Below are 68668 nucleotides of genomic sequence, written 5' to 3'. Positions count from 1 at the left end.
CCAGTGAGTTCCCCTAACCAAATTACCAACATCAATCTAATTTAGTACAACTGTGTGACTCTTGTTTCAAATTCTGCCAGCAGCTCTGAAAAGCACTGAGACCTGGACTGTCTGAGGTAGCTGACAAGAAACTTCCCCCAAGTAGCAGTCCTCCCCTCCACTGAATTGTTTTGAGACTTGTCAAGTGAAATAAAAATAAAGTTATAAAACTGGCAGAGAAAGAGCTGATTTTTGTTTTATTTAAGAGCCCTAAGTCCAGATGGTTGTGTGAGTAGCTGTTATCCCAGCTTTCTCATCCTTTCTCTTTTTCCTCACTTCATAGGTTCACAGAATATTCTGAGTTGAAAGGGACACACAAGGATTAAGTCCCAACTCTAAAGTGAATTACTTCTTACTTCCTTGTAGTTTTTCATCAAAGTGTGAACCACCTAGGCAAAGGGTGTTTTGTTTTGCTTTTTTCACTGTTATTTCTATTGCACATAGGACAAAAAGCCTTTGATGCTGCCTGGGTTCTCTGTCCAAGCTCACAAGAGGGATCTTGTACCTAATGAACAAAAGGCTGGCATTTAAACAACAAGCACATGGACCTGGTTATCCATGGATACCTCTGGTTTTGACAAAAACCTTATCACTTAATCTTCTGCTCATGCATGTGTATTGAAGCCCTGTCAATCCAGGAGAGTTTTGACAGCAGTGTGGACAAATGAGATGGGACTGCTTGAACAACTCCTTGTGCTTTTAGTATGTCTCCAGATGTCCTGATATGCTCCATCCCCAGTCCTTACCCCTCAGTTTTCTTCTTCTGGGGATTATCCTAACTAGTCCAGCTGCATTTCATCCCTCTGTTTAAAACAACTTTGTTTTAATGCAGAAATGATTGAATGTAGTAGGAATAATTTTAATGAGATAACAAACAGTACAAAATATCCTACACTTGTAAACTGGTTTTGGTGTTTTACATCACTACCTTTTTCATAAATGTGCAACTGGCACAGTGTAATCAAATTGAATATGTACTATGCACTTGTGCTCCAGAAACTTTTTCCTTAAAATCTGTGCATAGAAAATCAATGATATTTTCACACTTATCTTAGCCCAGAAATTTTGTAGATGCTATTGAAATGGACAGAATTTAAATCAAATAAATACACAAATCTTTTGCTTTCATTTTGCAACTTGTTCACGTTTATGGAGCCATAGCTTCAATGCTTACAGGAACAGTGGTAGTAGGAAGGTGAAAAAGCAGTGCTATTGCAGTAAGCATGCACCCAGGACTAGGGGTGAGGCAAGAGGTGATTCTTACCTTGAGACAGGGAAAAAACTGTATTTGGGGCTTGGTCTTTTTCAGCCTCTGTGTTTATTTCTAGTTGTATACCCCTGGCTCTCCTGTTACTAGTCATTTATTCCTGCAATAAAACAAATCAGAGTAAGAAGCTGTTCCTGAAAAAAAAAAATTAAAAGAAAAATAAAAAAATTAATTAAAAAAAAAAAATAAATCCAGCAGAGCAAACAATGGTGCTCTGGGTGGTCTTGGCTATTCAGCTGTGGTTTGGCTTGTTGTGTTGTTTCGTCTCTCCCACATTGTTCCGCATGGTCCTGGTCCCAGCTCTTTGCTAGACTGATTCTTGTCTGAAGTAAATATTTTTTTTTTTTGCTTTCTTTCCTTTTTTTCATTATGTTTCCCTGGGATGCTGCTGGTGGTTGTGCTGTTCAGGGAGCTGAATTCTCCCACTGTGGAGGACTAGTGCCGTTTGGGAGGTAAGCACTGGGAATAAACGGACAAGGAGAAGATGGGACAGAACAGCTCCTTGAGGGGTAGTAGGCTTTTAGGTTGGCTCAGCCTGTCTTGTGGAACAGCACATTCAGATAATAATTGAAACATTAATTGTGCTCAAGCCCAACTGGAGAAGTATGAGAGCCTCAGAGGAGGTCTGCATTTAATCTCCATTTTAAATAAAAATACAACTTGAAGTTTCCATGGTTCCCATTATGCTATCTTATTGCCTATTGTTCCTTTGTGGTCCAGTGACATTTCATGGCCATTTTTGCAGGACTTGACAATTTATTTCCTTAAATTTCCACTAACACCCTGTGTCAGGTTCCTCAGGGATGGAAAAAAGAGAGAGAAAGGAGTGGTAAAGGAATTATGTAGTGGCTGTGAGTTAAGAATAATGAATATCTTGTTGGAAGTTTTTCACTATGTTGAAATCTCAGCTTTAATTTTTAAAAAAGGCAAAAAACAAACTTATTTTTTATACACTTTTAATAAATGCTTGAAAGGAATAATCCTATGCAGTCTAGAAGTTCAGAAGACTCAGTGTCTGTAATAAGAGCCTGATGAAGCAGACTGGAAGAGAAAAAGTGAGAAAGAACACCTACTATGTGGGTGCTGACTCTGAATTTGCAGGGGTTTGAGAGGTGCCCAGGAGTACCTGGAATAGGGGAGAGCATTGAAAAGCCAGAAATAGAAGGAGTATGAGCAATGCCTGGAAGATAAGTATGATTCTGATGGAGAGAAGAAATGTGAAGTAGAGGTATAGAGGGCAGTCTAGTGTGCCTTTGAAGAAGAACTACTGATAGTTGAGAGAGTGGCTCTGTGTCAAACTGAAGCATAAAAATTCAGGTGTTCACAGCCTCCCACTTGCTTTTGTGCATTAACCTCCAGTGCCTCATTCCGAATGCCTGCACCCTTGCTGAACTCCTAGAAGGAAAGGTGGCAACTTACTAATCTGAGCTGTGGACAGATCTCTCATTCATGCTATTCTCCAAGTTAAAGGACAAAATTCTAATCACTTAAAGTTTGCACTGACAGTACACCTTACTTTTATTGATGTGTTCCACTGAAGCAATATAAAGTCTCATGTTATATTCTGTCTAGAAAGGCTGGGATTTCACCTAGACTGTAAAATCACCTGACCTGTCTTGACTTACATGCAATTAATTGCACAGCCACCTCTCAGTGCATTACGAATTCAGGGTATATACTTTGATCTTCATGTTATTGTGCTTGTATTCCCCCATGGAGTCACCCCAGCAATATGATCAATATTCACTTATTCTAAAAAGATACAATATTTTTTTTTCTCTTAAAAGGATACCATTAGTGTTCCATTAATAAATCTGAAATCTCTGTTGCATTCTCATGAGGTATGTTAAAAAAATCCCAAAATAACTTGGAGATTGAATTGCTAACCTTGCCTTGTCTGGTAGTAGTATTATAAGAACTTACAACAATAGAAGATAGAGAAAATGATATGGTGTTTATTTTCCTGAGTTATAATATGCACACACAACCTGCAGACATAAAATAAGTAAACAAAACATACAATAAAGGATACCTCAGAAGGATGTATCCAACTCAAATTTAAATGAGCAGATTTGTCTCAAATATCCTGTGATGCAGCATAGCCCCAGCACTGAAACATGGGGTTTAATTTCCAGCTTTGCCTTCCAGTTGTTGCAGAAGTGGCAGCTCAGCACCCTACCGTTCTTGATCCACCTCCAAGTCATGCTTTACAAAACTGATGGGACCTGGCTGCCCCTGGGGTACCCCTTCAGGGTGCTCCCTAGCTGTAACTGAGGAGGTCCTGACCTGGATGGGCACATCCACAGCCACCCAGTGCTTGCAGGAACACTGAGCACTGTGTCTCTCCCATGCTCAGGGATGTTAAAAACCACTAAAACCCCTATGTTGCTCTTTCTACACAAAGCACTACTAGATTGCCTTTCGACGTCAAAGAGAGGTATGTGTTCATTACTCTCCTCTCAGCCCTCCCAATCCTAACAGCAAGACCATCTAACCTCTCAAGAGCACAAAGCTTTGGAATACTGAGGTGGTTCTCTGATCATGGACTTGTCCAGAGGCCTCTGTTCTGCAGCCAGGAAAAATGACCCCTTGTATTTAGAATCACCCAAACAGCATTTCTCAGTACAACATAGTGAGAAAAGTCCTGCCAAAGCTGCCAACCAAAGGTGTCTGCCAAGAAGAAATATGTGTGTGTAGGATAGGACTTGGGTCACACTGCTATGGCTGAAGATGAAATACTCTGGAGAAACCTTGGTTATGCCTTCTCCAGGGGAAGCGTGAGATGAAGACACTGAAGTTTCTGAAAGTGTTGTCAGATGAGATGATGTCTCTTGAAATGATAACTAAGGCAGGAAGCTACACAGGCTGAGAAACTTCATGGCAGGTAATGAAAGAAACTTTACCTGGCCTGTCTAGGCAGGACAGCATTCCCACGTGAATTGTGCAGCATCTTATTCAATCTTACCTGTGGATAAGCAAAAAGCTTCTGTCTACAGGATTACTTAACAAGCATTTTTTTTCCAGAACTACACCAAAATCCTCCTACCTTCTACAGTGCTTAGCAGTGCTTCACCTTCTTGGAGGATGGAGACTGCAGGCCATTGGCTCTGCTACTGTCTCTCCTATCTGTCTTTATTTCCAGAGCTCCTGGGAGATGAAAGCACAGCCTTGGCCTCAGGAAGAGTATCTCCTTCCTGTTCCCATCCCTCCTCATTCCCCTCCCACTGCTTTCAGCTGAGAGTTTATTTGCAGACAAATGTGTCATGCTGGAATGATCTCCTCTTCCCATTTTGTGGCCATATTGCTCTGGATTGGCAGGGTTTGTTTTTCCTAATGGTACATTGCTCCATTTTGCAGTGTCTGTAGCAGCCAATGCTTTTACCTCTATTACCACCTTAGGCTAGTTACAAGCAAATCTAAGGCAGATGCATTGAAGCAACTAATTTTCCCAGAAAAAACAACAATTCTTACGTAGCAGGGTAAAATCTGAAGATCATGTAGATCTCTTGAAAAAAAGTAAAAATGGTAAGGAAAGGAAATCTGTGTAAGAAAATTTGCAAAAACTTCATACATCTCTATTATTAGTTAAATATGAACTGAGATGCCAATCAGATTGTGTCAGTATGTACTGCAAATCTTCTTCTGAGGATGCTGTAAATCACAGAGCACTTGTAAATGGGCAAAGACTTGGAACCAGGCTATGGCAAGCAATCTATAGCAGGTTCCCTACACTATTCTTCTATCGAGAAAGTTTTATATGAAAGACCTGAGAATAAATCACGTAATCGTGACATTGTGAGAGTTGGCAGTTGTCCAAAAAGCTTGTAAAACAGAGTAATAAAATTAAAAACAACTAAAGAATTGTGAGACTGTAGGTCTGTCAGCTGAGTAGCAGCCAGCTGTACCCAGCTACCAGCCTGAGTACTTCCACCTGCACAAAGCAGGAGGTTTTATGCAAAGGCTTTTTTTTTTTTTTTTCCTGTGAAAGCAAGGAACTTGAGTTACATCATTCAGGGCATCCTCAGGATATGTGTTGCCTTAGAAAGTGGCTGTATTTACCAGCAAGTGCAAAGTAAACTCTGGAGAAGTGAAGGAATTGCACTTAACATGGACTTACAGACACTTCCGTATAGCACTGAAGTAGTTTAGATTCTTGATGTTGTGCGTTTTCTATGCATTTGTACCTTTATATGTCATTAAAGTATCATTAACTCCTTTTCTAAATCCAAACTGAAACACAGAATTACTGTTTTGCATCTATACCTTGGCTATTTTTATCTGAATAATTAAAAAGGCATGTTTATGAAACTCAAGCTGCCCTGAGAGATCATTAATATTACAACAAAACCAGTCCTGGCAGCAGTCAGTGATTGTTTCAGAAGGATCCTGGAAGCCTGCTGGCAATGAAAAAGCTTTTTTCAACCTCTCATAAACTCAGCCCTCACCACAAAACCCCTTAAATTATGTCATCCACAGTGAAGGGCTCAGGAAGTCTGGGCTGCTTCAAAGAAAAGGAAAGCATTTCCATACCACCGGATGATGACCCCGGCATGAAGTGAGAGCCCAGCCTGAGCTGGGGACAGCCAGTCCCTGTGCAAGGACACAGCAAGGTGCTTTCACTTCAGGCAGAACAACCTGTAAAACCAACCCACGCTGATTCATGGAGCTGTCCAAAGCTACCCAGCCTTTGAGCACTTGGAAAAGAGACAGGTAGTGAGTAGGAGTCACGGATGAGCACAGTGCAGGAAGTGAGTGGAAAATGGGTGGCCCTATTTCTTAAAGCCCCAGGGGAGATCTGGCCAGTGAAACTCTGCTGTTCAAACCCATCTGGCAGCAGTACATGAAAGTAAAACCTGCGGTAAGCATGAGCTCAGAGCAGGAGCTCTGATCTTTAAAAAGCTTTCTCAGTTCTGAGCTAAAACACAGATGGGACAGCTTGTGCTCTGGCACTCTGCAAAGTCCCATCACAACCACTGGGTTCAGACTGTGGTTTCCACACCCAATGCCACCTTTGTGGGCAGCCTGCCATGGTAACCTCAGGCTTTTAAAAAGATGTGCAATGAACTCAAGGGCATTACAGGAAAAAAAAAAAGTAATCAAGATCAAGATCAAAAGATCAAGAGTCTTTATGCCAATGTACAGAATGTAATAACATTGTAAGTGCCTCCTGCCCCCAAATCAAATTGCAGACTTTAAAGAAAAATCTGGCTTGCTACAGAACAAACTTAGATTTATGTTAACTAGAAAAATCTACTTATTGTATTCTGTTACTCTCTCTTCCTTTTAGCAGCTGCACTAGAACAGATTACAGATAGAAGCGTACTTTAATGTATTAGATCTTGTTTTGCTCTGTGTGATGTATCTGAGGGATTACTGTTCCAGTCTGTGGTGCACTCGGTGTGTGTTTGCAGCCAGACAGGCTTTGAGTGTATCACTCTTAGCTCTTCTTTTCCCCACTCAAAAAAGTGAACAGTAGTAATTTAGCAAACATGCTAATTAGCTGGATTCCCACCATCCCTGAGCAAGACAGCGAGGCAGCTGCCAGTACAGTGGGCATCACTTGTGAGCCTCTTTGAGGCAAATTTGTGAAAATCAGACCATATCTCAGGGACCACCCAGACTGCAGCACCTTCAATGCACAGGGGCAAAAAACTTGGGTTCGTGGGCCCTGCTACCAGCTAATAATCCTCTCTAATACAAGCCATTTGCCACAGGCAACAGTGTCTGAAGGAATGGACATGGCATTCTTCCACAGCCAAGGAAAAGGCAGGCTAAGAACGTGCTTTTTGCTGTTTCACCTGCAGATAAGCTTTACTACCAGACTGCCAGGCCAAATGGATTCAGTACCTGCTGGCAGAAATCTTTGAAACCTGAAGGAAGAAAGACTGGCAGAGCACCACTAGCGAGACAACCTCATGTGGGACAGGTATGAGGGTTCTTGTGTTCTACCCATGTTCTTGATTTGTTGTTAAACTCTGGCAAATAAGATGTGACATTGGGACCTGCACCTTTTAAATGGCCAGGTCTGGTCAGCACCATGCAGGTCATAATCAATCTCCAAAAATCCTGTTTAGGAGCAGGAGAGCAAGGCTGCTGGGGTTTCTATGCAGATGTGTTTCTGACATAGCCTGAGGTGCATGTGCTTTGTTGCTGAGGCTTCCCACACTGTTCTAGGAGGCATTGTTGTGCTCTGGACCCTTGTAGCTTCCAGGCAACACTGCAGCCAAAATGGGATTGACACAGTACAAAGCCCTCCTCCAAAAGAAGGATAGCAGCACCCTTACTGAGAAAATGCTAAACACCCAACTGATGTCCTGCTCTGAGAATCCTGGGGCAACCAGATATAAGCTGGACTACCAAAACAGCATCAATTCTCAGAGCATAAACTGCAGTAATGCATCCAGGTTTGCCTAACTTTTCTGGGTCTGTGATGGGACCTTCCCTCTCTCCTCTCCCTCACAGGTCTTCCCCACTTGTGCCAGCCATTGATAAAAACACAGATTTTAGGATAGCTCATTTGTCTCAGAGAGTCAAGCAGTGGCAGCAGCTGGGATGTGGATGCCCAGGACCTCTCCCTGCCCTCACAGAAACTTAGATCTCATCTGTAACTGGATCCCTCTTATCAGTAACACAGTAAGCAATTCTCATGCAGGAACAAAAGCTGAGACCAGCTACCAGGCTGTGACAGTCCAGATTTATTAGGCTGTCTGCCACTTGAAACAAATCTCCAGCCTGAGATTTGCAGGTGCTGTAGCAGAGAAAAAGCACTTTCCTTCTTTGTCTCTTCATTGCCCTGCCTGCAAATGATCAGCTGTGGCATGAAAAGGCTGCTGCTCTCACTTTCCACTCTTGTTTCATTACCTGTGCATCACCTGTCATGTGGGATGCGCAGAAGCTGCTCAGCCAGCACCTTGCTAAGGATGAGTACAAAGAAATGCAGCACCTTTTGGAGGGCATAACCTGTAAGTGAAATGAGATTTGCTGTGACCTCTCTGATCACATTGACTCATGAGAGTGGAATATCATCACAGTATCAAACACATACTTGCATGGCAGCCTGTGGCTATTGAATATATGTAAAGAACAAGCTAAAAGTGAGGAACAAAACAAAATGCTGCAAGGAGCTACTGCAGAGAAGTTGCAGAGCACAGCAACCTTCCCTGGTGAGTGCAGGTAGGAGGCAGAGACAGTTCATAAAATCATAGAATATCCTGAGATGGAAAGGACCACATGGGTCACAGAAGTCCAGCTCCTGGCCCCGCACAGGACAACTTCAAGAACCACACCTGAGAACTTGTTGGACTCTGCTAGGCTTGGTGCTGTGACCACTTGCCTGGGGAGCCTATTCCAGCATCCAAACACCCTCTGGGTAAAGAACCTTTCCCTAACATCCAACCTAAATCTCTCCTGACAGCTTCAAGTTGCTCTCACTGATGTTACACAGCAAAATTAAATGCAAAACTGGCCACTGCTGGCACTAGGAGAAGTTACTATATGGATCTGAACTTCATGAGTTTGCTTGGGGTCCTCCTCTTCCTCATTCACCTCCTTTGTCCCATCTGTCCCATATCCTGAGGTGAAGCATCTACAAAGTCCTGGTCACACACTTTGTCCATCCCTCCTGGACACTGAAAGTCGGTCCATTTGTGTTAAAGATAAGGTCATTTCTCTTGTCCGATGGCATAATAAAATATCCAACTTGTGGGAGTATTTTGGAGCAGCTTTGCAAACAGCATTTGCCAAAGGACTATTTAGGCAATGGCATTACTCAAAAAACAAAGGGCGCTGTCTTGGGGTTGGTGTGACATGCAGAGCCAAGTATATTTGGCAGAAAGTAAGCGAAGTCCTGCTCATGCCATCATGCGGTACCCACAGATCCTACGGCAGCAGTGGCATGCTGGGACCTCCAATGCCAGTAAAATCTCATGACCTTGTGGGCCAAGGGATTTGCTTTGAAGCCATTTTGCTTCCCTTTCTGCTCAGAGAGATGTTTTCCTCAGTCACCTCATCGAGCACCAGAATAATAATAAGAAAATCGCCGCGGTGTTGACAGACACAGTGTGGCAATGCTCAGCCGCGGCCACACACCCGAAGGTCTGGGGTGGGGTGTGTGGGATGTGTGTGTGTGTTTTTGTCCCAAATTCAGGGTGAATACGAGAATTCTGTTCCTCTAGGAGCAGCAGCGCGGCGATGCCCGGACCGCGGGCATTTTAACAGGGCAGGCACACACACAGCCCTCCGAGCGCGGCACGGCGGCTCCTCGCCCTCACTTCTGGACAGCGCCTACCGGGCCCGGGGGACTCCGCAAGGGCAGGGCAGGACACACCCGGCCCGGTCCACCCCATCCCCTCCTTCTCCTCCCCATCCCCTCCCTTCCCAGCCCGGTCGCGCAGCCGCGCAGCGCCGGCCGAGGGAGCCGCCGGAGCCGCCCAGCGCGGCGCGGCCCTTCCCCGCCGCGGGGCCGGGCTGGGCCCGGGAGCACCGGGCTGGGCTGTGCCGGGCCGGGCCGGGCCGGGCCGGGCAGGGCAGGGCAGGGCAGGGCAGGGCAGGACAGGGAGGCTCGGCGGCGGGGGATGCGGGTGCCGGGCGCAGGATGCTGTGGGGGGTGGGCCTGGCGGCGCCGCGTTCCTGCGTGGCGGACCTGAGCCGCAACCGCAGCCTGTCGCTGGGCTGGTGCGCGGGGCCCGAGGAGCCGCCGCCCGCCTTCTATGGGGGCGAGATCGTCGCCTTCCCGCTGTCGGGCGGCGGCGGCACCATGGCGGCGCTGGGCTCCGACTCCTGGTGGAAGAAGACGCTGTACCTGACGGGCGGAGCCCTGCTGGCCGCCGCCGCGTACCTGCTCCACGAGCTGCTGGCCATTCGGTGAGGCTGCGGGGCTGCCGGGCGGGAGCGGCGCGGGCGCTGCGGCGCGGCGAGCCCAGGGCGCTCCCGCGGGGCCGAGGCCGCGCTCGGAGCCGCTTACACCTGCCTGGTCAGGTTGGAGAAGTCCGGCGCGTTGCGGGGACGGGGACTCTCCTTCACCGTGCTTTTGACATTTATCTTGCTTTTCCCCCCTTCCCCCCGTTTTCCCCCATTCCCCTTTGCAGCAGCGCAGGAGGCTGCTCCGCGGCGAGCCCTGCGCTCGCCCCCACAGGTGGCCCAGGCTGGGCCCTCGCTGCCTCCGGACCCGGGCAACCAAAACCTGCAGCAGCCTCCTAAGGGCTGACGAGTGTGTTTCCAGGGCCGGGGTTTCTCCTTTGTCCGTTTAATGTACTGATGTACGTTTTAATATTTTTTTTTTTTTTTTTTTTTTTTCAGGAAAGAGGAAGAGCTCGATTCGAAAGATGCTATCATACTGCATCAATTTTCAAGGCCTAGGAATGGCGTTCCGAGTTTATCCCCGTTCTGCCTGAAAATGGAAACGTACTTGAGGATGGCTGATTTACCCTACCAGGTACATCAGCAGTTTGCCTTTGCCTTGCAGCTCTCTGTAATTGCGTGAAATGGCACATAGGCATCCTGCCTCTCATCCTCTCCCGTCTCTCTCACCCTGGGAGATGTAAACATACACCTACAGCTAGGTGGATATGCCAACACTTTTATGTCTCCAGTTGAATTTGGTGTATAACCTTTAAGGATATGACTTGAATAAGATCATCTGGAACAGCTGTAGATTTAACTGGCAAAGCTAAATCATTGTTAAAAGTTAACTTGGCTGGAAATGCTGAAGTGGGAGAATAGTCTGGAGTTTATGTAACATTAAATAACACCCCAAAACTGAAGCAGAGCACTGATTTATTTGATTGTTTGATCCTTGAATTTCACCATGCTAAAGATATCAAGATTAGACAGCTGCAGGTTCTTGTTTTTCTGGAAGCCTTATCTCTGCAGGTCTCCTGGGAAGAGGTGCTTACCTTTTGCTTCACCTCCTGTAGCTGATGCTTCCTCCCTAGTGAAGTGAGACAGGATTGCTTTCAGAGGTCATGTCTGCTGCTCCTTAATTGTGGTTGGGTGCATCCTATGCCATCTTCCTGCAGGGAATGAAGCGTGAGCTACTCTAGCGAGTGAAAGCTGTGAGAGTGGACACTTGAATCTCACGGTCTTGCCCATTAGCATTGGGGTCGAGTTGGGACACTGCAGGCATGGTGCACATCTTGTGGTGCTGGCAAGCTGTACAACACACAGGCTCTTTGAGACATGGGATGGTTTTCTTCTTTTGTGTGTGTTAAGCACTGAATGCCTTTAAGATGATGAAATAATGATGATGTATATAACTAAGATCTTAGGTAAAAGAAATGCCTTTCTTCTCCCTCTGTTTTTTCCTAGGTAATGTAAATTTGGCATTTTACTCCATACTGAGGAAGAATGTTTTGTATAAATCAAATGTTGTACAGCGGAAAACCAATGCTATTACAACTTCTTTTTTTTAACACATTTGCCACTGATATTTAGCTTTGTACATGGGTAAACTCCTTTACATTGGAGGAGAAAGAAAGTCTAATCAGTACATTTTGGTTAATTGTTTAAAAGCCTGAGTTTAGTGCTTCCTTACAATTCAGTAGTACTTGAATCAGACACATGGGAGTACTAAAGAGGAAGACTTCCATCCTGTGGGATGTATTTTCCTCATTTAGGTTTACAGAACTTGCAAAATTCGGAAGCACGAACGTGTCCTTTGAGCAGGAGGACTTTGTGCACATTCCTTTTCTCAAAACAATTTGGGTAGAAATTGCATGTTTGAGGGGATGATCCTCTTGGTGAGATCTTTTTTCTTTCCAGTGGCAGCTGATGCAGTTCAAAGGTTTGTGATGCTCAAGTTTGCTCTGGTGGAGAGTAGCTGTAGAAAGCTGTGTTACAAAAAGATGGTTGTGACGGGACATGACCACTGCTGAAGGATAGCACCGCATTTGTGTGATTCAGGATGGAGTCGTTTAGAGAGCTCATGTTGGTCAGAAATGACACAACTTTTCGAAGAGAGGAATTTCCAGAGGATTATCCTCCCCTCTTTATTTTTTGTACTGAATGTCATTATTGCTTTTTGGTGTTGCATGTCTCTCTATCCCTTAATACTCAATAGCTGTGAGTACACTAAACTGTCAAGACCATCAAAAGCGACATTCCTACCTTCATCTGCTTCCTCTTGTCCTTTCCTGCACATACTTTTCTGTGGAAGCTCAGGCTGATCAGAGCTGACCTAGCTAGAGACATGACATTTTAGTTTATTTGGTTTTAACTCAGCTTGGTTCCCCACATGCTCTGTATGCCATTTTGGAGGAGCAGGAATGGGTGCTGGGAACACCAGGTTGGTGCTTTCAGCCATGCGGGCTTACATGGGTTTAAGGTGTTTGTGGGGTTACCGACCCTCTGAAGGCTTTTAGAGGTAAGTTTGGTGGAGCTGAGCTTATGAGCTGAGGACACAGCTCTTTTTTTTCTGGAAGAAGCAGATGTTGTTTCTCTCCTTGTGTTAGGAGTATGGTGCTGCATTGGACTGTGGCAGGTGGAGGAAAGTATGGATGCTGCTGTGGGATTGAGCGGCAGGGGAACTGAAGGGGGCACTGTTCTTGGCTATAGTTTCTTATTCTCTGCCTGTAGGCTTTCATTTTGTTCCTTCATGGCTGTGTTATCCTTAGGATGCTGTAGGTGACAGAGGCAGCCGATGGCTGCCTGGCAGGCAGCAGGGTGGGTGTGTAGGGAAGATTCAGAAGGAAACACCTTTCTTCCTGCACACTGTCAGGGGCCATGATGGAGAGGCACTGGAGGTGGCCGCTGGTGCTCATCCCAGGAGACCTGCTGTGGTCATCACCTTGCTGGGGAAGGACTGCTTCAAGGGGAGGGTTATGAAATGGAGTGAAGAGAAGAGAGTGCGATGCTCAGACCGCTTTTACACTTTTGATTCCTTGTGTTTATTGTAGTGCATTAGACTGTTGAGTATTGTGCTTTGTGTTATACAGCATGCTTTAATGGCACGTGAGGGTTGGAGTAGAGTGACATATTTCTACCTTACTCTCACCTGAATTTCTCCCAACACATGTGCTGTTGTCGTGTGCTTGTGTTTTCTTGAATCTGCCTCTCTATATGGGAGTTTCCATGAAAAATGATTTGGGAAGCCCCACCCCAGCTGGGCTGTCATAATCCCTAGTGGGTTTTCAAAACATTTGATGTTTTTCTTGGTAAAGCTTGCTTTGAAAGAGCCCCATATGTGTGCTCATCAAGATCTTTTGGGTATTCCTTGATTTCCTCGAGAATATGAGGAGCTGAGCCTTTATGTAACCTGATAAATAATTAGCACAGCAGGAATGTGCTGTTTTCATGCCAGGTCTGTGGAAATGGCAGCCTCCTTAGGAAAAGACGCGAGTGAACGTAAAATCATAAACAGGAGTAATTGAAATGTGAAATCTGATTTCTTCTGCATAGTACTATAAAATTACCCTAGAAATACCTTGTGTCCTTCTTTTTATAAATTCCTTGTAAATTAGGTTCAGTAGAGCTATTGTTGTTGCTCTGCTGGCACTTAATGTACTGTGAATGAAAAGGGATATTCTTTTGGTTTGCTTTTGGTTTTTAATGATACCATAGCTTTTCCCTGCTTAGCAGCTGGAACAATTTTTAAGTGGAAAATTTATAAATATTTGATAGCAATTAGTATCAGCCATAAGGATACAGAGTTTTCAAGCCTAAAAATGTCTGTTTGAGAACAGTGGATACAAGAACAGTATAACAGATTTCTCAAAAGACGGAGGTTTTCTCAGGTCACTGAAAGATATTTCCTATTTTGTTTGATAAACAGTATGTAATGAAAATCTTTTTAGGCAATGTATTTATATGTATTAGATGCTTGTGCTTGAAGAAATGTTCAGCTGAGTAATAACAACTTGGTTTTTTTCTGGGTTATGGTATGGACTGCAGTAATTGCAAGATGTAATAAACACATCTTCAAGTCCAGCTTCTGCAAACCACCAGTGTTTGTACACAAGAAGGGAAGTATCTTAATGGAAGGGCTTAATAAAGATTAAGCCAGTAATGCTCAGGATCTTCTAAACATGGTGTGTAGTTCCAGGAAAACCTTGTGCTTCTGGAGTAAATAATGAAAAATTATGGAAATGTATCAGTCAGTTTCAGTGCTGAACGACCATTTTTGATGAAGGAAGGGTCTTGGAAGGTGGAAGGACAGGGCAGTGCTCCTCTTTCAGTTTCAAACATTGAGTGGTTTTAGAGCTTGTGCCATGGAATGGTCCCCGTGTCACCCACACATGCGGGTGGGAGGGATTCAGGTGCTTTATTCACCCACGCAGGGGTGTGGTGGGTGAGACATGATATCATCCAGTGTCCCTGCCATGCTGTTTGTTTGGGCACAACCGCTGAAAGAGGCTACAGCCAGAAGGCATTGTTTCCCAGAAGTGTTACCCATTTGTTTTCATGGCTGCGTGATCCTAGTGCATTGCACATCTGCATTTGGAGTGGCAGGATGCTGGCACTCTCAGACTGAGCGGGAGTTGTGTTCTGGTTTATGCTTCTTGCTGCCAGAGCACCTTAATCCATCTTAAGTGGATTCAGGAAGGGTAAATACTTGGGACCCAAACAGATCAATCCAGAGCTACAAACCTTAAACCTCCAGCAATTAGGAGCTAGGTCCTGAAATACTTGAGGTGACTGCCAGAGATTGAATGCAGAGCCTTTACTGTTCAGCTTTCTGTGCTAGGAGTTTTCATTCACAATAAATAACAGGATGTGGGGATGGGAATCACAAGAAAGGAAAAAGGTTATGCCCTGTGTCTCTGCCTTCAGGAGTGAGAGAATTGAAGATAAATGTCTGATCATGTTTTGGTAGCCAGCAGTTGCTTGTTACATGAGACGGAAATTCTTTAATCTCCGTGTTTTACCTTGTCATGGAAAAAACACATTGCTGCTTCTATGTGAGTGCTGTGCTGAGCAGGTATAACAGTATTCAGCTGTGCTCTACTGTGCTAGCCTCTTGGGAGACCCAGTTGTAACAAGTACATGTGCAAACGTCTGGGATTTGTAAGTTTTGAAGTTGCTGAAAGCAGATTTCCCTTCTGCTCAGGAGGAAATGATATGTGTTTCATGTAGTCTTGTGATTGTATGTGTTTTGTCCTTATGCAGCCATCTGAGTTGGACAGTAATTTTTTTTTTTTTCTTTTTATGGTACTTTTAACATGAAAAATGCAGATGTGTGCAATAACTGAATTTAGTTGTGAGTCCTGTGATTTAAAACTTGTTTAGAATAACGGGTCCAATCTTCTGTGAGATCTGAGCATCTCCAAACCTTAACTAACCCAGGTATTTAAATAATAAATAATATAATATCACATGGCATTCAGCATAAAAGCATGGAACACCTTGCAGGGCCTGAAAATAATTTTCCTGAATTGTCATGTAGGGTAAAGCTGCTGCTCTGATTGAATAGCCACTGCTACTCTAGAGGGTTAACTAAAAAAAAAAGATTTGTTGGATTTGTGGATTTGTTTCTTTAGAAACACAGAAAATTATTTAAAAATATGTATTCTCATTGGAGCAGAACCCAAAGGGTTTTTTTTTGTCTGTGTATTTGTTTGTTTATTTGATTTTTTTTTCCTTAGAACTATTTTGATGGAAAACTTTCCCCTCAAGGGAAAATGCCTTGGATTGAATACAATCACAAGAAAGTATCTGGCACCGAGTTCATTATTGACTTTTTGGAAGAGAAACTTGGAGTGAATTTAAATAAACACCTTGGTCCCCATGAAAGAGCTGTTTCCAGAGCTGTGACCAAAATGGTGGAGGAGCACCTGTACTGGTAAGCTTGCATGGCAGAGCTGGCTGTGTTCTTGTGCTGTCAGATGTGTCCCTGAGCTCGGGCCTCATGGGACATGAATGTTTCTTTTCTCTTGCAGAAATCTTGGGCACCCAATTCTTAGCTTCACAACTCTCTTCGTTCTAGGAAACTGCTGCTCCTTTATGTGTACAGTGGCGTGAGGCAGGGATAATTCCCTTGAAAAGTTGTCCTGTGTAAGCAAGTTAAAGTCAGGCCCTTTGACTGCAGCTTTGTAGAAGGAAGCAGCAGTGGGATGCTCCTCTGTGCAACGTGACTTCTGAATAGGAGCAGCCTTCTTAATAAAGACCAAAAGATCAAGGTGGCTGAATATATTTGTGGTTTGGGGAGTGTAGAGGAGTGAACCCAGTGTTTGTGGTGAATCCAGAATATTATTTTCTTACTTTTGCTGATTTTAATTACGTGTGAGTGATTGTAATACAGATGATTGCCTTTCCTCTAACACAGGGTACTCCTGTTGCTGACAACACTGCCAGTTGGTAGTGTACAGTATTAGCCACAGTATCCTGAGAAGCTGAAGTGTGTGTATGAATGGAAAATAGAAGTAGAACCTTTCTGGTACTTTTTGCATTTTACTGATACCTTTGAAAATAATACCTGTATTTTCCTTGGTGCTTTACATTTCAGTCCTGTTTAGGTGCCCTTTCCAGTTTGGGCATAGAGACAACAGGTCAGACATGCATCTTGGATGCTGCATTTGCTGCCTTAGCAGGCACAAGGCTTTATCCCAATAGTTTATTTTCTAGTATGCATTTAAGTCCTTGCTACACCAAGTTTTACATTTATGTTGCACGTTTTTTCTTCAAAACAATGTGTGTGAATTTTAAATTGAATGCATTTAGCTGCTTTTTCTTTCACCTTTTGATTGAAGAGCAGCAGCAATATGTGTACATATAGTTCTTCAAATAATTTTTAGTGTCTCCTTTGAACAATTTTAGCACTCAGTAATTAGCAGATTGAAGTGATTTGGTTTAAAAATGAAATCTATGCCTTCCAAGAAGTGTGGCCTTCACCTATTATACCAATCTGCAGTATCATAGCCTCCCAAACATGATACAGGCTGCCTGTTAATTAACTTGTTTTTGCTTAATTTTTCCTCCCTCAGCTATTACAGCTGCTAAAGGGAGGATGAAGCCTTTTAGTCCCCTAATGCTTCATCTCCTTGCCTTACTGTCAGCTGTTTCATGGTTCATAGATTTAACTGTGTTAAATGTATCATTGCTGATGGCAGGCTTGTACTGCTCTTGTGTCTCAATTACAAAGTGCTGTCCTCTGTGAAGCTGTTGTCCGTCCATCCATGCTCCCCTGGAGCTGGCTGGGCACTGCTGGACGTGACACAGGCAAGTGTGGGAGACAGGTATTGCAAATTTAGGCACTGGCCCGGAGAGGGGGCTTCAAAACAGGCGGACAAAGTTACATCAAGAGCAGAGATGTGCATGCCTGGCAGTGTATCCCTGTTTCCTTTCCTGTGTAGTCACACAGCTGAGTTCCTCCAAGGCATGTATCTTTGCTGCAGTGCAGTAAAAAGTCCAACTCAAAGTCTTACTGTATGTCCCTCTGGCTGTACTGGAGGCTTGATATATTGGCGAGGTTATACCTTGCAGATTCCTTGTAGCAGCAAAGCCTGAGCCATGAGGTGTTGCACTTGCATTGCTGTTATTCCCGGAGAACAACTTTGACCATCCTATACTTACACCAAAGTAAAATCACGCTTTCACTGTGTAGGACCATATTTCTCCTTGACAGCATTGCATCTGTGGTTGTAGAGTCCCTTCACATCTGTCCCTGAACCTTTCCACCAGAAGCTGAGGGTTTTTTTGGTGTCCTCGTGTCCCATGGTGAGGAATTTGAAACAGTGGTTGCCTTTCTTCAGAATAAGGTATACAAAGCCAAGCCTCCAAAGCAGTGATACGTCATGTGATTCCTACTGTTTCGTTGCCAGCAGCACACAAACTAGCTTCATCATAAATAAGTAATGCTGTAGTACATTTATCGGACAAAGAAGAAAAGTACATCCTGTGGTATGCTGTCCCTGGGTGAAGCTCAGCATTTCCTCCAGAAGTGTTTCGTTTTGCCAAGGCAGTGGCTCATCTTCAGGAGTTAGTGCCTCTTACATGTGGAATTGGCTACTCTGGCTGGAGTTGAGAGCAGTGTGGGGCTGTTAGAACCTCAGTGTCTGGACACCTTCTCTCTGCCCCAGGCTGTGGCACCCAGCAGGGCTCAGGCAGAAAGACAAGTGAGCATACCTGTTTCTATGCTGGGGTTACACCATATCTCTGAGATGCACAAGACTGATTTGGAGCTGGTGTTGGAGCTCCAGTCCCTGGAGAATGCAGTAAGCCATTAGGCTTTTGCTGTGTTTAGTTGGCAAAAGGAAAAATAGTCCTCTAAGCTGAATGGGTGTTGAGGCGAGCCAGCAGTGAAGAGATGGAAGTGGAATAATTTTGTGACTCTCACCCCAGGTCCTGGATGCAATGCAGACCTGTGTCATATTCTGTACACTTGCTTTGAGTCAGCTCCACTGCCTGCAGTGACCCATGGGCCCCCAGAAACCAGTGGGGCACTCACAGCCACTCTTGGGGAGTGCATTGGGTTTTTGATGTAAGTGCTGCACATTTGTGGGATCGGACCTCTGGTTAAGAGAGGTCTGATTCTCACTCCCTTCTGGAACTGGCATGCTGGGCTTGACAATTCTGCTGGGATTCAGGCCAGGCAGGTCCTGGTGCCTGTAGGGCTAGCAGTCACTGTGAGCTGCTTTCTGTCACTTTGATCTCAGGAGACGGATCTTAGGTCCATGACACTAATGTACTTAGTGAGAACATAAAGCCTTGAATATTCGGCTTAAGCAGACTAACCCGTTAGATTGGTTGAGCTGTATTGTCAAACACAACTGTAGTGATTTATAAATACGTGTGTGATTTATATATGTGTGTGTATGTATATATACACTTGCAAATATATTTGACTTGTTTCTTGCTTTGTCTTTCAAGAAGCATGCATCATATGTGATGAGTGCTTGAAGTACAGGAAGAGCATGGTATGAGAATACGGATGAATCTGACTTTGGTCAGTATTCAGACTTGCCACGTGTTAAACATAAAAATATTTCTATAGTGTAAATATTTTTTAATACATCAAGCCAGTTTTAAGAGTAGCGTCTCTCCTACTGCTGACAGTGATGAGGCTTGAATGCCACTTGTGGCTTAAAAGCCAGTTGCTCTGAGAAGTTGCACAGTGGGTGGGGTTTCTACAGCTGATTGTGGAATGAATTTGTCTCTACAATCCTTTTGTATATCAAGAAATTCTAGTCTGCACAGGTTCAGATAGAAAATAACGTCCTGTTCACATTCTTGTGAATGCCTTCCCCTTGTCTTGAGGTTCAGACAGTTTTGGGATAATCAGGCAAGCTGCTGTTGATGAGTCACTTTCTTCATCTCCTCGCCTGATTTATGTATTGAGGCCAAAGCTGCTGTTACATTGAGACTTCGGATTTACTTCACCCCTACAGCATTGCTCTTTAATGCATTATTGTTTTATTTATACTCTAAGATTTGTACAGATGTGCTAGCACAAATGCAAATGGTAATGTTTCCCAAAATGCTCCGTTCAGTCCAATATTTAAAACAATTATGTCATCCCATAAATATTTACTGTGGTGTAAAATGTATAGTTGTGCTGTAGTGAAGTAGATTATGTAGACTACTGAATTCTGGCATTTCCTAACCTTTTGTAATATTGATAATACTCCATTAATGTAGTATGAATAGAGGAGTGATAGGTGGAATAAAAATTTGAGAAGAGTAGAAAACACAAATTAATGAACCCTTGAATAGAATAACTTCAACAAAGTGCTTGTAAAGCCGGTTTTAAAAGTGTTTTTATCTCTCCCTCAATCAGAGACTACTTTTTTTCCTGGTTTCGTCTACTCAGAACTGTAACAGTTTGGAAGTAACCTGTGATTGTCTATTTAGCTGCCTTCATTTCCCATGTAAATTTGACATTTGGGACATGTAACAGTTCTGCTCATTCAGAGGGACAAGCAGATGTCTTAAGATTTGTGCTTGACAGTTTAGCCTAAGCAGGATTACTTAAATCCTGTGTAGTTCTCCATTGCTGTCCTGGTCATTAAGCCTGATCTGATTTCTGCCTATTCCAGACCCAAAGACCTTTTCTCCCAGGACAAGAAAGTGAGCTCTGGGAAATGTATTTTTGCATTAAAGTATGGGCCAATTAGCTTTGTGGGAAACCTTGTTCATTCTGTTTTATGAAATTAAAATAATTTTGGGCATGGTTGATCACTCTTGATGTGATGCCAGCTCACTGGTGTGGTTGGAGTGAGCAATAATGATGGCAAGTCCATAGGGCCAGGTTTAATTTTGTGCAACTGGGCTGCTGCAGTGGAGTTCCTGTGTTCTTTTTCTGTTTTGTTTTGCCTTCTTTTTCTTGCTGCTCTTCTCCAGGCCAGGCCTGTTGTCCTAAAGGAACTAAATTGTATTGTAGAGTTGCCAGATGAAGCAGATCAGGTCCATCCTGGGGGAGGAGGGTCTTTGCAGCAAGACAGAGCAGTGCTTTCAGAGGTCAAGTTCTTCTTAGCTTATTCAAATAATAATAATAATTTAGGAGAAGAACTCATTCAGAGCAGTACTGTGGAGAAGGACTTGGGGGCTCTGGTGGATGAAAAAACCGGACATGAGCCAACAGTGTGAGGTAGCATGCTGGGCTGCATCAAGAGAAGTCAAGGGAGGTGATTTTCCCTTCTATTCTGTGTTTGTGAGATGCCACCTGTTTTCCAGCTCAACTGAGTTCCCAGCATAAGGAAGATCTGGACCTGTTAATCAGGTCCAGACAAAGCCACAAAGATGATCAAAGGACTGGAGCCACCTCTCCTGTGAAGACAGGCTGAGAGAGCTGAGGTTGTTCAGCATCGAGAGCAGAGGGCTTCAGGGAGACCTTGTTGTGTCCTTCCAGTACTTAAATGGGGCTTAAAAAAAGAGGGAGAGTGACTTTTTACGTGGGTAGATAGTGATAGGACAAGGGAATCAGTTTTAAACCAAAAGAGGAGAGATGTAAATTAGATATTAGAAAGAAGTTCTTTACTCGAAGGGTGGTGAGGCACAGGTTGCCCAGAAAATTGTGGATGCCCTATCCCTGGAAGTGCTCAAGGCCAGGCTGGGACTGGGCCAGGATGGGACTCCGAGCAATTTTTTAATGGTGATTAAAAAAACCTGATATTTAGATTAACGGGTAATATCCCTGCCCATGGCGTAGGCGTCCCTGCAGTGGATATCTAGTTGGAAGTAGATGATTTTTAAGGTCCCTTCCAACCCAAGTCATAGTATTGTAATTATTTCCAGTGTTCACGTCAGGAGTTTTTCCTATTCAGAGCTGTACCTGCTGAAGAGACCTTGTCCTTTGCCAGGTCACTGAAACATGACTACTGCAACATTCTGCTCTTTAGAGTGTCCTTACGCCTTCAGGGCAGCCTTGTTTCCATTTGTCTTAAAATCCTGTTTTACCTTTGTTCCTGGAACTGGGGCAGTCTCACACCACATCTTCCAGACAAAGTCAGTGCTTTAGGAATTTCAGTAGCTCTTTGCTGCTGCATTTGTTGGCTTCACATTCCTCCTGCATTGCTGGTGCTGCTGCTAAATCTGTCTCTGATTCAAACTTTGCATTGCTGTAATCTGCTCAATGACTTGAGTTTATCCATCAAGTTTGAAAAACCAGGACCGTGCAGAACACCCCATTCTAAAAGTAGTGTTGAAACATGTGAAATGTCAGCAGGATGCTTCTGGTGCTGGAGGTTGTGGAGTAATCTGTGGAGGGTCAAAGCCATCAGAAGCAGAGCAGGTGTGTTTTTGTTCTTCCCTGTTTATACATCTGCAGCAAAAACCTGTTCACACCTCACTGTTGCTGACTTCAGTGAAAACAGAGCAGAAGGCATTGAACTGCAGTAGACAACGTGAGTTTGATAACATGTATGTTATCAAAACTCACAGGAGTTCTCCAGGAGATAATGGGGTTTTTTTTCCTTTCCTTTCTTGAATTAGGTTAATCATACCAGCACTAAGGAAATGATGTGGAGCTGGAAATATGTACAATGATAAAACTGAAGTAATATTCCAAACTTAAACAATGAAGCCTTGGAATGGCTTGGATTGGCATACGTGTATCAATTCCCAGTGTTTCTGAGACCCTGTAGGCTTCCTGTGTTTTTCTTGTCTACTCTGATGTCTTTAGTTGTTTTTCCAACAGCCCTTGAACTTGGTGACAAAAGTTCATATATATGGTCTTTGTGGTTTATTTGTAATTTCTGAAGATGCTGGATATTAAAAAAGTTAATGTTGCTTTTCCTTAAGTTTCTGGAGCAACAAATCAAGATATATTTGCCTATAATATTGATAAAGAACAAAAACTCATGAAACAAAACTTTAAGCTGGTGAAACAGATTTTTATAAAAAGACTTTATAAAATAATTGCCATTCAATAAAACATGGAAGGCAACAGCGTCCTTTAGAAATGTCTCATGAAATCAACATTTTGAAGAGAGGAGACTGTACATGAGAAAACCAACCTAATGACCACTACCTCTTTTTTATATTTTACTTTATATTTTACTAAAGATCGTGTTGTTCTTAGTTTCTAAGGAGAAGTGAAAGCTTCTGAAAAATTACTGCTTCAGTATTTATGTTGGAGCAAAGTTACTGCTTGCCTAAGTGTGAGCAGTATAGAAGGGAGAAAGGTTGGTGGGAAAGATTGGTTTTTGGGGGGCTGTTTTCTTGTTGTCTTTCCCAGGTCTGTGCAATGAGTCATCTTTAGCTAATAAAGCTGTTTGGCACTGCGTTTTGTTACGCAAGTTTAGCAGAATTCTGCAGCTTTTACTTTATATTTCAACAGGAATCTTGTTTTCTCCTGGAGTGAGTCATGATTTAATGAGAGAATAAGCACTGGGCAGTCTGCCTAAGTACTGTAAAATGGGTTTGCTCTGCTGGCGCTCGGAGTTGCCTCAGAGACTGCTGTATGTGGAAGCTACCTCTCCATCAGGGCAGTGAGCACTCACCTGCCTGACCTCTGTGCACGCTTCTGCAGGGTGGTGTTGGGCTCACTGGGGATTACACTGCAATAACTTCTTTCTGCATCCTTCTAGGACTTTAGCTTATTGCCAATGGGTGGAAAATCTTCATGAGACGCAAAAGATGGTTTCGCTTTTTGGCCCCTTCAGTGACTTGCTGAAGTGGATCTTTTGCCATCTGACCAAAGGAATTGTGAAGCGGGAAATGTACGGCCATGGCATTGGGCGCTTCTCGGAGGAGGAGATGTACACGCTGATGGAGAAGGACATGCGGACTCTGGCAGGCCTCCTGGGTAAGGTACAATGAGTTACGGTGCTCTCTTCACAGCTTCTCTCTCCACAGGGTGGAATTGACCTCCAGTGCTTCCTGACAGCTTGATCACACACAAATAACCTTATTTTGGCAGAAGCTAGAAGCTGTCATTTAGTGCCTTTCTTGCTCTGGCAAAGACACTCTTTCTTTTCCCACTGTTTGCTGCCAAATTGTGTGTGTAGAGGCATACGAGGCTTCCTTCTCTGAGCACAGAGTTTGTGTATGTAGAGGAGCAAAACGTGGCCTGCTGTTTTGGAAGAGCATTTAGTGACAGGAAATTAGGAATGTAGTGTTTAGTTCTGTAAATGAAACATCTTATTTAAACCTTTTTTGGGGGCTGGGGTGTGTGCGTCTCATTTTTTGGTTTCTGGTTGTATTTCCTTTCCTGTTTTTTATTTGTGGCTGTTTGACAGATTGTTATGAGGCTGCCATTTGAAAACACTTTGCAGATGTTATTTTGATGAGCTGAACTTTGTCGTGTTGAGCTGGTGTCAGCAGCTTTATTCAAAGCTCCCAGTAGGAGATGGTTCTGTGCTGTCAAAATAGGTGCATTTAAGATTATTGGTTATCTTGGGTGGATCCCATACAATTAGTCTTAAGGTTGACTTCACTTAGCTAGAATTACATGAACCTCATTTCTGTTGTGTGGCTCAGGCTGAAATATGCACTGGAACTGTTTTGCACTGTGCTTCTTGCCTTCTGCTCCACTGAGAGCTAAACATATTGTGCATCTGTGTAAAACTTGCATTTGGAGGAATTGCCTTGGTGCAGGTTGTCACTTTCCTTGAGCTTATGTCTCTCTGTGTGAGAAACCAAGAGAGAAGCCAAGAGAGATGGTACCTGCGTGTTCCCTGTAACAATTGCTTTAAAGAGGTGGCTGAGTGGAGGACAGGAGGATGCCTCCTTGCCCTGTACTCCAGGGGGGAGACACACTGCACATGCTCTAAAGAGACAAGTGTGGAGTGGGTGAAAGGAACAAGCTGGGGAGAGCCCAGCAGAAGGCAGAAGCTGAGTGCTTCTGAGAAAGGGAAGGAAAAAACATGCTTCTGGACTTGCAAGGTGTTTTGGAAAGGAAGGTATTTGCAGTGGGCCCAGTTATAGAGTATTCTGTAACTTTGTTTTCTAAAACAAACCTGTTGAGTTGCTGGATGGGGACCAAGGTGGGAAAAAACCCATGAGGTGCATGGACACAATGGGAAAGGGGAAGATTTGTTGACAGCTCTGCTTTTGACAGCACTTTCTTATGCTGCATTTTACGTGTTAACAGAAGCAATTATCTATTCTAGTGCCTCTTCAGAGAAAATCTGTTGTTTGGAGATTAAGAGGTCCCTTTTCTTTGATCGGGAAGAAGGGAGGAAGCAATTCATTTTAGAAGAGGAGATCTGGTCATACCTGCTTCAGAGCTGTGGCCAGCTCCAAATGTTCTCCTCTGTGGGCCTACCAATGCTGTAATTTTGAGATTGGCACTGCGTGGCTCCATGCTCATCACAAGGAGGAGTGGGGTTGCGACAGGAGCTGGAGCAAGTTCAGTCTGACTTAGTAGCTCAGCAAAGCCCCCTGGTTCTGGCTAGACAACTCTGTCAGGCTGAAAGGAGTGGCAGTGGATATGTCAGTGCTAAAGTCATCTCTGTCCGCCAAGAGCAGACAGAACCTTCAACAGAAAATTAAAATGTGTACCTGAGTACCTGTAAAAGTGTCTTGATTTGCTTATTTCTCCTGAGTGTATACTGACACTCAGATTTGTAAGATTTCAAGTTCAAAGGGATCATTTAATCTTCTAGACAGATCTCTGTGGATCAGACTGCTTGACTGCTGTCTTGAGACCTGTGCCATTTTGCTGGTCTTGGGGGATGGCTTTCTAAAAGCCATCCAGTTCTAATTATGAGATTTCAGCAGGTGGAGGTGCCACCACATTTTGCTGACAGATGTTAGTTACTGTCTAAATCTGTTCAAAATTTGACTTGTTTCAAATGAGAGTTTGTTTGATTCTAGCTTGCAGACAGATGGTCTTCCTACTTCTTTCTCTCTTCCTGGGTAGCTTGGGTCATCTCCCTGTGAAGGTAAATGCAGTAATCAGTCTCTGGCTTTTGTGGAAAAAGCACTGGAAATCCTCAAGCACTTCTTCACTATATCAAAATTTTAATTGTATTATTCTTATGTTACCAGCAGAGTTTTTCTTCTTAATTTCAGATTGTTGTTGAGAATGCACCTGTGTACTTCAAAAAGCCTTGATTGGAATTTTCTGTATTCCTGTTATTTTACTACATTACCAGCTGATTATTGTACATTTTTTTCATCTTCCCCTCTGAAATGGATGTCAGATTAGTGTGCAGTTACATGAATCATTGTATTTTCCCTGTTATAATTCCCCATTATTAGTGAATTTGTCTACTTTTCTGCAATTGCCTGAATTTTCATTAACATCAGTATGCTCATGTTTTCTCCAGCCATCTGTTTACTATTGGATCTAGTAAGTGTGGCCTCCAGGTAGTATCCTGGAATAGGGATGGAAGGTGGGATGAGGACTTCCAGTCTAACTAGAGGCTCCCCTGTTTCAAAGGGGGAAGGAGAATGTGGTCAGTCAGCTTACTGCCTCCACAATCTTTGTGAGATTTCCCTCCATATATATGTATCCAAGTGTTTTCCCAGAAGAGAAAGTAGTTGGGATTTTGGCTATCTTAAGAGCTTAAAAATGATGCCTGTGGTGCAGAATCGCTGCACATACCAAACTGTAGCTGTCAAGAAAATCAGGTTAATGCTCCCCTTTTTTAACAGGGACCATTTGCATGGGAACAAGAATAACTTGATTCTAAGAGCTGCTTCCAGAGAATGATAACTTTGCAGCTGCCAGTTCTTATGATGTTAATTTTGACATTCCCAATCACATCTTTGGTGATTTATTTTTGTTTTTATTTTTGTTTTTATTTATGAGAATATTTTTTCTATCTCCCTTATACCCATTTCCTTGACAGACTCCTCTAGATCTTATAAACATGGAAATTGGAACTAATCCCACTGTAGGGGATCAACCTGTCCCATTGGTATCACCTTTCTCTCTGTCCTGCAGTCTTTAAACCACAAATGTAATTTCCTTGTATTGTAGCAGTTTCCTACTGTCTGGTAATAGTGTAAGGAGGTGTGGGGAATGAGTACATGAATTAGCAATATATAAAAATACACATTTTGGTAATTGTGTAGAAGAGGCAAGTGACTGACTGTAAATCTGTTGGTGCCATCGCAGCTGTCTGCCTCCCAACTCTTTGGTAGATGGGGATTTTGAGCAGGGAGTTGCAAGCCAGCAGCCTCCTGAAGTGGATTTTGAAAAGCATTTGATGCTTTGAGAGGGGCAGGGATGCTCAGAGCTGGAAATTCAGAGGTCGGACTAAGCTGGATCTGAGCCTGTAAAGTTAGTTAAGTGCCCTGTAGCAGACTGCAGGTGCTGTACCTGCCTTGTGTCCCACAGACCTGCTTCTTGCAGGGGTTTCTTCACCCACTTTTGAAGTAGCTGCTTTTGAATCCTCTGGTGCATGCATTTGCAAACAGTGGAGTTGTGTACTCTCAAATTTCTCAAATTCCTGGGCAGTACAAAGTTGATCCAAGTCCAGTGTGACCAGGTGATTTCATTTCTGTTGGATTAGCCGGGAGATGCAGAGAGGTGTTTGAGATGATCAGTGCTGTGGCAGCCTGGATGTGACAGACACTGTAATCTGGGCTAAAAACAGACACAGAGATATCTGGTCTATCAGAAAGTCTTCTGGACAAAAGTTGCACTGGAAATTTTGAGAACAGATTGGAAATGGTGGGAGAAAATGTGCACAGATGGTGTATTTTGTGGTGCAGCATGATTTAAAACCAAATTTGGAGTTTTATGATCCTACAGTTTTATTTTCTCCTCTTGCCCTTTGTTTCCGTGCACCTGAAGGGTGGGGTGTTGTGCCTGGGGAACCAGAGGGTGGGATGGTTTAGCCCTAACTCAGAGCCTACTTTAATTGTAGCAAGATGGAAACAGTATTTCTTCCCAGCATCACTATGGATTGAATCTCAAGACCCAGTTGTATGGTACTAAATTCCTGGTGCTGGCATGTAACTGTGGTTTAGGGATGAATTTTTGAACTGTGTTTGAGATTGATGAGTGCTTGGGTGTCAGATAAATACCAAAAAGACTAAACATTTACCCTGTACAGGGTTTTCAAACAATAAATTGATGGAACTGTGGAAGAGCTGGTGAGAGAGAACTGCATATTCAAATGACATCTGACAGGCCAGAGAAGGTTATTGTTACTGGCTATTCCTGAGCACTGTTTTGCTGTGCTCTTGTGCAGGGGATTGGCAGGATTCCTTGTACTGTACACTGGAATTTGATGCATTTTACACTGGACAGTTCCTCTAGACTTGTTCAATAAACCTAACATTGAATAACCTGCTGAATTACAGGCAGCTCGGAAGAATGTCCTGGGGAGATGGGATAACTGGATTTTGAGGATTCAATTAGGTACCACATTTCACAGAGCTTATAGCACTTTGGGGCAAAGCAGAAACAGTGCAACCAGCTGACCTGACCTCTGCAATACTTCACTGTGTGCAGTCTTTGTTCCAGGTCTCCTGCCTGTGATGGGAAATCAAGTATACAGTGGATGTTTTGTTGCAAACAGTGGCTTTGAAACATGTATTTTCTTCCCTGTCTTAGTTAGTTACCCCTCTGTTTGTGCTGTGGTGGCCATTTAGGACCGTCATGACATTGGGGTGCCCAGAGAGGTAAGAAGAGCTGCTGTGAGGAGCAGACATGTCCCTCCACTGCACCAGGCCAGTCCCAAAGGGCTGCTGTTTCACTTAGTGCCTGCATGCCCAACATGCCTGTGTTTGATTTCTACCTGTCAGGGGTCAGTGGGGGTGAGGGCACTGCAGTGCTGGTGTGTGAGAGGACCTGTCTGCTCCTGCCTGTCTCTTTGTCCTCTTCTGGGAAATACTGGTTATTTCTGAGCAGTTGCTGCTGGTCTGACTGCTGCATCTGTTTCAGCCTGAACAAATAGGGTGAGAGGAAAGCTTTGGGTGTGACTTTTCTTTTTCCAGCTGATGGGATGAGTAAATTGAACCTGGATCTGCATGGATGAGAGGTAAAGGGTGACCAGCTTTTTTCAGCAGGTTCATGATTTTGGATTGTGGTCCAGTGGTTTGGGGTTTGCACCAAGGCAGTAGTGGTGTTTTCAGGCATTTTGTAGCTGCAGAGCAGATTCTAAATGCAGCAGAACAATTACAGTGTGTGAGCGCTGCCAGCTGTGAGGAGGTTCCTTGGCCAGTGGTGGTTCTGTAATTGGCCTGGTTATAGAAGTCTTGAGCTTAGAGGAAGCTGCACTAATAGATTTCACCTGCTGAACTGTAGAAACAGCTTTGGAATCCCTGTCTTTTGACAAGTGAACCTTTTCACTGAAATTATTTCAGTAAAATAAATATGCTAAAGGTGGAACTGTAATTTTTTTTTTTAATTTGGGAGAAGTAACATCCAGTCAATAAATATTTGCTGTTGTATTTACAGGTGACAAGAAGTACATTATGGGATCAACTGTTTCCACTGTTGATGCCACTGTCTTTGGACATCTGGCACAGGCAATGTGGACGTTACCAGGGACTCGACCAGAGAGACTAATCAAAGGTAAGAAAACTTAAGTGACATCTGATTAAAAGCTCTTGGTGGTATTTTCCATGCTTAAACTTGGAGTATCTTGGAAGGACATTTTGAAGACTGCAGTACTTCTGCAGACTCTTCTTGTTCTTACCTTTGATGTAGCATTTGTATCCTGCAATGTTGTTTTCTCTTAAAATTCTTTGTTTTCTCTTTATTGTTCTACACAGTAATTGTTTTTCTGTCTGTACTTGATCTTTTCCTTGTTAATGTGGCAAAGCCTTAAAGCCTCTAAGTAGTGAATGCTGGGTAAAGTATGAGAAAACACAAGAACAGCCATTAGCCAAATTCTGCTGGACTGAGTACTCTCCTTGATAGTAGAACTGCAAGTGCCATTGTCTCACTGAAATTACAGCCTTTGCTGTTCTTTAAGATTCCAGATAAGGAAGAAATCTGGCTTGGATTTGGAGTCACTTTGCTTTTGCATGAACTGGAAACCAACATACCTACCCCTCCTCTCCACAGAGAGTTGGTTTTTTATTTGGTTCTTTTTAGTGGGGTGATATAGATGTTAAAGTATCTTTGCATCCCTTTTCATAGTAAAACTACACAGCATGAAAAATGGGAAGAGCTAAGGAGGAAAAGGATGTAAAATAGTGTAAAAGGAATGAATCTGACCTGTAAATCTACTCTGTGCAAGAGAGCTCTGCTCAACCTGCCAGTTAAGGGGCACAGACTTACTCTTTTCCTCAGATAATGATCACTTGAGATGAGGATATAAATATTGGCTATGCAGTTCTTTCCCTTGATGTCTGGGGCATCACAGGTAACATTCTGAAGGGTTCATGACTGTCTAGAAGGATTACTATGCTTGTTGAACTAGTTTGTCTCTAATGAAAATAAATAGAAAATAATAGATTGAAATACTCAAGCAGAGTGGTTGATTATCTGTACCTATCAACCTACTTATGCTGTCATGAATACAGGTTTTACATACACCTCCCCTTTAATATGCTTTCTCTCCTCTTTGAGTTTTTTAATTACTTGCTCTGTAAGCATACATGTATTTATAAACAAGGCGTAAGATACCAAGGCTGGGAGCAGTAGGAGTGAGCCAGTGGCCATATTAAATGTGAATTTATGTTGCAGACAACGCTGCCATCTGGTGGTGAAAACCCCACATTCTCTGTACTTAATAAGCATAAAGTTCTGCTACAAAGACCTGTTAGTGTCTTGTCTTGATTTCTTTTTGTAGAGGTTGAATTTGGGATACTTATTTTTCTATTTGTGTATACATGCATTTGTGTTTATTCCTTTGTAACCCTTCTTGTTGTATGTGGTTACATTAAAGTTAAAAACGAAGCTGCTAAGAGGATTGATGGCATCTTGGAATTTTGAAACCTCTTTGCAAAGGCACTACACAGTTTGTTACCAAACACAGCTAATTTGGTTTTGCATCATCAGGTTAGAGTTAGAGCATTATTGGCTGGATATGTCTACTGAAGTCTATTGTGCTGTGTTATGTTGCAGGTGAACTGATTAATCTTGCTATGTATTGTGAAAGAATAAGGAGGAAATTTTGGCCAGAATGGCACCATGATGATGACAACACTCTGTATGAATCTGAGGAAAGCAGCGAAGCAAGCAAGACTTACTCCCCTTTGCAGGACTTCAGTTTTTATTCAAGGACAGAAACATTTGATGAGGAAGGGAACAGTATTTCCCAAACCCCTGACACAGATTACACTGGACACTCCCTCTTTGACTCGGATGTGGACATGGATGAATACAGAGATCATGAACAATGCAAGTGAAATGTACAAGTGTCTCCCATTGTGCAGATAAGCTGTTTCTTGGGATCACCTGATTTGTTTTCTCCTTCAGGTCAGGAAGAGGTTTATACCACTTTGGAAGAGACTATTGTGCTTGATTCAGCTGTCACATACTGCTTGGACTATTTCAGCCGTATTTTGTTTTGTGTAATTGTTCAGGTGGACCAAGGTAAACACATTTAAAACACGTGTGGGCAAACTGGAGGTCTAGAGGGCAGCAGGACCTTTAAATCTATTATTTTTGTTCATGTTCAGAACCAGATCCCCCATCCAAGTGGGATGAACTTCTGGGAAGTGGAGCATTTGTCACAACTGGTTTGTGCTGTTATCTTATCTTTACAGCAACAGGTTGAGGAAAAAAATGGAAGAGGCATGACTGGTACAGCTTTCTTCCATGGAAGAAGATGAGATGCTGTAATGAAAAGGCTCTGGTGGTGTTGGTTGACTGCTATCTCAAGATAAGCCAGTGGTGTGCTGAAGTGCATCAGATTCATGCAGCACACTGGCCTGTATTAGCAATAGTGTGGCCAGCAGGACCAGGGCAGTGATTGTGCCCCTGTCTTAGCACTGGTGAGGCTGCACCCCAAATCCTGTGTTCTGTTCTGGGCCCTTCACTACAAGAAAGTCATTGAGGTGCTGTAGCATGTCCAGAGAAAGATAATGAAGCTGATGAAAGGAACTGGAACACGAGTCTTGTGAGGGACAGCTGAGGGAGCTGGGGGTGTTTAGCCTGGAGAAAAGGAGTCTCAGGAGGGACCTTATAACTTTCTACAACTGCCTGAAAGGAGATTGGAGCAAGCTGGGGGTTGGTCTCTTCTCCCAGGCAGCAAGCTCTAGGATAAGAGAAATGACTCAGGGTGTGCCAGGGGAGGTTTGGATTGGGTATTGGGAAAACCTTCACTGAAAGAGTTGTCAAGCATTGGAACAGGCTGCCCAGTCACCACCCCTGGAGGTACTTAAAAGCCATGTAGATGTGGCACTTGGGGACAGTGTTTGCTGGTGGACTTGGTAGTGCTGGGTTAACACTTCAGCTTGATGCTCTCAAAGGTCTTTTCCAACCTAAAAGATTCTGTTATTTGGCTAAGCTTCAGGGGAATTTTATTTGATAGCTACCGTACTGTGGGTGCATATATTACAGGATCTGCAGGGAAGAATTTCTCCCAGTTCTTTTGGAGACAGTCAAGGAAGGATGGAGGAAAGCATATTCCTGCAGAAAGGAGCTGGTCAGTGTTTCTTGTTCTTTGCAGAAGGCTGAAATCATTACTCTGGAATACTTTTGTGCAGCAGGGAGATGTCAATGTTAACTCATCTGGAATGCGTGTTAGTCAAATTTCTTCTGTGCTTTTGAATTATTATTATGTTTTTAACTCCCTGCCCATGGCTGCTGTCTGCTATTTCTGGGCAAGGCTAAAGAGCTGGGATTTGTTGCTAAAAGTCTGGTGTGTCTCAGCAGTGAGTGCTTTGTGTTCTTTACCAACAGGGATAGCAAACCCATGAAGGTTGCAGAGCAGTTTGAGGTATTAGTAGGCGTGGGATGCCGTGTAGTTGCAAGATGTTGGCCCAGGCAGTTGAATGCTTTATAGCTATCTAGGAACGTGCTTCAGGGGGTGCTGGGCACTGTGCTGGCTTGCAGTGCACAGTCCCTAAAGCTGATGCACGGGAGGAGGTGAGATGGGACAGTTCCCTCAGCACTGCCATATGTGTAGGGAAATTCAGATACTGAAAACATGACCAGAATTGAATTTAAGTTGCCTTTGCTGGCACATCTGTGGATCTGGGTCTCATAATGATTGCACAGGTTCTGACATGCTTCGTGTTCATGTCTCCCTAAATGCAGGTTAGAGATGAGAATAAATCCATTAGATTTACTCACAGCTTTGAAGTTAAGCATGTACTTCAGTGTTGCTTGGCCATGATTAGTAATTTTAGTAGAGAGAGAGCATATCAAATGTACTGAGCTGTTGTGTTTTTAAATATGCATATAAAATTGGGTATTTGACTGCACACTTTGTTGGTGGCCCATTTTGATTATGACTTTCTCACTGATTTACAGTTAGATGAATCAGTATCCCTCAGCAAAATTTTTATGTGCTGGTTGTACCAAATGTTCTAGGAGCAGACAGGGCAGATGACTGCTTTAGGATGTTAATTGTTGGTAGTTGTAGTGAGTGGAGCTTGAAATAACTCCAGCCCTCAAAGAATAACTTTCTCCCTGGGATCCTTGAGTGCCTTCTGCAGAGGAAAGTGCCTGCTCTGGGGAAACACGGAGTTAGCCATGGCTTTGAAAGCAGGGACACCTTTGTTTGCAATGAAGCCCCAGCTCTGTTCATGCATGGGAGCCACTGCTGACAGTGAGAGCTGACAAGTTTGGTGTGGATTAACACCTGTTTCCACAATTCCATAGGCATGTCCTTGGAGCCATGTTTCCAGTCAATGTTGTGGGCAAGTATCATTTGCAAAGTGGATCAAAACTGAGGAGGAAGATATCGTCTAGTTACTTGGGACCCTTCTCAGGAAATTAAGCACAAGAATAGGGCACAAGAGGATAAGTCTTGGGCATGAAAGTGCAGAGGTGATGGCCTGAAATGTCTGAATAACTCCATGGCCAAGTCAGGAGAGATTTTATCTGCAAAAATGTAGGTATTGATATTCTGAATGAAAGGAATCTGCATAAAAAAGCTCCTATTTAAAATCATTAGTGTGTTGGAAATTCTGATGGAGATGTTCTCACTCATTTACTGATGCATGCTTGAAGGCTGTGCTTTCTCCATTTGTTCAGCATTGCAAGGTGTGCTTGCAGCAGATGAGTCCCAGTCATTAAAAGACCATTAAAGGACAGTCAGACCTCTTTAAAAGGATTAAATCCATGCATTTTCTTTTGAAAGCTGTTTTGGTAAATTGTTGTGGGGAAACAAACAAGTTTTAAAACATGAATTAAAATGTGTTCATTCATCTTGGTTTGGGGGGAAAAAAAAAAGTGTTTTCTTAAAGAGGAACCAATTGTTTTTGACTTGCCAAAATTTTGCTAAAAGAACAACGTTTTCTTAGTTCTGCAGTCTTTTTTTTTCCCATCATATCTATTTTTAATGTTAGTGCTGAGGGGCTGTACAGAACTAAAAATAGTCAGAGAGCATCTTTATTTCCTTTTGTTTTTTTTTTCCTTTTTCTTTTTTTCCTTCCTCACTGATTAGAATTGTGAGCAAGTCCACTGTAGGGATGCTGGAGGTCCTGACTGTGCTGCAGGTGGGTTGAGGGTCAGCAGGTGTCTCTGCAACCATGAAACCTGGGACAGCTGTGGATTGCCAGCTGCCCAGAAGGTGAGCTGGGATAGCGGCTTCTGCCAGGAGCTGGAGGCCGATGGATGCCTGGACATCATCTCTGAGTTGACACAGACCACATAAGGTTTATCCCTGGCTGGGGGTCCCTCTGCCACAGCCAGAAACTCACTGTGGGGTGATGTTAGGAAGGGTTCGGGGGCCCTTGATGCAAGAGTCGGATATCAGTGATGTCTCTGAGAGCATCATGAGTGCCAGCACCAAACCTGGTCCCAGCCACAGGCCTGGCCCAGTTTGAGGTAGTGGCAGTGCAAGGTACTGGCAGGAGGAAAGCTGGCTTGGGGCTCCTCTGCACCTCCTCAAAACAGGAGCACCCCCTCTCAAAATAGGGCAGGGGAGCCCTTGGATGGTCATTGGAGTAGGCAGTGGAGAAGGGGACGGTGGGATACAGGGAGTTGCCAGGTGGTGGGTCTCTGCAGGAGGACTTGGGCTGTACCTGTGGCCTGGCTCATGCCACTGTTCAGTGGATGGGTGGGACACCTGCTCTGCTTATGAGTTGGAGCCTGAGCTCATATCTTGGAGAGGAGACAGCACCGTTCCTCCTGGTTACTTTATCTTAAATACTGCCAAAGGCTGAGTACTGCCTTTGTGTTTCCATAGTGCTGCTTTAAAAGAGTGAGTAATTGGTCTGCCCCTCATTTGGCAAATGGGAGTTCAAAACAAGCCCTGCATTTCCAGTGGAGTTAGATTTGAAGCAGTCTGTTGGGTTTTTCTCATGTGAATTGCAGGTTTTGACTGTGTGACACTGTCGTGTCAGAAGGGATTTGTTTACCCCTGTCAGTCTCATTGGCTCTGTCAGCAGAGCTCACTGTTACCGATGGGGGAAACAGGCACTGGGATGTATAGGTCCTACAGAAATCCTGCAAATGTGGTGTTTGATTTAAAAACCAAACTGAACCTGATGTTTCAGATCTGGAGGACTGTTTCCATCCAATTATAGCGCTGCAAGTAACACATTTTGATCTTTAAAACCTTGGCAGTGTCCCTCCAGATCTATATTCTCTTTGAAAAAATACTGCCTGAAATATTTCTGCAGCAACAGTTCAGGCACAAATTTGCTTTTGTCAGTGATGTCTGCTCAAGTAATCATGACAGTTTCATACTGTTTTCCTTGAAAGGCCTGTATCTGTCAGATGCTAAGCCTTACAAAATATTGCCTGCTGGAAAAGCGTGTTATGTGCAGATTTATGCAGGGCAGCTCACCAAGTGAAATTTCTGTGGCAGGGGATGAATTCAAGTGGGTCTTGTCCTTACATGTTTGAATAAGAATTTGAATCTGTTTTTTGACAAGTAGCTGTTTGGCCTAACCCTCCTTCCCTCCCCAAATACTGCAAAATTATGGTTTAGGTGTGTGATACTAATAAAGCAAATTATTCTCTCTGAGTGCAGAATTAAGTTGGATGGTCCTGTTGCTGGGATATGGAAATGGGTACCCATAGGTGTGAGTTGTGCCCATACATCTCAGCAGCTGTGATCCGGAGGAGCGCGCACATTGTACAGTTTAATGTCACGGAACCAGAGGACTGGAGGTTGCTCTGAATGACTGCAGTGGCTTTCAGCAGTTGATCAGTGCTATGGGGTAGCCATGTATGCTGTGCTTTGGGTGCTCCTTAGTGCTGGGTAGACTGTGCAGGGGCTCATCTTGGTAGCTCTGGCTCCTGTGGGGCATCAGCCTGCTGTCATCCCGTAGCTGAGCTGCAGAGACAAGGGTCTGCTTGGGAGTGAGCATTGGCAGTGAGCAGAGCTTTGACTCTGCTGGTGAATGTGGGCTGTTGTATTGAGCTGGTGTCCCATAGAGTGAAGGTGTTCCCCTGCACCACGTGTGTGCATTTAATTTTCAGACCAGTGACCCCAGTCTTCACAGCTTTGCCTCAGTGGAGAGAAGGGTTGCAATGTGAATCAGCTCTGTCTCTGGTTTGGGGCAGTCCTCTCTTTGATGGCCTTTGGGGAGGGCTTCTTCTGTGGTCATTCCCCATGGAGGTGCCCCAGTGTGAAATACTTCTTAGAGGTTTCTGCAGCTCTCTGAAATTTGGAAAGTTAAATGGTATTAGTCTGTGTACAGCACAGGAATGCCAGTCACTGAAAACACTGCGTGTCACTACATTGTTGAACTCTTAGTTCTGTGTCCTGGTTGCACCACTCCCAGGTTTTTCAAGGCCAAGGAGATCATTATGGGCTTTTGGTCAGACTTCAGCATAAAAAGGTTTGTGGGATTTCATGTAATGATTTACACATTCAGCTCAACAAGCTAAAGCTGAAACATATGCTTCCAAAAGGCATTCAAGTTTTGCAGAATAAATAAAATCCTGCTCCACTTTGAAGTCGTTGACAAAAGTGCCATTTGCTTCAGCGGTGCCGGAGTTTCCAACAGAGCTTCCAAGTGACCCTGAATTTACCAGTTCACTAATTTCTGTCTAATTAATTATACTTAAGTAAAATTTTTCTTTATTGTGGACAGTAAAGCAAACAAGATGTGACTGTTGTTTTTTAAGCTCCCTAAAAAAAAGTGCTTTTTTCGGTTGCACTGGTCACGTTGATGTTTTCACTGGGCACTAATGATTGTGTGTGTTCTTCCCTCACTTCTTAATTTGTTCTTCTGACTTATCTATCTTTGAATGTACAGGTTTTTATTTTTCAGGATACTTGAAGAATGAAAGTCCCAAAGACAGGGATGTGCAATCCAGCAAGAATAAAGTGTATGTAGATGTGTATGGGTGAGGGATATATCCATCTAGATGCAGTGTACAAGGTTTAACAAAATGAAGCAACACATTTCTAAATGGGGACTCTGATGCTGTAGCTGCATTATATTGTTTGTCTATGAACTACACGAGACATATGTCATTTTAGCACTGTTATTACTAGTTTATAAAGCCATATTTAAAATTGTACACTTAATTGTAACATAACTTTAAATTGTGCACTGTGTTGATCAATGTACATATATATGAAGATCTGTATATTTTGTCTTTATGCTGTATGTCATTGGTGTGTAAATTATAACTAATGGATCTAAGATACCTTTCTGGTTCATGTCCTTATTCTGTGTCTGTGTTTTCTGTAGAGCTGTGAACAGCTGAGAGTTGCTCTCTTGAGAGTGGGGATTGCATGAAACTTTAATGACCAGTCAGTTAAGCCCTCATCTCCCCAGGCAAATACTTTAGCCGCTAGCATTGTTTGAATGGAGCCATTCTGTCACTGATCCCCTCTCCCCTTGACTCTCAGGAAGGATTTCAGAGTGTAGCACAAGAGGAAGGAGTGACATAAACTTGGATTTGAGGAGGGGTCCCTGCTCTTCTCACTCTGTTTTTATGGCTACTGCTGACAGTGTGAAAATAAGTAATCCTGAGAAGGCAACTCTCTCAGGAGAAGCATTAAGGTCTTTGCTCAGAGCACAGTGATAGCTGGTTTCACTATATTTTTGAAAATTTTCAGCAAGTGCAAGTCCTTGGCCAGGCTTAGTGTGCTGCTCCGAACGCAGCAGAGGGGCTGGCCTGGAGCAGGAGACATGACCTGGCTGGAACAAACACAGAGCAACAGCGGGCAGACAGTGAAGCTGCAAAACGACACAGGGCTTTCAGACCTCACAGAGTGACCGTGTCAGTGTTGCATTATAAAAACAACAACAAAAAAAACCTGAAACACCCAACCAACCAAAAATAACACCACACCTGCACACCCCGCAAAAAAACAAAGACAAGTCAAGCCCAAGCCTGTAGTACCATTCTATTTTAGCTCCTTTCATTGCCTTAAACTATAACTTAACTGGTGAGGTTGTTTACAGACTTTTTCATTCCATGAAGGGTAGAAATTTCCATGTTTTAATAAACACAGAGGTCAGAAACGTGCACCTAGGTTTAAATACAGGACTTGAAACATTAAATATTGCAAGCTTGGAAGAGCTGGCAGCCAAAGCAGAGTCCTGTCAAGTTCAGGTCTCTCTGTACTAGTGAACTTCTATCTTGGTAAAGTACTCAAACTCTTGTTTATTCCCTACTCCTAAAAACTAAATTGGGGCGTGGGAGAAATACTCTGGATGCTACACAGTAGTTCTGGGCCATATGGGCACACACAGCTGCTAACTGCAGTTTTGCCAGTGGGAATTTGGTCAATTATAGTAACTGGTGGTAAACCTGATCTTTCAGAGAGTTGCCAGAAAGGTGGGGGTGTGTGCCTGTGTTCTCTGTGTGAGGAGATGGAGGCAGGCATATGGTCCAAGAGTGCCCCAGGACAACAACCCTTGGGGCACTGCACAAATAAGTTCCCTGAAAAGCCATTTATCTACTGGCCAGATCGTGTGGCAAAGTCCCTACTTATTTCAGTGGGATTTGCATGATGTGTAATGTGGACCTGTAAAGGTCCATGCAACCCCAAAACGTTCTAATATTGCTCATTTTCCAGTTAAGTTGTTCATAGCATCTGGTGAGAACTCTACCAGCTTTTCCTGCATGCTGATGTCTGTTGTGAGACGGGCTCAAGGGCGCGAGGCATGTCCTGGGAGACCTGAGGCTGGCTGGATCCAGGTGAGACCTGAGACCAGGAGCAGCAGTAGGAGGCCAGACAGGCTATCTACAGTGTCTGAAATGCTGGCTAAAGAGCTGCAAACAAATCCTACCTAAAGGAAACAACTAAGGGGAAAATGAAAGTGATGGTGGTGTTGCAACTAATATTATTCAATGTTTATATTGTGGTAGGGCCCAAATAATCTGGCCAGCATGAGTCCTTGCAAACAGTGTTCTTCAGTGGCTCAGATTACCAGCTGTGAAGTTTGTAGTCTGAGCAAAAAAGGTGCAGCAAGAGAGAGAAGAGATAGTCTTATTGCAGTGTTGGCTGTGCATTTAGCCATGAACATTTGATTTTATCTTAAGACTTTTCTAGGCTTCTCTAGGTGCCTGCATTGTTGTAATCCACGAGGAGCTGCTCTGAGTGGCCATGCAGCCTCAGGGCTCCTCAGCAGAGCAGAGGTGTCTGCTGTCGGGTGAGCTGAACTGCTCCTGCTGAACTGACTGCATGATCCAGAGCTCCAGGGGGGACTATGGGAGATGAACATGGTTCAGAAGTGTACCCTATGGTCAGACATCACATTTAACACCACAGTCCCAGGCTGAATCCCACCCAAAACCGATTGTGTCTTTACCTGAAAGGCAGTGATCACCTCTGCTTTGATACTTTTTCTGGGCCATGATGTACCATTTGAGGCAGGGGAAGTTGTTCAAGGGAACCTCAGACTCTAATACTGAACACTCCATGGTTAGGAAATACCAGAGTTCCATTGCATGTGTAGTTTTAATGCCACCTCTTTTGCGTAGGTATGGAGTGCAGATTTAAATTCTTTCTTTCTCTTACTGTTTTTTTTTCCTTAAGACCTCTGCCTCATCTGGTGCAGGGGGTAGAGACTGATGAATTAATGATGAGCTGGTGGGGATTTCTTTTGAAGTTTGAACCCCAAGCCTTACTTACTGCACAGGATTCAAGTTCTACAATGGAAGCAGAGTGATTAATTTCCTCGTGAGCTTCTCTGTGGCAGTCATTACCATGGTTTCTGGGTGCTTCAAAAATACTAACAAGTTGATAAATGCAGTAATAGACAAGACTAGAAAGATAGAGTTGTCAAGAGCCTTGAAACTAAGTGCAAGAAATTGGAATTTGATACAGAAAGCGCCAGTGGGTGGACTCAAAGGAAGAAGGAAAGACATAAACAAGTAATAGGCATCAAATAGTTTCTTAGCAGATGCAGTTTAAGTGGGTTAGAGGGTCTTAGAGAAGTGCTGATTAGGATGGAAATTGAGGGTCTAAAATAAAGACTTGTTTATCAAATCAGGGAGGAAATTATTTAAAGGAGAAGTGCAATACAGAAATAATAACATTTGGAGAGAGGTTGCATGGGCTGTCACCAGGCAGAAGCAGTTTTTCTGTCCTTCACAGTAGAGCTCTGTGGTGGCTGAGGGTGTGCTAACCTTATGGACAGCAGAGAAGGGAGCTGAGTTTCCTCTGCTTAGGCGTGAAGACTTGGAGGTTAGGCCGTGGTTTCGAAGGGAGCATTTCTTTGGGAGCACCTGAAGCACGGTTATTATCTAGTAAGCAGCTTTGATTTATCAACTACATCTATGCATAGGGAAATTGCCGTAATTTCACATGCAGTGATTCACTGTGACAAAGAAAACCATAATTACCCGGGGTGCAAACTTCACCGCATGCTAATGCGGCTCTTGTTGCCGCGGCTTCTCGGCACTGTGAGTGCAGAACTGCAGAAATAGCCCGTGGAGCAGGGAAAGGTGATTGCTCCCAGGAGGATCTGAAGTATTTGGAGGTAGAACAGCCTGCTCACTGTTGCTTGGGAGACCCAGGGCTGAACATAGGAAAGGTTGCCCCTACCCCAGCCTTTCTCTGTGCCCAAGCCTATTTTTGGTCCTGCTGCTGAAGATCATCAGTGATTCACTGTCACACAATGATTCAGAAGGGGAAAATGCGAAGGTTTGCTGGTGAAGAAAGCATCACTGTGAAAGCAGGTGGCTCCCAAATGTGTGCATGTTTTGATAAAGCAGGGGGTGAAGTTTGTGCCTTCTCTCTTCTGAGTAGTTGAGCGAGTTGTGAACAGCTCATGCTTTTTACAGCTCCGGAGAATTTTCCTGTAATATTTCAGCTGTAAAGTATGGTTACACATTTTAAAGGTGGGACTGTAGCTACTCTGCCTGCCCAGCTTCGTGCTACCTGAATAGTAAATATTCTCCCAGCTATTTTCTGAAAGCCAATGCCAGCCCCGCTATTCCCATAAAATAATTCAAATAGTACACTCACTTTATGTGTCTTAACAAACACAAGTTAGAATTTCATTGTAGCACATAACCAGCTACCAAAATCCTGCAGAATAACAAAGAATTGTAGAAGTGTGAGGATGATATGAAGAATTTCTAGCTGCTGTAACTATTGTTAGGGATTTGATTTCTGCTGAGGCCAAAAGAGGAGAACTGAAGAGGAGAAAAAAGCAACTCCATCTGATACACCATTTATATATCTATGGATACATTTGGAACCCACTTGGAGCGCCAGAGTGAATAGCAGCCATTTTAAAGCCTGCTTACTGAAGTAGTTCACAAAATCAAATCCCTCAGAAAAGTTAAGGAAATCTTCATTTTTTAAATTGAAAGCCATGAAAATATTAGTACTTTTACAATAAGTGAAAAAACATGACAAACAAGAATGAATGGTGTGACTGTAAAAGTAATCTGTCTGTGGTTTTGGTTGCATAAATATCGAATGCTTCACAATGATATGCCTTGCCTATTATTAAATATATTTTTTAAATCTGCACATAGGTTTTGGAGAGCTTTGGAGCTATGCTTTCCATGAGGCTGATAGCATCAGAAAAGACCATGTACTGTGATATACTCTGGCAAATAGCCACGACTGGTGAGGGAGAAAGAGCAAGTGTTTAAACAAATGGGGTAAACCAGAAGCTTTGAATAGGAGGAGTGTAATAGAAGACAGGCAATCTTTTTACACATGCAAACCTATGGTTATTATGTGAAGCTTTAAAATTCTAGCTAGTATGATTGTAAAGCTTCATGGGGAAGAAAGGGGATGAGATCCACAGGAGGGTGTCTCTCGCCATCTTATTTAACACTGTGATACCTGACAATAGAGATCAAGTGGCTGCAGCAGGCAAGTTCCTGTTCACTAAGTCTGTATGAAGCAGCATGCTTTATTGCAGTTATGGCTCAGGCTGTCTTGAAGTAGCTGATGCTGGCTAGGTAGATTTTGGGATAAACTTTTACCAGGATAAAACCAGGCTCTGAAGCTTGGTGGCATCTTGAAAGTTTCAGAATGACTTTTATCAGATTACCTTAACATTGAGCATTTCCCATGCTAATAAGGTGAGAAACTTCAGTATTTGCTGCTGAGGTTTGAGGTTTCTTTTCGGGATGGGAAGTAACCATTAGTAGATTCTGTAACATCTTTTACTTGCACAAATCTAAGTGCATACTTGTCCCATTGAATTGTAAGTCAGGAAGAAATTCATTCATCATCTAAATTAAACAGTCTCTTGGCTCTACAGACAATATTGTGTTCTACTGGCTTTTGATGGCTGAGGAGATGGGAAGAGGAAAAAGAAACCGGGATGAGGAAGGAACTGATTAATACAATACTTAATACTCAGGTAAACATGTTTATAGAATCATAATTTATACAGCCTTTATTACAAATATTGATGATCAAGTTTCACAGATACTGAAACATGGCAGAAATTACTTGAAGGAGACACAAGTCATTTATTTTGGGGTGAATACTTCCTTGCAGCCTGGGATGGTGCAGCCCCCTGGGACAGCCTCTTCACATGACACTCTTTGTCACTCAATGAGGCAAAAAATGTTGAAGCAGAACAAGTCATCCTGCAGCATTTCAGCTTGCAAATCATATGAAACTTTCCTGTTTCCATTCATATTCAAGACTGAATGATGCTTCAAACTAAAAAAAAATTAGAGAAATGAGTTTGATGCAGCCCTGGCCCAAGAAGCAGCTCACACCATGCCCCTTACCTGATTCCACGCTGCTGGGAGGCACCAGAACCAGTTATTAATTGCACATCCCTAAACTTCCATGCTGGGGTTAAAATGACAACTTAGGCGTCAATCACCCTGATTTTGATCTGGTATAACAATGCCCCGAATAAGGAAAGGCCCAACAAAGTCCCTGTTTAGCTGGTTTTTCATTCTCACTCTGTGTGTAATCTCCCTCAAACAGAAGTGCTGTTTTTAACTGTAATCTAAGCCTGTTTGCCCCTGTACCGCAGCTGAGGGGAGCTCATGTCATCAGACCATGGCTAACAGAAGCACACAAAGCTTTGTTAGGCAAGTAAATATTTTTCTCTTTGACATGTGAATGAAATGAAATAGATATGAGTGATTGACTGGCACCGGAGATGTCAGACCCCTTGGATGCCCCCCTTCTGGCCTAGTTTAGTCAGCATTTTGTTCTATATGTATTCAAAAATGTCATTAGTTTTTGTTTATCCAGAACTCTAAATGACTGAATGATGTTTGTAATTTAAAGTGCTGATCTTTCCCTCCTGTAACCTCCCCATCCTAAGCAGGGTATAGTCAGACAGTTTAATATTCAAGCCAAGTGAATCAGGCCACAAGCTTTCAGCAGCAAAATTACATCATCTAATGCAGACATACCATGCTTTTGAAATGTGTTGTGCTCCCTACTTGGTGCTTCATCTCTTAGCAGCCATATATGAAGAAGCAGAAATAAATCATCCACTTCGCATTCAGCAAAACATCATTGTGGATGACTGAAGTTGGGCTTCTACCTTATTTGCCTTCAGTTTGCTTGTGCTGTTCAGCCTCCTCCTGGTTGTTCTGACAAGTCTCCAGCAGAGCTGGCTGCTCCTGCACACGATGATGTGCATCCTCCTGTTCGTGCAGTCTGCCATCTCACTGGGAGAGGATTGAGTAGTGAAACTTTTGATCATAAATATTCCTATTTTCTTTCCTGGGGAAAATTGAAAGAGACTCTGAAGGGATCTGCTGTAAGAAGCTGCAAAAAAGACCCTGACATCTTCCTTCAAGGGGTTGCCCATGTGACGCTGTTGTTGATTTTAGTTATGTCTTATTCCTAGAAGAGAGACTTGAGATGTCCCATCCAATCTTGCTGTGTTTATACATCAGGGAAGAGTACATAATTCTGTTGTTTGTGCCCCTTTCTTCTGTTGCAGAATCCTTGTTAATGATCAGTTGCTGTCAGCTGCAAGGAAGTTCCCAGTTCTGTCCTGAATCATTCCTTTGCAAATACCTCTTCTGTGCTTGCTTTGATGGATACACAGGTGGTGGTAGCACAGCATCGCCAGCATGCTTGGCTGACTCCTGGATCCCCCTGTGCTGACAAATCTGCCTCCTTAGTTTCTCTTGTTTCAGTTCCTGACCACCTACTCTTCATTTTGTGGTGTCTGGGCGTAGCTGTCCAAGTGTACGTGCTCTCTGGATGCACGATGTTGTGCTGAAACAAATGCCTCCAGGCTTTGCTGCATCTCACCAAATCAGTCATCTCTTCTGTGTTCTCATGGAGAGGAAACCAGGACCCAGCCTTCTCCCTCTGTGTTGGCTACTTACTGAGAAGCTGTATTTTAACAGAAAGACTTGCACATCCTTGAAAATTCCCTCTCCAGCCCTTGCTCGGGATTTTCCTCACAACAGCCCACAGGGTGGCTGCAGTGGATTTGGGCCCCAAGGGACATCCTTCTGCTGGATTCCCCTGCCACTGCATGGGGTGGGGACATCCAGAGAAGAGATGATGGCCCTTAATTATCACATCTGCAATGACACCTGTCATTCAGCTTCTGTCTCTGTGGTGACAGTGCATCTTCCTATTATTTTCCCCTGTGTGGATTTGGCAGTGTGGCAGTAATTCAGCAATTTATAGATTACTGATGAGCAAAAGTGGGAAACAGTTTAGGCAAACAGCATAAACTCTGAAAAATGTACTCAAATTTTTGATTTAGAATTTCCAAACATCTCTTAAACCTCGGGTGTATATCTCTTGACAAAAAATGCAGCACATGACAAAAATGCATCTGGATTAAAAGTTGCAAAATAACAATTCCAGCACACTTGACAATCCCGATCCTTCCTCTTTGGCAACAGCACAGGAAAATGAGTAAGACTGTGTAATCCCATCTGCACCTGATCAGGAATTTTTCAGGGATTCTTGTGTTGTATTAAGGAAAAATATGGAGTTAATTTCAAAGAATAATAGTTTTGTAGCAAGATTTTATAAATTCCTTTTGTCACAAGAATGCACTACTATAATTTTATAAAAATGGTAAAGAACTATTCATATTAATACATTGTACCTTCTGATGGTTTTTCAATTCAGTCATACATGTAACATACCCTCTGTTATTTTCCAGTAATATTCTACCCATATTTAAGGTATAAACTATTTTTCAGCCAAAAGCCAAACATTAAGTGATGGGGAAAGACAAGATAAAGAAAATCTACTAATTTGGCAAATGTATTTGCATGGACTTGAAGAGGAGGCCTTCCTTTGCTTCCGAGTGCTTTGGATGTGCTTCACACACAGCCACGGGAGGGCAGTGAATGACTTGGATATGCAGCTTCTTTCTAGTTTTTATCTGTTCTTTAATCGTTTTGTTTCCCTTCCACAGAGCTCCTGTCTTGTCAAGAAATAAAAATTTGACGCTGATGCGAGAAAGGGGATTTGATTTTCATTTCCCTCTGCAGGTTTGGCACATTTTCCTCATATTCTTGTTAGTTCAGCTTATCATCAGTGTGTGGAGAGTGTGTGATACCATCCCTGGTGCTGCATGCAGGGCAAGAAGGGAGCAGGGGAAACGTGTTTGCACAACTCCTGTGTTTGCACAACTTTCAAGGTCAGGACTTCCTTCCAAGAAAAAAAAATAGCAGAGAGCCCACAAACAGTTTAATGGTTATCCACGATGCTCACAAGTTGTCCTAGATACACTTCAAAATATTCCTTCTTCACTGAAAGACTCGACCCACATTCCACATAGGTTTCAGCCAACAAACAGTTTAATGAAATCAGATCTAGACCATCCTGTGGGTTGCTAATAGGCTGGTCTCTTTTTCCCTTAGCTTTTTGCTAAGTTAGCAGAGGGTAAAAGTTGTAGTTATAAGCAGAAGTAGAAATTTTTGGTAAAGCCAAAGGAAAACAAATGTCCTCATGATCAGTGTTAGTGGCCAGAAGGTCTCTAACAACTAGAAATGTCAGGACAAGCTCTCCAGAGTGACCCTAAATGCTGATCAAAGGTATAGAAATTGGCAAATAGTCAGGATCAGAGGAAGTCCAGCCTAGCAGCAAGCAGAAGCAGCCACATACTGGCTGGACAAGTGCTCCTTAGAGACTGAGCATGAGTTTTACAGTTTTACAGCAGAAGCGATGTTTGAAACATTTGGAAGCAAGTTACGGAGAACAAAGGCTGTTTCTGTGGCACACACAGTGAGGGGAGGAGAGGAGAGCATCCACAGCCTGCCAAGGCGGTATGAAATATATGCCTGTGTCTCAATATGCCAGAAGCTTCTGGGCTTTATTCCCAGAACTCCCACTGGCATGTATGACCTTGTGCTAGTCACCCACGCTTGCCATGCCTCAGTTTCCCTATTGCAAACTGGGGACAAGAGTACCTCTGAGTGTCTGTCAAGGAGCCCATTTTGCAACTTTAGGACTGTAGGGAGAGGATGTCTTTTGAGTAGTATCAGCTGTCCAGCATTTTGGAGCTTTTTGACATTTACAGTAGAGTAGCCAGTCTGCACTGAGGCATGGCAGAAAAAGAAGGTGCCAGCAGAGGCAAAACTCACATTTTCCCAGGTACAATCTCCACCAGCTTCTGACGGAAAAGCCACCCTTAGCAGCTGACAAGGTGGGAGGTCTGTGACTGGCGCCCAGGTAGTTTTGACCCCATGTAGCAGACTGCATACAGATACACTGGCCAGGTGCACAACAGTAAGATATTGACCCATCCTTTCAGCTGCCAGGTTGGCTGGCCACCAGTTCCCAGTGCAAGGTTCAGCATGCCCATGCTGGCAGGAGGGGATGCTCAGGCGGCACTGGAGAAGCAAAAGGAGCCTGACCCTTAACCGTGAAGGGCAGATGAGAAACCATGGGGTGGCTGATGGAAATCTCGATTTGGCCAGCCTGATGCTTGCTGGGTCAGACTCCACATGCCCACTGTGAATGGATTGGACTCACTGTGTAGGTACATGTGTAATTTATCTGTCAGTGGTTTCACACAGATTTACAAATCTGGCTTATTTTGCATGGAATTACAGACTCCCAGATCTGCCTTGGGTTGCAACATGTTTCTTTCAAATTAAGGTTTGGATCCAAAATCCAATCCATTTGGATTTGACATCCAAAATTGAATGTAAAATTGAACTTCAAGAAGTGGGATTTTCTGTTACATTGCTTTCACAAATAGACCTGTATCAAACTGAAACTTACCCAACACTGGTGTATGACCACAAATCCCTACACAGCCCACCAGTAACTGATTTTTGGGGAAAAGAGGGAGAGCATTTCTGCTATTAGATCCTTGTTACCTTTTCTAATTCGTTACCTCAATAAAGTCAGGGGAGTAAAGATGTGTTGACAAAAGCATCTTCTAGTAAAATAGATTGTAAATGACCTTTGTAACAAAACAGGAAGTAATACAGAATCCATATCACAGAGACACTTGTGTTACCTCTCAGCAGCAAATGCAGCATGGGGCCTGTGACCACTTCATGTGTTTCAGATATTGAACGTTGCCTACTGTCAGCTGGTTCCTTGTGACCTATGTACCAATAAGCAGACAGTTCCCTTTATTTTTTAAAAAAAAAGTATTACTTTTTTACTTTTGATATCTGGATCTTCTCCCAGCATCTCAACAACCAGTTCTAAAAACTCATCTCCTTTGAGGTCTTGGCAGCCCACCTGGCCTCCAAGTTCTCTATTTACAAAGTAAGAACTATACTCCCTCATTTTTCCCTCTTTGGAAAAAGAATACACTAGAAACTGAGTTTTTGGTGTGCCAAGATAGAGATGTATGAATTCCAACAGGAGATATTTTTTACTTTTTTTTGTATTGAGTGTTGTTACCTTGGGAGCAATGTGTAAAGACATAGACATATGACAAATGATGCTGTGTAGAAGGCTGGAAACCTGCCTTGATACGTACTGGTCCCACCTGGAACATAACATAACGTAACATAATGAAGTTCCCACTGAAGGAGTACTGATGTTTCTCCTGTAAGAAACATGTTTTTCTGGGTGGAAAGGGAATTATTGCCTATGGCTGGTAGGTCTGTGTCAAGTGAAAGTAGAGGACACCAAAGCCAACCCCACACCAATGCAGCCCAACCTCCACCAGTGCCTTCAGCACCAGAACACAAAATCCTCCTCACCACAACTGACCCCTTCATGAAAGATATTGACTCTAACTTCACCCAAGTGATTTAGTCTTTACCAAAAATGACTCCAAATGAAGTCTAAATTAACTTGAAATACTGAAAAAAATGTTAATCTGAGTCAACCTGGAGGAAAATTTTGGTTCTGAGAGCTATTTCTGTTGCCTGTAGAGCTGAAAGCCAAATGCTTCTTTTCCCAGGCTATGCAGTGAAGTGGGTGGTGGAAGGGGAGAGAAGAACACGAGGTTACCAAGATCAACTAGTCTTCACTAAGAGTTTTGAGACAAGTCTGGTTTTGTTGCTGTTGCTATTTTTAAGCCACCAATAAACAAGAAATGTTAATGACATCAGGAATCCCCCATGGACATATGCCTGGTCATTAACTTCTCTTATTTTCCTAAGAAAAAGCAACAGCATTACATTGTGTTGATGCTTTTTCAAGAAAATATCACTAGCAAATAATCCTCTTAAGGAAGTGCAAGTGGCTGGAGGCAATGCTTGGGGCTGAAAAACACAAAATGGGCTCAAAACAAAACAACTGCTACCCTCCATGCTACTCTGCTGCTGGGCCACCCTCAGAATACTAATACAAAGAGGTCTGGATAGCCAGGCAGCAGCTCACAAAACAAAAGGGTTTGACCACCTTTTCCGATTGAAGAAAGCTATGTTTGATCAGTGAATGCTGTCATATCTTATAAAGGGTAGAAGATAAATCAGCTACCAGATAATTATAGTGTCAGAACAGTAGATCAAGTCCATCTCTGCTGCATGCCAGTGGAATTCTGATATATTTGACCAAATTTATTCAGTATTTTTACCTGCTACATCAGTCTCAGTTAAACTTCCAATGAAGATGGTGTAGCTGTTTTCCAGTGGACCTTCAAAAGATTTTTTGAGGTGTTCTCAAACTCATTGCCTGTTTTTTCCTCACCTTCATAGCATTCCCTTTCATCCTAAATAAAAAAACATCCTCATCCTCTAGATCTTATCCTGCTCCTTCAGATTTGTCTCTAACTGTGCAGTCAGTCCTGGGCATTCATTGCATCTTTCATTTTGGTTCTAAAGAACCAAAATTTGGAGAGATCCATGCCTGTACTGCCCAACCTGAAATGTTGCCCCACCTTTATATTATTCTCTTCACTGATGCCCACCAAAGCTGCTCTATTGCTCTTCTCCTCAGCTGGAAAGGGGAGAGAAAAGAGAACAAAAGTGTTGTGGGATGAGGTAAGGAGAGATCCCTGAGCGCTCAACATTACAGGCAAAACAGTCTTTATTTGAGGAAATTAATTTAATTTGTTGCCGTTTAAATCAGATTGAATTGAGACAACAGGCAACAACTCGAAATCTTAAAAAAATGTCCCCACCCCTCCCTTCTCCCTAGGCTCAACTTTACTCCTGAATTCTCTACCTCCTCCCATCTGAGCAGCATGTGGGGTGGGGAACAGGGGCTTGGTCAGTTCATCACACCTTGTCTCTGCTGCTCCTTCCTCCTCATGGTGGAGGACTCCTCACACTCTTCCCCTGCTCCAGAGGGGAGTTCCTCCTACGGGAGGCAGTCCTCCATGACTTCCCCAAGGTGAATTCCTCCCACACGCTGCAGTTCTTCATGAACTGCTGGAGGGCAGATCCCTTCCACAGAGTGCAGCCCTCCAGGAGCAAGCTGGTCCCCCCACAGGGCTACAACTCCTGCCAGCCAACCTGCTCCAGTGTGGGCTCCTCTCTCCATGGGTACACAGGCATTGGATCTTTATTTATCAATAACAGCACAGGGCTGCCGGTGCTCCTTGAGCTTTTTGTTCAGCATCAGCCTCATCAATACAAGGTGAGACATGAAAGATGTTGAAAACTGGTGACATTACAAGAGCAGCCAAAATTCTCTTGGTTACAAGGCCTTTTAAAAAACTTTCTAGCCAATAGGGTAATATTAAAAGCTTACAAGTGTTTGCTTAAGCCAATCATTAAAACTACATGTACACTTTGCCTCTTACAACGCCTGCTTGTCATATCTTAAAAACAATGGCTAAAGCTTCATTATTAAAATTACATTTTTTTATTATCTTGCTTACCATATTGTCTAATGCCTATCTCTACACAGCTCAAAATCACAGCCTTGTTTCCTGTCCTTGCATCTCTGTATTCTTGCATTCTTCTATTCTGAGATCTGCTTTCACACAGCTTCTGAGAGTTTTCTACCTTTTCTATTTCCCACAATTCCCCCTCTTGCTACAACAATAAAGAAATCCTCTTAATTGTTTTGTTAATTATTAATTACCTTGTGTTATATAGTTCCACTAGAGCACATTTTTTCTCATCTAGCAAAATTAGTTACAAGTTTTCTACATAAGGTTATATTAACAAACTTTAAAGTCACGCAGCTTCTGAAAGTTTTCTACCCTTTCTATTTCCCACACACAGGTCCTGCCAGGAGCCTGCTCCAACACAGGCTTCCTACAGGGTCACAGTCTCCTTTGGGCACCCAGCTGCTCTGACTCAGGGTCCTCCACGGGCTGCAGGTGGAACTCTGCTCTCCCTGAACCTCCACGGGCTGCAGGGACACAGCTGCCTCCATGGTCTGCACCAGGGGCTGCAGGGGAATCTCTGCTTCAACACCTGGAGCACCTCCTCCCCTTTCTTCTTCAGTGATCTTGGTGTCTGCAGAGCTATTTCTCTCACATGTTCTTGCTCCTCTCCTCCAGCCGCAGTTGCTGTTGCACTGTTCTCTCCTCCTGCCCACCCTGGCTTGAATCCCAGAGGTTCCATTCACCATTTGCTGATGGGTTCAGCCATGGCCAGCAGAGAGTCTGTGTTGGAGTTGGCTGGCACTGGCTTCAGTGGACATAAGGGAAGCTTCTGGTAGCTTCTCACAGAAGGCTCTCCTGTAGCAAACACAATACACTTATCAAACTATACCCTTCCCCAGGAAGATGGGCATATGACACATGCAAATTCTAGGAAAGTCTGTGACAAAGACTCTAGTAAGTGTAGTTTAAAAGAACTTTCCATTTTTGTAATCCTTTTGAGCCCATTTGCCTTTATTTTTGCTCTAATGGAATTCAGTGAATTTTTTCCTTTTTTTTTCTTGTGCAGGGGAACTAAATTCTCTAGGAAGTCTGCATATTTATGTGTTAAATTAACTCTTCCTTAAACCATGGGGTTATCAGGGCTGGATGAACTTCTGGGAGTGCAGAGCAGACCCAGGAGGATGTGTAGGAGATGCTCCAGTACTGGCTGGTGAATAGACTATTGCCCAGACTATGTTGTGTGGCAAAGCAGCTGCTGGAGCACAACCTTGGTCTGTCTGATGAGGTCCGATGGCAAGCGGAGTTCAAGAGAAGAGAAGTGGCAACAAACTAATGGGATTGTGTTGTTGTATATTTAGGGTAGGACTCTATCTTGTTTTCTGCTTTTTATCATTCCCTGTCATTATCTCTAAAGTTCATATTGCACTCAGCTCTTTTGCCTGTGCTTGGTCTATAGAGAGTTTTCACCAGAGCAGAATTTGAACTGGACTCTTGGCCTGTGCATGGCCAGTAGTAAAGCTGGTGATATGGGCCCGGAGAATTATGAGCTTATTTCCCTGGTCTGATCACAGAGGGATAAACCAGTCCTTATATATTATGAGGCAATTATATGAGCTAATGATTGAGTTTTCCTACTCAAATTTTAATAGCCATGCTTTTTAATTCCAGCAAGAACAAATGTGACACAGACTCTGGCCAGGCCAATAATGATTGCCAGTTCCCGTTACACCTTTAAAAGTTGGATAATATGTGTAGCACTTGCAGTGTTTTAGAGCCACTTAACATTGCCAAAGAGCTGAACAAGCAGTATTGCATTTCGCACTCATTTCTGTCAAGCAGGTGTTCACAACTACCAACCCCACCAACCTTCCTGCAATGAAACTCAGGTCTGAGGAGAGACAAGAGTGAGTTTTTAGCTCATGCACATCCTTGCAGTAACGCAGCTCTCTGTTTTCCACACTGGAGTGAGATTACATCCGTCTGCACCTAGTCATGTAAGTGTGCCTCTCTCATGGCTGCTCATGTTTCCCTTTCTTCTCTTCATTGTGGGTTTAATGAGGTATTTGGGAAAATTTTGCAGTTTTGTGTTTTGTTTTCTTCAGGCGCCTGCAAGCAATTCTGATTCTTTGCAGTGAATACAGGTGCATGAGGTTTTAGCCTGAGTCTTCCTGTGCTTTGCAGCAGAAAGCAGAACATATATATTGGAGTCTTCCTAGCTAAAAAGGCAGGTGGCCAAACTCATTTCTGGAGAAGCTGCTGCAATGTCAGCGGCTGCAGGCTGCTGCTGTGCTCAGCATCCCCTTGGGTCCATTGCACAGTGAACACCTGAGGTCACTGTGCACTGGAGTCACAATCTTTCCTTTGGAAAGGAAGATGCAATTAAACAAAAGGAAGACGGTGTTATGTACATCCAAACTAATTCATCTGTGTTCAAGTTAGAGGTTTAAATCAAATCCAGCTCCCTTACTCTCTTGGATCTCTACATTGGAATGATATAATGGAGACACCATTATCCAATGTACAGAACAAGTATCTATCTCTAGAGAGCATTTTGTAACATCCTCAGACAGACATATACAACAGATGACAATGCATCACCTCTGCAGGCTTCTTATTCTTCTTGTTCATAATTAAAGACCTACAAATCAACAAGGTCATGCTTTGCCAGCTTTTCAGCCCTGCAAATTTGGTAAGATGGCTCTTTTTGTCATGTAATAGGTTTCCATGTTTCATTCCCTCTTTGAAAATCTTGGTCTTTCCTCAATACATAATTATATAATGTCTCCTGACACTGTCCAGGCAGCAGTTTTTCTGTCATGCAAGTGGGTCAGTGATACTAGTTTATTGTTAAGAACTTTGGGGCCAGGCATAATTGTGCATTTTTCTCTTGTTTGTCTGTATTTCTAATCAATTTACACATTGGAAGAGCCAGACTGAAGACATGTCATCATGGATAACTTAATGCATTGACTGTGGTGTCTATGGTTATAAAACTTGAAAGAAAAGTTCTTCCACCTACTGCAGAGGATTTGCCATATTCAGTCCTACTTATATCAACAGGCCATGCCTCTCTTTCTCTCTCTCCCCCTTTCTCCTCTGGTGACGATGTTGGAATTTTTTCTGCATAACTTTAGCCTTAAAGCAGACTTAAAATGTATTTTGTATCTTGTGTTTACTGAACTACTAGGTCAAGACTGCGGAAGTATCAGCACAATCATGTGTTCCTGAGCCAGGGTGCAAACTTTTCCTTGTTTGGATGTAAACTTTCATGATACACAGAGAGAGAAATCAACTCCTCTGTTTTATGCGAAGGAATCAATGAAGGAGGATGGACACATCAACTCAGGCCTAGAACAGAACTCAGGTGGGAGGTACTGGGGTGAAAATTAAGACCAATAGGAAAAAGTTCAATGACCTGAGAGATTATGCCAAAAACTCTTGGTGTTGACTATCAGGTTTTGAAAAGATGATTTATAAAAGAAAATAAATTACTTGATAGATTGTGATGTAGAAAGTGCTGATTTCTGATCATGGTGAATAAATTATTCTGTTAATACAGTTCATTGGAAGGAGTAGATTAAACTACTCATAAATATTGTTGGGATCTCAGTTCAGCATAACTGAGAAAATAATTGGGATAGCCAGTGGAAGTGGCTGATCAATACAGAGCTGTGGTGAGAGGATTGAAAGGTGGTCTGTGCACAGAATGGAGCTGAAGATGGAACACATTCCAGTCATACCTAACATGTCATGAAGAGGCAAATCATAAAATACGAGAAGATGAAAATCATAAAATATAGCATCACCCAGAATTCTGGTCTGAGTTCTGCTTTCTTTGTCTCAAAAAAGAAGCGTGAAGCAGAAGCTGCAATCTCAGTAGCAGAGGTGGTTGTTAAAATAGAAGGTGCTTCTATCTGAGTTATGGTTGAAATGACTAAGACTGCTTAGCTTGGAAAGAAAACAAGGAAGTGGGAACATATTGGCAGAATATATAGTGTTGAAAATGGAAAAGTAAATAGATTTCATATTCTTTCTGGTAATGCTAGATGAAAAGATGAAATGAATGTCTAAACTGGAAAGCACTACTACTACTTAAAAACAAAAAACAAAAAGCTTTTTTTAACATTATGCAAAATAAACATGTGAAATCATGGTGGTTTGATATGATAGAGCTCCAAGTGGTTAGCAGGATTAAAAGCAAATTAGACATTTACTGTTAGGATAATTTACTATTAGAGCAGACAACAGAGAAGTCTACAGCTATATTAGATGCAATGAAAAATGCAAAAGGAATATAAACCTTTTTGCCTCAGTGAATACAGAAACCAGTCAAGAGACAGGGTTTAAACAGACACTTCCTCCATGTAGAGTCCTACATTCCAAGAACAGGTTTCTCCTTAATTATCTGTATGAAGATTTTTGCATCTTTCTTCAAGCCATCTGTCACTGGACACTATCAAACTTTGGTTGACTATTCTATTTTTGTGGTGGAGATTAGGGAAAACCTGATCAAAACTTGTGAATGTGGCAACTACACTGCATTCAGGACCAAAATAGATAAAACAGTTGCAGAAAATTTAGGTTTCTTGTAAACCTGGTTGGAAATGAACTTAGTTAAGGGAGGGAGAAGAAGAATTTGGTGAACTATATAGCCAAGAAAATCTAAGATATTAGAGAAAAAGGAAAGAAGACATGATGCTGGAAAAAGATAAGGGAGGAGAACTAATTTTTGGGTACAGTGTGGGCTGGAAGAGATGTAGAGCTGGGACGGTGGAAAAAAGGCCTTGTACACAAGCCTGTAAATAAAAATGACTCAAAGAGATAGCAGACAGTATCATCAACTTAAACTACTCCTAATTGTAGAATATAGGCTAATTGATCTATACAAAGAAGCAACTTCTGTTCTGCTCTATCCTATTCTCTCTATTCTATCACAATAACAGTAACTTCAGGATGTCTATACTAAACTCCTTCTAACTTACATTGAATAATGTTTATTTAATTTTTTTGTTTTTAAATGTTGTGGTTTTTCCATGGCAAAGAGCCACAGGGCATTTGTTGTAGGGTCTTTCAGATTTTTTAAAAGGTACCTTGCTGATAGTGTTAAAGATGACAAGGATGGTGAAATGTGTTCTGCATATGGATCATGGGGAATTAGCAATGGTTCACCACTCCTGGGAGAGCTCATTCAGCTGCCACAGACTGGCCCATGAGAATATTTCTGGAGAGATGAACTTTATCTAATAATAAAAAGTCCACTGACCTGCTCTCATGTCGCAATTCCTATAGCATGAATAATTGCACCCTCCTGTATAATTGGCAACATTAAGAATGCTAAGTGAAATAATTAGGAAAGACTCAGACTTCACGAGCGCACCACACTCTTACTTTGAGGATTTCATTCGTATTGAGGATTTCATTTGTACCTCTTCCCCTCCAATGGATAGTCACTGCTCGGCAGGGCTTCTGCTGGGAGATGTGGGCAAGCATCTGCCTCTGCAGCTCCTGCCAGCCTGACTCTGGCAGGGTGTCAGCACGGCCCCAGGATAACGCATGGCATCTTCAGCATATCTGGCCTTCGGCGTTCCAGCAAATGCGTGGTGAGATGCGAGTCCATGGCACAGAGTTTTGCACCAGGTGACGCTGGTGCTTGGCACTGGGGTTTTCCGGGGCTGGAGGCAGCAGTGTGCTTCCAGGCACCATGGAACAAATCATTCAGTAACAGCAAGGTCCCTGTTTCACAAATTAATGAAGATTGATCCTTCCCTCCCAGATCTCTTAAAAAAGTGATGGTATCGCATTTATGGGAGAGCAGCCATTCAAAGCTGACTGAGTGTAAGGACACAGCTCTGTGGTGGGTCACGTAGATGGGAGCGTGCCATCTTTGCTGGGTCAGTCGGAAACCAAAGGAGAAAAATCCCTGACCATCTGGCAGGATGCAGCTGGCACCTGGGGTGGTTAAAGATGTTTTTGCTGGTTGCAGGGCAAGGCAGAGCTTGCCACAGAGTGCTGCATGAAGTTCCCAGACACCCCCAGGGAAAAACACCAGTGATGTGCTCCAGCTTTGACTGGGACAGATCTGTGCACATACCGTGTTTGACAACCATCCGCTGCCTTAAAAAAAACAAACCAGAGGAGAAGGAAATCCACATAGAGACAGGAAATATGAGCTGCTGAGATACAGCTTGGAATTAGGCGAGTGTGAAAGGTACTATGATAATTCTTAGGTCACATGTTGGGATGGAAATCTGCCATACGGAGTCATATGATGGATGCAGTCATACGCACTGATCACAAAAGAGCTGTGTCCCAAAATATGCCAGATCACAGGTGAGCAGGAGCCTGTAGGAGATGCATTCCTGGTGCCCTGTGCTCATGCCACACCTTCCCAGTACCCATGTGTGACTGGGAGTGAGGGGCATCACTCAGACTGGGGACTGGGAGAGGTGGTGGTCCATCCTCTGTGCCTTGTGGCAAAGCTGGAGTAAGGGGACACGAACTGAGTGGGTCTCATGGGAAACACCTGACACTTCCTCTGCTAGAAAAAAATCATGTGAGAAAATCTTGAAATTAATACAATCAAAGTTTAATCTAGGAAGACAAATGAGAGGGCAAAAGGAAAAGCTGGGTTATTTCTGGAGAAACCAGTAGTCAAACCACTCTCTTGTGAATAGAGAAGATAAAGAATTAGTAAGGCTTCTGAAGAACAGGTGGTCTTCTCAAGATGCTGCATTGCCACAGGTTTGTGATCTTTGCTGCTTGACAGCTGACCTCTGATTATCTGACACCATTTGGGAGAGGCCAGGGGAATAAGTGACAGCAGACCGTTGTCCTTGGGTCCGGTTCTGGTGTATCTCTTCTATCATATTGTCCCTGTGACTCACCTTTAGTCTGGGTCTCCAAAACACGTGCATAATTCACACAGAGTATCCATTTCTCATACACCCCTTCCCTGATTCACTCAATAACCCCCACAGCCCTAATTCTCAGCACAGCCCTCAAGTAATACCGGAGTTTTCACCTCCAACTCATTCAGCCTTAAATGCTGAGGTGCACCACTGGTTCTGCTAGTGCCTCACCGTGTACCAGCATTAGCCTGGGACTTGCTTTCACAGGCTTTGGGAAAGAGATGTGAGGACAGGCTGGACAGTGAAAGCAGACAAACAAATGTGTCAGAACAGGTCTGAAACAAGGACTAACATAGTGGTTTTATGCAGACTGCTAAGCTCTTCAGAGCATCTACTAGGAAAATGCTCAAAACCAGGTCCCAGCCACTGTCTGTTATGCCAATTACTCCTGCAAGCCAGGCTAAATACAGATGTCTTTCCCCCTTATGTTCATTAGTTTCCATACGTCAACATAAACTAAAATATAAAAGATTAAGGGGGAAAAATTTTTCTAGTCAGATAAAATACAAGGGGAAGGGAAATTAATTTAAAGAAGGGTTCCAAGGCACGAGGCAACAGGCTGCCTGCTGGGAATGGAGGAAATAAGCGCTGCTACAGATGAAGATTTATAGGGAGATTTCTGAATGTGCTCAGCTGAAGCTGTTTCAGAAGGAGGATGGATCCAGTCTCTTAAGCTAGGTTTTAAACTGGATTCTGCCTGTCTTAACACCCTTTTATTTTGGCAATTACAACATTTGTGTTTATCCGCACTTCTCAAACTCCATGTAATCTGAGGAGTTTGTGGTATCGTGTAGTATGGCTGACTCAGACACTAGGAACAGCTTATGTAGTGAGATTATGTAGAGAGATATTTAACATTTTTGTCACATTCTTTCCAAAATGTCACATGAACAGATAATTTCTCCATTATTGTTTATACCAGCAGTAGTTAAGGCAAAACGATTATGCTCTACATCTTTTTTGATTTTTCCATTTTTACATGGAATAGAGACCAGAATGGTGGGAACTAAATGATGACTTACCACGTGTTTAGACCAGTTGTTTGCTTTTCACACAGTGGTAATATAGACTAATTGCCATTTCCAGCAGTAGCAGACAATTCTTATTAATACACAGTGAGCTCATAATCAATTAATTTTGATTATGCTTTACTAATGATGAACTAATGTGCAACTCGTCAATAAAAATTAAAGGTGTGCTGGACATTCCAAACATCATAAATTTGCAAATATTTGGAGCGTATGGCTGGGGCTACCTTGCCTTACGATCTAATGGAAATGCATAGCATTTTTGCATAGTCTGTTCTGGCTGTACAGAGAAAATCACAGTTTCACTGTGCCTGGGGCTGTCAGGTAGGCTGGAAGAGTGCAGATCAATGGCGCACAAAGGACTCATAAAGGAGGATTGCAGAATGAAGAAACTGGTGGTGATTGGTAGCTGGTACTGGCTGAAAACTTCCCTTCCAGTCTGTTTTCTTCAAATGGGAAATTGGTAATTTGACAGAAGAAAAGTAATTTTCCTTGAAACTGTTGCTTGCAAAACAAAAACTATAAACTGCTGCTCTTTGTCAGACAATTGAAGAAAAAAAGGTTTCTAGACTCTCAGCAAAATTTCAAACTTCTGAAACAAAGGCTCCCATTGTCTAGTCAGCTCCCCATGGGCCTGTCCCTCCTGCCTCCTGAAATAGCTCTACAGTAGGTCAAGCAGGACACTTTGAAAGGTCATGTTTTGCAGATGCCTTCTTTCATCTAGATGTAAAATGCAAAGCCTGACAAGTTGTGCTTCCGTATCACTTTTTTTTGCCATGTCACACTTATGCCTGGGTCAAATGCTGCCTGCTTAAGTTATTAGCATTGTAAACTCTTATTATGTTCAGCATGCACTTCATATGTCATTGGCCTCCAGCTGTTGGTGCTAGCGTAGGAGAAGATGACTTGACCCTAGGTGGAGAGGAGGGGCGTTCCGGGAGACCCTTGGAGTGAGGCAGCCTGGGAAGCTGTCCAAGGGCATGCATGTGTAAAGAGCAGCTGTGAAAGGTAGGAGTTGCACAGAGCCATGCCCTATCACTCAGATTAGCAATTTCCTTATCGTTTCACACTTTTCTGTGATATAAACCGAGCACGCAGCTGGCGTGGTAGCGCAAGCGGGCCATTAACGCATGAGCTGCTGTGTGACACCGGTCCTGAGCCGCACCCGACGGCGTGGTGCGTAAAGAGCTAACAGCCAGCCCAACCAGGGCACCTCATGTTCAGCACTCAAGGGAGAGACACATTTCACTTCTGCAGAGCTGGTACTGAGGGCAGGCCATTGCTCTAAAGGGAGAGGAGTTTGGCCGCCTCAGTGGTTGCAGGATGGCCAAGACTTTTTAATGTGGAAGAGATGTTCCTTTCTCTCAGCTGGAAATCACTATAGAGTAGGGAAGAGGAAATTTTGAAGGATGAAAGCTACATGGAAAGACCAGGAAAATGGAGTTCCTGTGGGTACCTTAACAAACAGAATACAAATGCATCCCAGAGGGCAGGAGGAAAGGAGAGAGGGAAGGGGTGAGCTGCAGAAGAGATAGGAGATGTTAAATGGCTTTGGTCAAGACCTGGTGACAAATCTGTTTGTAAAATAGGAGAAAAGGGCCAGGGGAGGGAAAGCAGCTAGGACAATAGTAAGGTGATACAAAGCCCTTTCACTTCATGTTTCCCCTGAGCACTGAGCTGGAGAAGTTTTTTTCTGTTGTCAGTAGCGCTGTTGCAGTTTTCAAGAGCAAGAAGACTGCTGGAGCTCTTCCCAGTATGTGCCTCTGCAGCAGAGAATGGCCCGTGGTGTGGAGTTCAGATGGGTGGTCAGGTACTTCAAGGGATTTTTGGGAGCACAGCCCAGAGCATATAGGAAATGGAAGAGGGAAGCATTTCTGCCACTAGTAGGACACTGTGGCTTTACAGCTAGGGGAACTATAGCAGTCAGGAAAAAAACCACGTCTTGTGTTCTCCCTAATGCTACCACAGGCCCACAAGTGACATGCTAAGAATGCTTTAGCACTGATTTCATGTCTCTTTCAGTCTGGAAGATTGTATGTTTCAGAGCATTTTTATAGTTTTGGTAGTAACAGCATAGCCATGACTTAGTAACCAGGGGGCAGAAAGTGACACTTGTTGGGGAAACTAAGATTGTTCCTTTCCAAAGTGGGAGAACAAAAGTCAGTGAATGCATGCTGTGTGTCACACAAATTTGGATACAAGGCTCACACTTGAAAGAATCAACAGCACTTCTTACACATATATGTATATATGTATGTATTTATGACTCACACATGGGTGCACATGCAATTTCTTGTTAGGATTATTTTGTCTAGTGAAAAAACCTAACCATGCTGTCAGCATCCTACAAATGAGATCTGTTAAAGCCAAAGATGGATGAAGATCAGGGATGCCCAAAGGCCCAAATGACCTGGGGACATGATTGCCACTTGCAATCCACCTTGGACTTTGCTATTTGGGGAAGAGGTAGTTCCCAGTCTCCAGCAGAGTCTGAAGGAGGACTGCACTGCTCCCAGACCCCAGGGACAGGGCAGCATCTGGGTTTGTGGCCCCTTTCAGTGCTAATTGTGTGAATGCAGAGTTTTGAACCCAACTGAGCACCACTGTGTTTCAGGTTACACAATACAGCAGAATGGGATGAGATTGAAAAGGCAAGATAAAATCAAATGCGAGGGAAGGATGAGAACACGTCCTTTCTTCTAGCCATGACTATTTTGTTGTGTCTGTTATCTAACCCTGTAATTAGGATGGCATTCAGAAAATGCGAACAAAGTTGGTATTCTTTTCATAACCCCCAAATCTTTGCATTGCTGCATGAAACTTTTGGCTTCAGCTTTTCCCTGTTCATTAACCATGCCAAAATTTTTAATCTAACACCACTGTTAAAGAGTGGCAGGCTTCCAGGGAAATATATCAGCCAGGCTTATTAATTTCATGCCAAGTGCTGGAGGCGTGAATGTAGAGAACGCTGTTTGAGTTTGGATAATAGGAATCAGGCAGCTTAAAGGCAGGGGATAAAGATCAGGAGCCCCGTGTCTCAAGAGGAGGAGCAGGTGCAGGCTGCAAGCAAGGCCTTCAGGCCCAAAGGGGCAGCCAGTGCTTAAAACAATCTGCGGTGCCTTTCCCCCCTCCCCCCTTTTTTTTTTTTAATTTGGCATGTGCCTCTCACAGCTTAACAGACCGCTGCTCCACAAAGAGTGGTAAACAGAGAAAGGGAAATTAAAAAGGGAAGTCCCATGATAGACAAAAACAAATTAGGGCAAACAAATTACACAGAGTCAACAAATAAACAAGGGAACATCTGTGAATATATTTCTTGGATTTTCTGATTCTGAAAGCAACCTGAGAAACAGTGGAGGGATGTATAAAATTTAATTGGGGAACCAAGCCTCCCCTCCTCTCCCCAGCCCTGTCTTCCCTGGGAAGGTTGAGTTGCAGCAGGGGATACCTGTGCCGTCACCGGGGACCTCACTGGCACGGCACGTATCGGTTCCTCCCTGACCCCATCCCAGTCCCTGTCCTGCTCCTGTCCTGCTGCTTCCACCAGTGCCAGCCCCGCTGGCTGCCCTGGGAGCACCAGCAGGAGCCAAGGCAGCCTCTGCTGGCACTGGGACGGGATGGGGCCACAGCCACATCAGTACATGAGTGCTTTCCCTTTCCCTGGTGCATTTCCCAGACACTCAGGCTGGGGCTGAATCACACTGGGGAGTCAATAGTTGGCTCTCCAGCTCTTTGATATACCACTTATTATATCCAGAGAAAAAAATATGGATATATGAATACATCTAAAGAGAACCATAAATGGAATTGTATATTTCGTACGTACGTTTGTGTTTTTATATACAGATACATAGAGAGATTACTGGATATGGAGATATGGATCCTGAACATTTTAGGGTCTCTCTTCTGGGAGGTTTTGCTGGAATGCCTCAGGATGTGAGGACATATAATTATAAAAGTGAACTTGCGTAGAAATTCTGTGACAACCTCTTCACAAATCAATCTGGATAATCAAAAATCAGTCCGCAAACAGCTGTATTTGCCTTTTGTGCAAACACTATCAGAAAAAGACATTTATTTACCACTGGCTGTGGGGATGTATGGGAAAGAAAACAGAAGAAACTTTAATTTAGCAAACAAGTGTTTGCTTTAGGTTCTAGAAATTTATGGTTTTTTTTTTCCTTTTGGAAAATTCACATAAAGGGTCTGAAATCAGAGAAATCCATGTAAGGAACACTGATCTCAGAGTTGACTCAAGCACAAACCAAATATTTCTTTTATCTCTGGATCTTCACATGGCTCTAAATAATTTTCTCTCCCTCAATTATATTTATTACAACAAAAGATGGTTTCAAAAGAAACTGCTATGTGGATAAGCACTCAGAAGAGATACATCAAGACTGTCCAAGTTTTCTGTGCAGCCTTTAATTCACCCCCTGAATAAGAAGTTTTAGTCACAGCGTTGCACAATATTTTTCCCACAGTGCTGTGGCCTTACTCTGTATGTGGAAGGGGCAATACTTATTTAAGAGGCAACAATTCAGCCCCTTGTTTTTGAATTATTCTGTGTGTGGTCTCTGCCTACTATTCAAACTTAGCTCGGCAGGCAGAAGTTTTTAGTTTTTGTGAAGTTTTTCTGTATTGTTTGACACTGTGGTTTTGAGGTGCTTCAGAAACCTTGTTTTGTTTTCATGGCTATCCAAAGAGAGTGGTGATGGTGACAGTGCTATTTTTGTCTTACAGATGAAAGCTGGAGGCAAGGAGGAGCTGCAGGTAAACTTCTTCAGGTGATCAGTTTGAAATGTGTGGGAAGTGGGCTTTATTGTCCTCAAACATTTGTATTTCTATTTAAGCATATATCTATAAAGCACAGTCACTCTTGACACATCTTTTAATGACTTTTATATTATCTGATCTGCCCAGCTATTGTTTCAGCTCATCTTCCTATTCTGTTACATATAGCCAAATATTTCTTTGGGCCTTGGGGTATTACACAGCAACATCAAGAAAGCATAAGAAAAATCAGTCTGATCTTGCTATAGACCCTGGTTATAACACTGAAGAAAGCCTCCATGTGGTCTTGTGCAGCATCATATCCTACATATGTGAAATTTCCCCAAAAGCAATAGTCATTTCAGGTGAGTAAGCCATAGCAGTAGCATAGGCAGTGACAGCTGGGTGGACATTTCCCAATCACTACTTTCTCTTTGCATGTGAAGAATGGCCAATTAAAACTGACTACCAAGAAGTAACTTCAGTGAAAAAGAAGACCTTTCCTGCTTCTGGTAATTTTAGAATCATAGAATCTCTGAGGTTGGATAGGACCTTTAAGATAATTGAATCCAACAGTTAACCCAGCACTGCCAAGTCTACCACTAAACTGTCCCCAGGTACCACACGCACAGTTTTTAAAATGACTCCAGGGATGGTGATTCCATCACTTCCCTGGATTATTTTTCTCACCCTTCTTGTAGATGAGCTTCACATTTGCCAGCCTCCAGTCAACTGGGACTTCCCTGGCTAGTCAGGACTGCTGGTAAATGATGGAAAGTCGCTTGGCGAGCACTTACACCATCTCCCTAAGCAGCCCTGAGTGGATGTCATCCAGCCCCATAGACTTGTGTGGGCTGTATCTGCAATTCTATCAATTGATCAGCAGTCCTCCGGGCATTTAAAAGCATCCAAAATTGTTGTGATTAAAACAATGAAAAGTAAATAAATTCCAGACAAACCAAAAGTTGAAGCAGAAAGCACAGTGCATGGGTAAAGCTCCTGCCTAACAGACTGATGCTGGAAGTTTCCCCATAGATTTGGATGCTTAGCTGCTCAACTTTCAAGAGTAATTTTTAAATGCAAAATCTGGGAGAGAAGTTAGAATTCAGCTTGCTCTGAGTAAAACGCATTTATCTGAAAGGAAAATCACATTTTTGAAATGCACTTTCTGCCTCATAGCCTTCATGCGGCTCAGTATGCAGATCAAACCGAGTGGGTGCTGGATAAACATGATCAGTAAAGGTTCATATCAGACTGATGCACACCAGGCTTGTGGCTTCCAGTGTTATCCAGGCTGGTTATACCATGCAGAGAGAGGAAACTAGATGAGGCAATGAACACTGTTTCTTTCTTTCTTTCTCCATGGTCAGGCTGGCTTGGTCAGGTGCTGTAACAGAAATGCTGAAAAAGTTGAAGAAACTTTTCTTATCTAAGAGTTGCTATTTAAAAAAGAGGGAGGTGGAGGAGAAGTTATGAGAGAATATGGGCATGTGAGTATACTGCAGGCCTTGAAGTTTCTGCACAATCCTGAATATAAGAATGAAAATATTCATTTGGGAAAAAAAAAAAAAACAACCCAGCAAAAAAAAGTTATCAAAAAAATTAACATAGGTTTCTACTGAAAGTTTTTAAATGGTAGGGATTGTTTCCCTAGGCTCGTTTTATTATTTTAATTCTTTCATCTGACTGCAGATAAACACAGCTCAGAAGAATTTAATGAGTTTTGCTAGTTGGTTTGAGTCTAAGTGCAGGACAGGAATCCAGTGTGAATTTGTCTTTTTGAAGAAATTTGTACCTTGTCCAAATGGTGCCTGTCACCTTGGAATTATCACAAAATTCTGCTCCATCTCACAGGGGCATGATGAGATGTTTAATGCTATCATGCAGTTTCAGGGCCCTTTTTTTCACCCCCAGACAAGGTGTGTTCCGAGGGCCTGGGGTATACTGGGACATTGATTAATGCAGCTGACTGAGGGTTCATCCTCATGGATGGGACTTAGGAAACGTGAGTTGGGCAATCCTTTGGTATGGAGAGGACATACCTGGCTTCTGTGAAGAAGGCTCTCCATTGAACAGTGAAGACACATTTTGCAATTTCCATTTGGTCCCAGGTACTGGGGACAATTCTACTGGCTACCTGTGTCTCCTTAATTAGCTACAAAAATTTTCTCTTCAAAATAGCTCTTGTCTCATTCATCCATACATCTGTGGTCTACTGGTAGTGCTTTTCTTCACCTAGGCTTCATCAGTGTAGAACATAAATTCTCTCTCCATCTGCTATAGAAAATTTCCTCTACAAGGGCTGCTACAGCTCTGATTTAGAGAACCACCACTGTATCACTTGATAAGACAGAATCCCGTTTTTAATACCTGTTTTCTGGTTTTAACTTTGTTTGCAGCACAAGACTGTGTATGTACCTTTAAAATTCAGATCTGTGTCCTGCTTATTTTCTTCTAAGTTCACCTGAGGCATCTTTGCAAACTGGTTTAAGACATGAATGATTAAGGATGAGGTACTGTGTCTCTCTTAAAACTACAGGAGCTTACTAGAGTCTGTAAGTATTTAACACCCATTCACCTCATTTCAGGAGAGGTCAAACAGCTATACTTTTTTGGCTTCTAAATACAAGGGTTTAATTGCACTGTCCGCATTTAGATCTTATTACTTAGCTTCTAAGACTGAAAATTTGACCATAGCCAGCTAATCTGAAGCTTCAAATGTTGAAATTTAAATGCTTTAGCATAATCTGCATGGCACTGGTTTCAGTATCATTGCCTTCTCTACACCCCCAAAAGTATTTTAACATATTTTGTGCAAATTTCTTCTCTCTTCCTTAACTTCTGGGCAATTTCAGGAACTTCAAAAGCTAAATAACACCTGTTACAAGCAAGTTCTATATATCCCTAGGGATGATATTAACTTGAGTTGCCTATGGTTTTATAAGTCTGTCAAGCACTGTGGTGCCAGTTACAGTGGAGGGAGGTGGAAGTATTACCTGCTCAAAGGCCTCCAGTGGTATTAAGGGCGACGGCAAAAAGTCACGAGTCTTTGTCTCTGGATATCTGTGAAAACACTGCTGCTAACATATAGCAATGTTCTGGGAGACAGAAAAGTCTCTTCACACACCAGGCAGCTCCAAAATTTGCCTCTCCAGTGCACTGCTGTGAAATTAATGCCATCTGCACCAGCCTCTGTCTCCTCATGGTCATACCTCAAGCTGTCTGTGTGCCTTTACGTAGCTCTCCAGCATCACTCGTCTCCTCTGGGAATCAGTGGCAAGAGGCTGTAGTAGGGAGAGCACAGAGATCCTGGGCCTTTGGGAAGGAGGTAAATCCTTTTGCAGGAGAGGAACTCAGGCTTGGGATGGAGCTGGATGGCTGTCAGAATGCAGTGGAGAGTTTCATGTTGTAGCTAGTGACCTGTGGAGAACACCTCATTGGTTTGCTTGATGTAGAAACAGCTGTAGCTCTGCACAGAGTTGTGGTGCTTTTTGAAAGGGCTGCAGAATGAGGAAGAGAGATGTTTCATAGCAGATCATGGCTTGCTCTGCCTCTTTCTTGTATGCTATTACAAGATATTTGGATGGCTACTTGCAAAAATTCTTGCTTGAAATTTATCTTTCCATCCAATCAGCAGGATTTGATAAGAGTGCAAGTGCCACATATGTGTATATATATATGTGTATGTAGGTAGATAGGCATGTCTATGAGCTCCTATGTGCAGACAATGGTTCCAATGGACTTGCCACATTACATAGTTATTTGATCCATGGAGGCTCACAAGCTCCTTAGGTTGCTATGCAGGCAAAGGCTTCCCACACTTCCTTACCTCTCCATCAGCAAGGCCACTTGGGGAATGAGGAGTTACTCTCAGTGAAGGAAGGGATTGGATTGGAGCACTACTTCAAAGGTTGATTCCCAGGGTGGGTCATGAAGGGAGGCAAGTATTTGGTGTTCTCTCTATGACTTGGTGCAATTGTACTGCCCAACTCCTCTGTCTTGACCCTTATTTTTAGCAACACGTGCTCACAGGACTCTCTGTAAATGCGTGTTATTGATAAATGCCATGGAAATAAATTTGAAGGATTTGCTTTGGATTTAAATAACTCATCTCAAAAGAAATTTTTCTTTCTTTGACAACAGCAGTGCCTGTTTACAGGACTGCAGTAGCAACCTGAAATGCAGGAGGTCTGGTGGTAATTAGATATTAGGAAGAATTTTTTTTTACTGTGAGGGAGGTGAGACACTGGAACAGATTGCCTAGAGAAGCTGTAGATGTCCCCATCCCTGGAAGTGTTCAAGGATGTGTTGGATGGAGCTCTGAGCAGCATGGTCTAGTGAAATGTGTCTCTGCCCACAACAGAGAAGTTGGAATTAGATGACTTCTAAGGTCCCTCCCAACTCAAACCATTCTGTGACTCTATGATGATTCTGTGGTGTCTGTCTCTCTGCACTGCTACAGATAACCAGATTCTTGCCAGTTTACAATGTGACACAGTTGAAACAGAACACTGGGTATTTTAGGCACCTTGAAAACATCAGCTCACAGGTTGAAGCTGGAATTTCTCCATCAAAAATGGCTGCATTTCAATTAAACAAGAGGACAACTCTGCATTATCTGCAAAGAGCAGAAATCTGCTCCTTAAAAAAAAAAATAAAAGGTGCCTTTAATGAGCTTCCTTCAGAAAGACTAGAAAGTACCTTAACTTTTCATTAAAGAAGAAAAATTGTATCAGAAAGTGGCCCTGACTGCAGTCCATCTGATTCCTAACTTTAAAAAAAAAAAACCAGACAAAAGATTATTCTTAAATTAAATGGGCAGGGGAGAAGATGGAACAACACATAATTGGGCTAATAAGGCCTGAATCATTCTGGTTTGATTCATTAAACCCCTGAACTGGATGTTAGTACACCTTTTCCTGTACTCACTGTTAAATTCCAGTATGAAGTCTGGTCTTTTAAAGAGAGATGTCTTACCTGAAAATCAATGTACAAATCTAGACTGGCAGGCAGATGTTTTAGTGAATCAGACCATGAGCTAAATATCAGACTTTAGTAAAACTTAAGACTTGTGTATACAGACATTTTATTTGGTTCACAGTTTGAATAGTTTAAGAAGAAAGATTAAGGCAGGGATGAATCACTGTGTTAATGAAAGCTGATAGGTCTTGGAATGGGCTGTTGCAACGCTGATCTTGGTGTCTCAAAAATGTAATGTCATTATCCAGGCTTAGAGATTATAACAGAGAAAAAGTTTCTTTGTGCACATGACTCTTTTCTCAAACTCTCTTATTACACTCAAGACTTCAACTTCACAATATGTAATGTATTATGAGACAGGCAGATGAAGAAAATAAACAAGCAGACTTTCTCTGAATTAATTGTAAAAATTTTTTTCCTCCTTTTGCCTTTCTCGACCCACAAAATGTGGCTTAGTTTCAAAGATTTTTTGAGAAGTGGTTCTTGGCTTTAAGTAAGACTTCACAGACTCCAGGTAATTTCTCTCTGTCTGCAAGCCTCTTGAGACTCTTTTCCCAGAGTCCCTGATTCCATGGGCCTGCAAGGACAGAGGAACCTGCAGTGACCAGCTCGTGTGACCTCTCTCAGGACACAAGCCAGTGTGTCCAGTCTCTGTGCCCAGGCAGCTCCTACATATTTACATATTTCCTACATTTTTAGAAACTTATCCACTCCTGAAATGAAAGCTCTAAGACATTCATAAAACT

At 43.0% G+C, this 68668-nt stretch overlaps 1 protein-coding gene across 1 annotated transcript; it reads left to right on the top strand.

Moving 5' to 3' along the window:
• Positions 1-9876: 9876 nt before the first annotated feature.
• On the top strand, positions 9877-37303 carry FAXC (failed axon connections homolog, metaxin like GST domain containing). Its single transcript, XM_058836818.1, has 6 exons — positions 9877-10168; positions 10604-10739; positions 15883-16079; positions 23263-23480; positions 29034-29150; positions 30651-37303. Exons 1-6 carry the CDS (start codon positions 9900-9902, stop codon positions 30932-30934), a joined length of 1221 nt encoding a protein of 406 aa, XP_058692801.1. The 5' UTR covers positions 9877-9899; the 3' UTR covers positions 30935-37303.
• The last annotated feature ends 31365 nt before the right edge of the window (positions 37304-68668 follow it).

The sequence above is a fragment of the Poecile atricapillus genome, chromosome 3 (genome assembly GCF_030490865.1).
Source record: "Poecile atricapillus isolate bPoeAtr1 chromosome 3, bPoeAtr1.hap1, whole genome shotgun sequence".
Taxonomy (NCBI): Eukaryota; Metazoa; Chordata; class Aves; order Passeriformes; family Paridae; genus Poecile; species Poecile atricapillus.
This window is presented reverse-complemented; position numbering and strand designations above follow the sequence as displayed.

Bases quoted from the DNA above. Each gene is read 5' to 3' on its own strand.
- FAXC (XM_058836818.1), top strand. From the start codon at position 9,900: ATGCTGTGGGGGGTGGGCCTGGCGGCGCCGCGTTCCTGCGTGGCGGAC. The intron at 16,080-23,262 runs GTAAGCTTGCAT...GCATCCTTCTAG, and splicing joins GTGGAGGAGCACCTGTACTG to GACTTTAGCTTATTGCCAAT. The intron at 29,151-30,650 runs GTAAGAAAACTT...GTTATGTTGCAG, and splicing joins ACCAGAGAGACTAATCAAAG to GTGAACTGATTAATCTTGCT.